Source organism: Balearica regulorum, chromosome 20 (genome assembly GCF_011004875.1).
Source record: "Balearica regulorum gibbericeps isolate bBalReg1 chromosome 20, bBalReg1.pri, whole genome shotgun sequence".
Classification (NCBI taxonomy): domain Eukaryota; kingdom Metazoa; phylum Chordata; class Aves; order Gruiformes; family Gruidae; genus Balearica; species Balearica regulorum.
The window spans coordinates 4108912-4181000 of NC_046203.1; the positions used below are offsets into that span (position 1 = coordinate 4108912).

Here is a 72089-nt window from a genome sequence, read left to right on the forward strand (position 1 = left end):
ACTGTGTTAAAGAAGGAAAAGCAATTGCTCAACAGCATCTACTGAAACTGCTCAATAAAATACAAGCTAACTGGATGTCTCCACTCCATCACACATTTCACGCACAAAGATGTCAGCACGCCTTGCTTGGTGATAGCTTTATTACACTTCTACCTGTCTCAGAGGCACTGAATTTGTCTGGAACAGCATATGAATGAACTGTGATGTTTAATGTGACAATACCAAACATACCAATGGGGCTTACCAATAAATCAACCCCCAGTTTTATGAAAATTAAAAAAATATTCAGGGCATAGAGCTGCAGGCCCAACACATATCACTTGCACCATTCTTCTCCTTCCCCCAAATCCCCTTGCTAATGCATTTTCAAGATATCATACCCAGACTATCCATCTTTCCTTTAGCACACCCTAACCTAGGTAAGAGGCTTTGAACTCTCTCGACCCTGTCACAGCCCAAAACCAGGCGTCACCAGCGCTGGCGACCAAGACTTTCCCATTCCAGCAGCCCCGACTCTCCTTAAGGCCTGCACCGGTAACATTCGGACTGCCCTCACAGCCCGGCCCTATGCGCTACCGCACGGAGATCTGAAGACGGGGAGAAAGAGAGTAGACAACAGACCAGGTTTGGGTTTGAGGGCGGGAGACGACACTCTCCTCCCTTCCTCAGGGCAGGGGGGACAGGGGCGCTCCCCGGCTCGGGGTCCTGCCGCCGAGTTGGGGTTTGACGGCACGGGGCCCTCTGCCCGGCCGCCTCCTCCCTCCCCGGCCCGCGAGTTAGCCTCGGGGGTGGGAGGGAGGCACTGTTCCCCCTTCTTCCTCCCCCTCTTTCTCGCCCTACCCCGAGGCCTGTAGGCTCGGCCGGGGTCTCGCCCGCGCGGCCTCACAGGGAGCTGGAAGGAGGGCGGGGAAGTCCCCTTCTCGCTCTCCAGAACCCTCCCGCTTTCCTGAGGGCCTGCAAGCGGGGCTGGAGAGCTCCGGGGGGCACTCACTTGATCCTGGATCCCATGGTCTCTGGAGGGCCGCATAGGCCCGGGCCAGAGAGAGCAAGGGGGAGGGGGCCGGAGCTCGGTGGGCTGCGCTCTCTCCGCCGCTCGCCCCCTCACTCCATCCCGGCCCGCGCCGCCGTCGCCCCAGCCGAGTCACGGCGCGGCGCGGAGGCTGCCGGGAGCTGTAGTGCGGCAAGGCCGCGAGGGCGGTGGTGCGGGCGGGGCCAACGGCCGGCCGGCACCGTTGAGCCCACCGCGCGCCCCTCTGTGTTGGCATGGCAACGCACGCTGCGCGCGCGAACAGTCTCTCCTTGCCCCCCCACCCCCGCGCGGGCGGACGCCGTCGCTCCCCTCAGGGCGCCTCAGGCCGGTGTCCCGCAGCGGAGCGGCCGCCACTTCTCAGCCGCTAAAAAGCGGCTAAGAGTCCTACCGATCAGGAGCGCCAGGAAGGGGGTTGAGCGGGAGACCCATCCCCAGCAGCCGGCCGTGGAGCAGAGCTGCCGCCCTGCCCGCCACAGAGCGCCTTACGTCCTATCAGTGGGCTGACTGAATCGTGAGGCACCGCCTGAACAGGGCCAAAACGCGTCATAAGCGCGATCCAGAGCCCCAAGCAATCCAAGGGGACTGATATCCAGACCAGGTGAGGACCAGGAGTGTCCATCCTGGAAAGGCCTGTAAAGAGGTGAGCCTTCCCCACACCGTGGCAAGACACAGCCTGAAGTCCCAAGCAGAAGTAAGTGTCCAATGCCTAGGGACTACAAGAGAAGTCAAAGAAAAAAAGGCAGAGAGGAGCTGTGAGCTGGTACTCTTGCAGAGCTATGATAGAACATTATGCACTTTTGGTCACAGAAACCAAAGCTGCTGAAAAGGCAATAAAGGATGGCTAGAAAGAATTACAAGCCCAAGTAAGGTCATAAAGGGGACTGGAGACTTCTCAACAAGAAGTGGAGGAGAGATGAAATGCAGTCTGCTGAAAACAAAGCTTACGTTGACTCAAAAATTGCAGTAAGACAGATTTTGAAACGTGCCTTATTGGAGTTGGCAAACAGGATCAAACAGGTACCCAACAATTTTATTAAACATGCCTTACAGGAAGTTTTCAGGAAGGTTTCAGCAATTTCTAGTGTAATTTAACAATGTCTAACTTTTTAGAGTTGGAGATGATCTGCAGTGAGGAATAAAAAACCCCTGGAAATTTGGCTTAAAAAGACCTCTAAACTGCAGATCATTGTGGGAGCCAATGGCTTGGCTGAATAATCTGCTCAGCTACAAAGATGAGAGAGAGACTATATACTATACTTTCATATCCCATTTGCTCCCCAGAGAGGCTGAGTAGGAGAAATCACACCATCCTCATTCAAGTAATAAATACAAAATATGATAAACATTTATGCAAAAAGCCCTGGAAGATTTATTCACAGTTATAGTAAGTAAGTCAAAGAAATGTTTGGGTAGATGAGAAGGAGTGTTTCTAGTACCAATTTGAGTACTTGAGATGAAGTACTTCCACCCACATTCTCTGCCACAGGCGCCATATATAAGCTCAGGCCTCGGCACTCAGTCATGGCTTGAGCTGTGGTGTAGATATACCTGTGTGCAGTCCTGATCCTGAGTTATTGTTTGGATTTCCTGGATTTGTCTTAGGCCTGCTAGCTTGTTTTTGTCTGCTGGCCACTGGACTGTCATGAGGGTCTGTTGCAGTCAGCACCCCTGCTCTGCTTGCCCAGTCGATGTCTGTGGCTGTGCCTGATCACTGGGGTCATTGCTCAGCCTGCACTGTGGTCTATTGCAGCTCCTGACTAGCCTTCCTTAGGGTGTGGGTGGCCTTTGCTGTTCCCTGACATGCATTATATGAAGGTCATCTATATCGGTGTTCCCTGTCTCATACAGAAATACCCATATCAATATAAAATAGATTTTTAACCAAAATTACTGTGTTCAGACCAAGGATATTCTTTCACTTTAAAAAACCAGTGCACTAAAGGTTGTATGTATAAGCATCAAATGAAGGTAAGTTTGTAGAAATGTTGTTAAAATTGGTTACAAAATTAAAAAAACCCACAGTCAGTAATGAGGAAAAAAATAAGGAAGCTGGTAAATACAATGCTGGTGCAGTCTAAAATAACAATATGAAAAAAACCCAAACATTTTAAGAGTGGCTAATTTAATTCTTAAATTTCATCACCCTTTTTGGAAAATGGATTGACATTAAACTTAAGAGGTAGAGCTAAAGACTCACAGTTTTAGTTTTGCTTCCTTCTGTTTAGTGTGCTTTTTAAAGATTTGGTAGATTTATTAATATAAACAGATCTAGTAAATATTTAATGGGGACAGTGTAGTATGCAAGAATAGCAGACTGGTTTACACTTGATAGTTTTTAGACCAAACATACTAAGGAATAAAATGCTAGGTGATTCAAATGAGCAATTTAAATACTCTCACAGAGTAAATGAATGCTTAGGAAGTATGCATTCACCCCAGTGTGGAGAAAACAAGATATAAAAATTGGAGTTCAAGAACTAGACTGAGAGGACTAGATAGCTGAGTTGGTGGATGAACTGATAGTGGCTGATAACTAACAAATGCTAGGAAAAATGGCTTGCAAAATTAGTATTTGGTAATTACCTTTAAATATGTCTTAGTGAAACATCAGTGACTGGTTTGTAATGAGCATATTTTCCTACCCCTAGGGGAAGAAATTGTAATAGCAACCCCACATTGGTACCTGTTCATCAACAGTTTCTTAACCTGGGTAATGTGCAGATGCATGCTAAAACTTCTGTGCTGGAAATATTACGGTTACATAGGTTATGTGATAAGCACGAGAAAATCAATCTGAAAAACAGTATGTTTGTGTATTTCAAGAAGAGGATGATCTACCTCAAGCTCACACTTAATAAAGAGGAGCTTAATTAATAAAATAAGTGGGAATGTATGGAAAATTGTAAGATTCTGTCCTTGCTACAGAAGACACGCTAATGGGTCTGGCAACATGAACACTGCAAATTCAGTCTGTGGAAACTCTGGTTTAAAATACTACCTCATAAAACAAGTGTGAGCTTGTAAATCTAGTAATGCTAAGACAGAGGAAACCAGAAAGGTGAGGAGAGGATGAGTGACCAGAATTTCTTCTAGTTAAAGGATAAACCAGACACTCAATATGGACTTAGTATGGTATATTCTATTTTGTATATGTGAAGCCAGCAAAGTCGCGTATATTCCAGAATCCAGTGTATGGATACAGAACATGGCTCGTACCCTCCAAATGGTGATAATAAAATAGGAGAATTCATTCAAAATTTCAACTAAATAGAGATTGAATATTCAAATATTTGTTCAAATTGTGAAAACTATGTTTTCTGTGTGGAAGTGCTAAAAGGACAATGGGAATGCAAAAATGTTAAACAAGATGTAGATGTTGCTGTTCAAGTGCAGGAAGTTGTTTCTCTCTATCTGTCTAACATTAATTTGTGTTCCAAGCTGTTGGTTTGGGGTTTTTTTCTGCTTTACCTGGTATATGTATGTAAACATGCTGTTCATTAGGTAAGCCAAAGTACATTTTCTGCAATTCTGTTGATGGTACTAATGTCTGCAGCTGGCCCAATGGTTTGGTGGCAATTGTATAACAGTTACAGGGCAGCAGAGACAGTGAAGCCCCTAAGGAAAGAGAACGGTTTAACTGCACGAGGGTTACGGCAATGCCTGCTGGCCTGTCCATAAAGCAATGTTTTTGAATGTCTCAGAATAGATGAGTTGATTAACTGTGAATCACCTTCCCAGAAGAGATGAAGCCTTAATAGGAAACAAAAGGGAAGCAGAAGGGAAACTTCAGGCAGAAAGAAAATAATCTAGGAATTAAAAGATTGGTGAAAGCCTTAGGACACTTCCAGATTGACCAGAAAGCCTTGGTTCAATACCTTAGAAGTAGAGGTCTTATACTGTGCACTGTAGGATGAATTTGGATGAATGTGGCTGAACCTATATTTTAATATGTAATGCACCCACAGCAACAAATGTACATGAAAGCATAGTTAACTGTTTCTTCTCAGTCAGTGACAACCCTCATGAAGCATGCTGTAATCTGATTTTACTTGGGAAATTCTCTCTGCTACATCTCAGCCAATGGGAATGGCAAGAAATAAATGCTGACTTTATAGATCAATAGTTAAGCTTCATCTAAAAGGATATGCTTTGAAAAAGAATATACTGCTGCCTGAATAATATTGATTATAATGTTCACGTATGTTTTTCCAACTTTCTCAGTGGGTGAAGATTAGGAAAATCTCTACCAATGTTTATAAACTGATAGAAAGCTTAATAAAGGTATTTTTTAGATGTGAAGCACAAGTTATTTTATCAACCTCAAGCTTGTAATTCTTGTCATTATCAAACAATATGCCTCATGAGTTATGGATTAGGTCATTGGCCCGTCTCACGTGCAAACAGCCTCCAGAAGTGTTCACATATGTTGTTTTAGAAAAAAGCCTGTTCTTAATGCTCCCAGACTGTGATTCATCAGGCATTGTTAGGATAGCTGGTTAGCCTTCAGAAACACTAGTTTATGACCTGGAACAAGAAAGATGTTTAAATCAGTACCTACTTGTATGCATAGAAATGGGTACGTTTACTTGCGTTCCATTACGAGTTAAGAAACAATAATCTGTAATTGCAACTCATCTTTGGAAAATACAGAAGAAAATACAAAAAACTGACCAAAAAAAAAAAGGGGGGGGGGGGGGGGGAGGGAAACCAGTGATAAGAACATAACCAATGAGTTAAACCAAAAGCATTCTATGTCCGAAACTGGACATTGGCAGATGTTTAAGGAAAAGTATAAGAACATGAAAGCATGTAGAATCCTCTTCCAGCCTCCAATAAATTAATGTATTTTCTCAGCCACAGGTACTGCCTCTATATAATAGCTTTCAGGGGATTTTCCTTCCATTAATTTGTTCAGTTGCTTTTAAATCCATGTAAAATTTAGCATCCACTACCTTCTATGGCATGGAGTTTCCATAGCTTAATCACAGGCCAGGTGAACAAAACCCCTCCTTTTGTTTGTGTTGAACCTGCCACAGTAATTTCATTTGACTCCTCACCAAATATTGTATTGGAAGTGTCAGGGAAGGGCTGTTTCTTATTTACCTTCTTAATGTTTTCCATGCTTTCATAAATCTTATGATTTTTATGGTCAAAATAAGAAATGCAGATGTATCTCAAGTTTTTTCATAAAATAAAAAAGGCTCTTTCTTTCCATTTCTGCATAGCGGTGTAGCAACATTATGCGTACTTTCTATATAGTACATAAAAAGCTAAGTAAGCAGTAAAATACCTTTCCTTTTAAGTGTTTGAAGTACCATACACTGAATGACCTTTTCATTCTCCATTCACAAAGAAATAAGAAATAACTATTCTTATTTCTGAAACCTGTGATTATACCAATAGCTATAACTCAGGCCCATGAAATCCTTTAATATAAAGAGCCATGCTGGAGACTCATTCCCCTAAAGAAAAGAACCCAGGATGATTGACCTGAAATGACCTCTTCATTTTTTAGTGAAAGGAGATCTAAATATGGCAAACATTTCCTGTGCTACTGTCTCTCAACAGACTATATTTTTCCCCATTAGAATGTCTAATGATTAACAAAAATCAGTTATTTAATTTTATGGGGAAACTAGCAAAATGTCTACCAGAACTATCTGTTCTTTGTCTTTAACTGTGCAGTGATTTTTCTGTCAGAAAATCTGGGGGTTTTTCTCTTTAATTATTTCCATTGTTTGCATCACTTTTACACTATTGATCACACTTTCGATTTCGGGGTCTGCAAGCCAGCTTTTATATGACCTAAAGGATTAAAGATTCACAAGTCTGCCACAAAAAAAAAATGGTGTTAAAATGACTAAAAAGTAATAATTATTTTAAAAGAAACACAAAAATCCAACACATTTTTTGTTTTGTTTTAATTTACCTTTTTTCCTTCCTTTTCTGAGAAGGAACTAATCCAAACATCTAATTTAATATCAGAAGATTATTAAAAAAAAGTTCCTCTACTTTGTAGACTTCATTTTGGAGTACTGAAAAAATCAGTACTCCCTCTCACATCACTCACTACCTGTAACTAGTGATAAAGCTCAGGTCAAAGAATTATCGATCTGATTAGCTTGTATATCTCTTTTGAAAGCAGAGTATAGATAACAAACGGATGGTTCAACCTGAAGCCAAGCTGAGGAACTGCAGGAACCAGGAAGCACTGAGCTCTCTGAAGAACTTTCGCTTTGTGGGAGATCACGTGGTCCTTCAGTTCATAGCTGTGGAATTCTTTTGGATTCTTTACATTGCAAAAATTACCACTTGTATCTGTGAATGATCAGAAGAAGACACCTTATCCTGGGGGCTGCAGACCAGTATTCATGTGCTGATCTCTAGGTTTTTCTGCCACAGTTGCTGAAATACGTGGATTAAGTCATATGTCCAAAACTCAGGCATGCTTATGCTTCACAGTAAAGGTTATTGTCAGTACTTTATTCTGTTCCTCAGGATATCCAATGCAGATTGAATTAAAAGTCCACTTCAGGCTCTGCAATTTGTCATTCAAAGTTCTCTTCTGGAGTGGTAGAAGATATTTTTAGTAGGAGCTGGAATTTAACGACTATGAAATTCACTGTCTGAATGATGAAAATGATTGTGGATCTTACACTTTCAGAACTAAATGAGAAAAACTCCTGTCTTTAGTTTTGTTTTTCTTTGACTATGTTCTTATCCTAAAAAGCCTGAACTTTTCTTGTTATATACCTTTTTAAAACCCTAAAGACCTAAATCTTCTGTGATGAGTCTGTCAAAGTATTTGAGTAAGAGAGAAGCAGCCAATTCAGCATTAAGAAGTTGGTGCTTAGAAAAGTATTATGGTAAGTCAGCACTCTTTGTTGGTTGGTACACACATGTTGCAACAGACACCATTTTTATACTATCTCCTGTCAGCCATTTCCCCACATTCACTTTTATTCTCACCTGTTCAGTCTTTGTGCCTGTATCATGTAACGCAGCTCTTTTCTCATTTGAGAAATTCTTTCCATTACAAATTTCTTAAGCTTTTACCTTTACCTTCACTTCAGAGCACTCTCCGGTCAAGAACAGCAGGTTTTGTCTTAAAGACAAAATTTCTCTATGACCTTCAACATGGCAACTTCAAATTTTCTTCATAAAGAAAAAATTACCTACCAAAGTAAAATTAAATTAGAACTGTATATGCAATGCTTTTTCATAAGTGTATTTTTAAATTGAAGACATTTTCTTTATCGATACTTTATCTGACATTTTCAAAGTTTACACTAAGTTTTTAAGCTCTCTATAGGTTGTCAAGTTTTTTTCTTACAGACAATTATACTACATCTGAAAATGTTTCTTACACTCCATTGTAGCAGAAATGCATGCCTATTTATAGAGATGCACATTTTTCTTATATAGTTTGTATGTCTCCCAAGTATCAACATCCATCATTATTCAACTAAGACTGCTGGAAAAAAACAGCTTTTTGTGAAGAAGTGATTAGTTTCAATACTCAAAACCATAAATATGAATATTGGTAACAACTAATGCCTGCTTCTACATGTCCTTGGAAACAATCTGCATCTAGCTTTAATGGAACCATAGTTTGGTACGATGTTTTTTTCCATAAATTGTAAGTGATTTTCAGGTGTCAGAATCTTCCATATGCCATATTCTTCACAGGTCAAGTTTAATTTGCCGAAGATGATTCAAATCTTCTAAGTTTAAAGTCAGAAGTGCTCTCTAGAGCTTTCTATATGAATTGCAAAACTGAGTGACTAAAAGACCCACACATCAAGCTGGATCATGAACATACATGTATGTATGGTACCAGAAATACCAGGAGATGAACTAAAGAAAAAAGTTAGAGAAGAAAGTGAGGAAAGCTGTAACAAACAATAATTGTATTAAGTATTACGCAAAAAGCGTGATTCTGTGGATTAAATAAATAATCCCCAATAGAGGGAAGGCCTGGGGACAGCTCTGCATTGGCCCTCTGCAGGCTGCACCTCCTGCCTGTTGCAGTGGGCAGCTTTGCTACCATTGGTCGGGTGACAGTAGGGGAGCCAATGAGTGCAGGACTCCAGGCTCAGCCATGCTGCCATTGGCTGTCCAGTACCACGCCACTCCTGCCGCTAGCAGAGCTGCACAGCGGGTGTGAGAATGGTGTCCTCTGGGTGTGGAAACCCTTTTGAAGTCGCTCTTTCACAAAGACTAACAAGTATTTCTAAAATGCCCATATCAAATACACGCTTCTACAACGATAACATATAATACTGTGTCAAATGGTAGAAACAATCAAATCTTCTGCAAAGCACTAAATGCCTGTCTTTTCCAAGGGACAGCTGAGGTTCTGCAGCATTGGTCCTGACTTTTTAATGCAGTTCCAACTAGATGAAGTTGGCTTTGCAGTGTTTATCCTCCTCTTCCTGCAGTCTACCACAGTGGACAGAACTCCTGTATTTTTGTTACCTGATAATGCCTCGTACGTATTTCGATCTCCACATTTTCACCCAAGCAGCTTTAAAATAAGAGTAGGTTACCTACTTAGTGGTTTGCTTTACTCTGTGGTTTACGTGTCCCTCCTTGCATCTGGCAAAAAACCTCTTCCTCTGGCTTCTCAGAATGGCACTGCCTTCATACTGAAAACACACTGCCTAGCTGGTTCTTGCTCTGAAGCTGTTGAAGACACTATTTCATCTGCCAATAATAAAGAAGCAACTGACCTAAGTTACTCTTCTCTGTTCGCCTTGCTGTGATGGCAGAGTGCTGACTATACCATTATTGCTCTATAAAGCGAAGTCAGATTTATGAGGTAAAATCTATGATGGTGTGATTCCAGCTAGACAAAAAAAAAAAAAGCCCAGTATGAAAATAGTTATTCATATCTGCAATAGCCTTTGTCACAGAAAAGATAACCCTCCTGTGCTGAAAGGAATAAGATCACTGATGTAAATCAGACTGCTACATTCAAGTCCCTCTAAGTTACTAATGAGCCTGGAAGAACAAGGATACTTAGGAGAAATCCAGAACAGCAAGACATAAGTTGTTGGAGCGGAGGGAAGTACTTACTTCATATGATACTAAACTCTTGTACTGTAGACTGCCCAGCTTAAGCTGGCGAACTCAGCGTGAAAGAAAGAGATAAAAAAAGAAGGAAGGAAGGAGTGAGTCATCGAACGAATGAATGAACAAACAAGGGAATGAAGGAATTTATAAAATACAATATTTCTAACTTGGTAATATTTATTATTTAAAACATGATTTTATATTTTGTTGCACTTGTTCTAGAAATAAAAATAATAAAATCCTGGTATGAAGTATTAGTGTAAGCTCTATGATTTTCCTCAGTTTTTCCCATCTCACAGTTGATGGGATCCTAATTTTTTTTGAGATTAGTCCATCTTGAGTTTTCAGTAGTAATTGCCACAACTTTTTAATGTAAAAATAAAACATGTTTTGAGCCAGGCTTCAAATATAATCACTACAATCACCGTAAACCAAAAGACCACTAGCAGTGTCAGCTTCACTGCCCTTCTAAGGGGGAATCTGATTATCCTTTCTGCCACAGTATGGGGTAACATGATAACAATTGATGGCCCACTACTTAGTAAGATGTCATCAGACAACATGTTGTCATAAGCTATTATTTTTAAATTGTTATTAAGAAAACATCAAATAGCACTTCTGGGATGTAAACCAGTTGTTTTAACAATGGGGAAGTATGTGTTTATATAAAAATTGAACTACATAATGTTAAAATTAAGATTGAATTCATATTGCTATGTGGAAAATTGATCAAATATTCAAATTACTACAATCTTCAACAGCGTAACAGTGATTAAATATTATGGTCCTGAGTCTTATGTAATTTATACTCATTTTATATTAGTGTAATTCCATATGATTGCTGAAGCATGACATTCTAACTTACCTTTCTGGCAACAGCTAGTGCTAGATAGCCAGTAGTTGTTCTGAACTTCCATATATGTAATGGACTTGATGGCCCACACATTTCTTTTACTGATTTTCCTGCACTGATGTTCAGAAGACATCAGTAACGTTACCCCTGATTGACACAAGGGTAAATAAGTTCCAGAGCTGTCCATCCTTGTTTGTATTCCCCTTTCGTCTGAGAAGTTCAGATAAGATGTACCTCATGTCTAATACCTGGTTGGGGAAGAAGCCTACTCACTTTATTAAGAATTTAGGGGTTCCTGGCTAACCTGGGGATTGTCTGCTTATTGTCATTGATTAGTGTCTGTTGTTTGTTTACTTAATTTTTTAAAACATAGCATTATTCTTGTCAGACTACAGGTTCACAGTACAGGAGAGCTTTCTTCCCAAACTGTAGGTATTATTTAAGAAAAACAAGAGTGCTAGTTTATTTCTAGATGCTGCTTTGATTAGTTCTCTGATGGTAATGATTACATTTCATATTGGGGGGAAAAAAAAAAAAACCAACAACAACAAAAAGGAATCTGCTTGGTAGAATACCATGGGACAAAGCCCTGGAAGGAAGAGGGGCCCAAGACAGCTGGCTAATATTCAAGGGTCACCTCCTCCAAGCTCAGGAGCGATGCTTCCCAACAAAGAGGAAGTCAAGCAAAACCACCAAGAGGCCCCTGTGGATGAACAAGGAGCTCCTGGGCAAAGTCAAACAAAACCAGGAAGCCTACAGAGGGTGGAAGCAAGGGCAGGTAGCCTGGGAGGAATACAGAGAAACTGTCCGAGCAGCCAGGGAGCAGGTTAGGAAAGCCAAAGCCCTGACAGAAATTAGTCTGGCCAGGGATGTCAAGGACAACAAGAAAAGCTTCTATAGGTATGTTAGTGAGAAAAGGAGGATGAGGGAAAATGTGAGTCTCCTCTGGAATGAAACAGGTGACCTGGTTACCCAGGATATGGAGAAGGCTGAAGTACTCAATGACTTCTTTGCCTCAGTCTTCACGGGCAAATGCTTGAGCCACACTGCCCAGATCGCAGAAGGCAGGGACTGGGAGAATGCAGAACCGCCCACTGTAGGAGATCAGGTTTGAGAATATCTAAGGAACCTGAAGGTGCACAAGTCCATGGGACCTGATGAGTTGCATCCGCGGGTCTTGAGGGAACTGGCGGATGAAGTGGCCGGGCCACTTGCCATCATATTTGAGAAGTCCTGGCAGTCTGGCGAAGATCCCGCCGACTGGCAGAGGGGGAACATAACTCCCATTTTTAAGAACGGTAAAAAGGAAGACCCAGGGAACTACAGGCTGGTCAGTCTCACCTCCGTGCCTGGCAACATCATGGAGCAGACCCTCCTGGAGACTATGCTCAGGCACATGGAAAATAAGAAGGTGATTGGTGACAGCCAACATGGCTTCACTAGGGGCAAATAATGCCTGACAAACTTGGTGGCCTTCTACGATGGGGTTACAGCATTGGTGGATAAGGGAAGGGCAACTGACCTCATCTTCCTGGACTTGTGCAAGGCATTTGACACTGTCCCGCACGACATCTAAATTGGAGAGACATGGATTCGATGGGTGGACCACGCGGTGGATAAGGAATTGGCTGGATGGTCACACTCAAAGAGTTGTGGTCAACGGCTCAATGTCCAAGTGGAGAACAGTTATGAGTGGTGCTCCTCAGGGGTTGGTACTGGGACCGGCACTGTTCAACATCTTTGTCGGCGACATGGACAGTGGGATCGAGTGCACCCTCAGCAAGTTTGCTGATGACACCAAGCTGCATGGTGTGGTCGACACGCTGGAGGGAAGGGATGCCATCCAGAGGGACCTTGACAGGCTGGAGAGGTGGGCCCATGCGAACCACATGAAGTTCAACAAGGCCAAGTGCAAGGTCCTGCATGTGGGTTGGCGCAATCCCAAGCACAACTATAGGCTGGGCGAGGAATGGATTGAAAGCAGCCTCGAGGAGAAGGACTTGGGAGTATTGATTGATGAGAAGCTCAACATGAGCTGGCAGTGTGCACTTGCAGCCCAGAAAGCCAACCATGTCCTGGGCTGCATCAAAAGAGGCGTGACCAGCAGGTCGAGGGAGGGGATCCTGCCCCTCTACTCCGCTCTTGTGAGACCCCACCTGGAGTACTGCGTCCAGCTCTGGGGGCCCCAGTGCAGGAGAGACATTGAGCTGTTGGAGCGAGTCCAGAGGAGGGCCACGAAGCTGATCAGAGGGCTGGAGCACCTTTCCTATGAGGACAGGCTGAGAGAGTTGGGATTGTTCGGTCTGGAGAAAAGGCGGCTCCGGGGAGATCTAATTGCGGCTTACCAGTACCTGAAGGGGCCTACAGGAAAGATGGTGAGGGACTGTTTATCAGGGAGTGTAGTGACAGGACAAGGGGTAATGGGTTCAAGCTGAAGGAGAGTTGATTTAGATTAGATGTTAGAAAGAAATTCTTTACTGTTAGAGTGGTGAGGTACTGGAACAGGTTGCCCAGAGAGGTTGTGGAGGCCCCATCCCTGGAAGTGTTTCAGACCAGGTTGGATGAGGCTTTGGACAAGGTGGTCTAGTGGAGGGTGTCCCTGCCCACAGCAGGGGGGTTGGAACTAGATGATCTTTAAGGTCCCTTCCAACCCAAACCATTCTATGATTCTATGAAAAAAGCACAAACCGAAGTGTACTTCTCTAAACATCATCACTCATTTTATACTTCATCAAAAGTCAATTTTATTTATGTAATTACTGCAACTATACAACATCAAGATGTAATGAGGTAATACCATGAACTAGGAAATACCTTCCGTATTTAATGGAGGAACTTTAAATAGCAAACTGCAGCGGACAGTATTGCAAGCAGGCAAATATGTTCCCTTTCTCTAAAATGGAGATAACATCCTGCAGGAAATGCTCTTTTGAATCTAATTCTGACTTTTGTGGTATTATTTAAAATTATAAGCTGGGGATATCAGTATCCTCCTATACATCTGCCTCTAAATGGAACCATCATTAATTGATTTGATTCGTTCTAGTCTTACGGTGATGAAGACTAGGTGGCATTTCAGCACTGTTAGACTAATGCTCTTGGTCCTTGTTATTAATTCCCTTGTAAGTACATGCCTTTTACTAGACATTCCAGTTAGTTTTGCTAGGATGTTAAAAAATGTTTTGATACATATGTTAGTTGTTTTAATCTTAGAGCTATAAAGAACTAAGTCAAGAAAAGCCTCTCAAGTAATACACAGGAGTTAGTTTATAAAGTAAGTAAAGTTGAACCACTAAGTAATAGTGACCACAATATAATTAACTTCAACATCCTCAGGGGAGAGATTGTACAAAAAATGAGGAAGCTAGTTAAAAAGACCCTAAAGTCACAAGTGAGGAAATTAAAATCCTTAGACTCAGCATGGAGGCTACTTGAGCAACCATAACAGTGTAACAGAAGGCATGCATAATCCTAAACAAAAAAGGAAGTTGACAAGCAAAAATAAGCTATGGGGCTACAGGAAGGTTCAAGAAGTTAGTATAGTCAAACATGTATTTTTCTGAAGGTAGAATTTTAACTTGTGAAGTCAATAGTGATAAAATGCAGTGGCTGAGATACACAGTGGAGATTAGAAGGATGACAGAGGATTTGAGGAGCAGATAGCCTGACATGAAAACAAGATTTTCTCAAGTATTAAGAAGCAGCAAGCCTGCAAGAGATTTTGTAAGTCCAGTGGACTATTTGGTAGAAAAGTAAAAAAGCTAATGAGAATACAGAGACACTGAAATGAAGGTAAATTAGTTTTTTGCATTAGCATTTCCACATTGAATTTTGCGAAAATAGATATACCAAATTTCCTCCTGTTAGGTAACATGGAGGAGGTTTTGTCAAACACAAGACTTAAAAGATATGCTGGAATAAATTCACAAATTAAATAAAAACAGGGTCCTGGGACTGGAAAGTAAATCAATAAATTCTAAGGGGATTTAAGAAAGAAATTTCGGAACCACCAACAAGAATATGCAGTCTGGTTAAAATCAGTATGTATGCTAAAGTAGAGAGTACTTACCCTCTAAAAGGTATGAAGGGTAGTTCCGGAAATGTCAACCCGGAGATCCATATACATCGGTAATAAGAAACAGTTAAAATAAAATTGCACGTCACTTAGATTAGGATGATACAATCAGGATTAAGAAACCTATCTTTTTAAAGAACATGCTTCTTCAGCCCCCCAGAATAGTGGCTCCCCACATATTTACAAAACTATTTGAATGTTTTAAAATTTACTGTTTCCAAGAAAAGAAGACCTTCCCTGAGTTTGCAGTAGTCAGCCAAACTGTATTAAATATAAAAATAGCCTCAAACATTACATTAAATATGATTTTTAAATGTACAGTTTCTTCTCTAATATTGGACTCAGTTCTCACCCTCCTAGAATAAAAGAAGATGAAATGGGTATAAATATTCTCACAGATATTCTGGAGACAGAATTAATCAAGCTATTAAACACATAATTCCAGTTGAGAGATATGTAAGGTTTAGATTCATTCACAGAGAACACTTACGCAACTAGATATGCTAGACCTGTGTAACCTAACACAGAACAGACACTAGAAATCAGCTGCTTCTCTTCCTAATGCAAAAGCAATAGGTTGCCCAGTCCAAATGGAAGCAAGAAATTAAGAATTATCTCCACTTCTTTTTTACGAAGAAATAGCCCATGAATTCTCTGCCACAGATATCATGAGCTCCAAAAAGCTTATAAAAAATTAAAAATAACTAGACGTTTATATTCATAATTAGAATATATCTCATCATATTACTTGGTGTGAACAATTTAAGGGATGTGTATACTAGCAGTGATAGGATTAATCTCACCTGACTTTAGGTGTGCAGTAGTGAAGAGCCGGAGCAGTTGAGGCTAGTTGACTAGACTTTCTGTTATTAGTAGAAAGAAACAGCTCTACGTGGCCTGTGATCCTACCCAAAAATGTGTGGGATGAATCCCTCTCTGAAAATGCCTTTTTCTCTCCATGTCCCAACTACCTGGAGTTAAGAAGCATTTTCCCTGGAGAATATTCTGGGAATTTTGATAGGACTCATCATTTATGGGGACAGGCCACTGGATTAGATGGACTACTGATACAGTGTGGCATTTTCTGTTTTCCTGTGTTGCTACAGAAGACACTGTTTTTCACAATTAAGAAGATTCCTGTTTAGGCATCAGTCAAATGTTGCCCTTCTAGCATGAAACGTTTTACAGAATCAGCAAAGTAACCAGCAAAATTATGTGGTTTGTAAAGTGAACCTTGTAAGAGATGGATGTTTTTGCATGAACTCAGCGATCTACAAGATAAACAAAAACTGTTGGAAATAAACCTAAGGATGATATGAGGTGACCAGTAAAGACAGAATTTTCCCACCTGTGTTGCATATTGTAAACTTCATTATAGTCTGTAAAGCTCCTAAAGGACTTCAGGATCCTTGGATTTCATCTAAGGGGAGGACTTGCTGGTTTGCAGTGTTGAAACTTCTTGACATTGCTAGTTTAATTTTTAGTTCTTTGTGCAAAGTGACATAATCAGATTGGATATTTACCTCTGCTAAATGAAATTTTAATAACTTATGAATCATCTTAAGAAGCGGAAGAAAACACTAGTAAACCCAGTAGTTTATTGAAAAACATACCAAGTTCTGAAAAACATTTAGGTAAAGGGAACTTGCAGTGTTTCTTGGGAAAGCACATGTTGCTCAAGTTTGCATAATTATTTTTCCATAACTGAGAGGTCCCGGCATTCAGATTAATTTTATTCCTTTGCCAAGATTATAATGTTACATGGTTATGCTCAAAGTGCATTCATACAATTGAATATGTTTCTTTTTCTAAAGAATCTCTTCTATTTTACTTTCTTTGCTACCTTCTGTCAGAGTTTAATAGTTATTGTGCTGCTGTTAAATCACTGGTTAGCCATCACATTGGCGTGTGTGCATACATGCACAAAAACAAGGAAGTGTGTCCGTCTGGGGGAGGGGGGCGGTTGTTATATATCTATAATGATTAATTGTTTTACATACTTACGCAAAAACTATCAGTATAATAGCTGAATACCTAAGAGTTAGTCTGATCTATATATAGCATAGACATCTTCTCTGTTAAAGCTGAGAACTACTATTCCAATTTCATCGTCCTTCACATTACAACAGGATTGTTGACTGAGTTCTAGTTTTTGACATCTTGTCCTTGATTTCCCTGACCCTGTCCTTTCATGGTTCTTCTATTGCATCTCTAATAATATCTTTGCTTATCCTTCATCCTGACATCACATTTCCAACTTTCTGATGGTATTTAGCAGAGCTATATTTTTGCTGCCTTCTCCCCTTTCCAACCAAACCTCATTTTGGTGAAATCTCATTGTCAAGTACAGATTCACCTATCATCCCTATGTTGTCAACTGTCAGATCTACTTATTTATTCCAAACTTGTCTTCTCCTATTCAAACCGAAATCTCACCGTGTCTTCTTTAAACCTCTTCATAGATACCCAACTATCAACCGTTGTTCAGAATGGGGCTGAAGAGAATTCCTTCAATCTTTACTCTTGTGCAGGCTGTCCACACACTTTTCTTAATCACTATGTACATACTGCATGTCATTCAGGTTCATAACCACATATGATCAATGCTTCTGTTTTTTAAAATATATTTTGCTTGAACAAAGTCCAAAACACTTTACATTAAAAAAAAAGGAAGGAAAAAAGCCCCAAAGGGTAGTTAAAATATAGAGCAAGCAGAAAGTGATACATTGAGAAGCCTGAATATTGAAGTATTCTAGCTACAGAAAAGGTAAAGCACAAGTAAAGAAAAAGCAACCTTCTTCTACATTGATCCCCTGGTGTGCTTTAACTGTGACCTCAAGGAGCCATATCTAGATAGGAGAGGGAGTTCAGTTTCCAAAGCCCATTCAATTGTAAGCTCCTCTGCAAAGTCTCCCAACATGGGGTCCAATTAGTGCCACTTGTATTGGTGAATTTTTTTCAGAGACCTGCTGAAAGCAACTGGAATAAGATTCTCAGATTAACTTTACACAGGCCACTATACAGCTCTGGAGCCCGATATCATTTTCATTCAAGGTAGATTTTGACTGAAGTCAGTAGGAGTTTTTGACTAAGTAATGAAGGATCAGGTCCATCCTTTTGTTAATGTTTTATCATTACCTATCCTACTAGCCACTTTTCAGTCTGTATTTTTATTACCTTTTCTATAAATTAAGAATTGTAATATTTACTACTTCTGTTAAGTGCTTATAGTTATATCAGTAAAAAACAGGTAATATTTAATTTCTAGAATTACCCACCTGCCACTGAAATAGAAAGCCCATATAAATCATTCTAAATGAGTGCCTTGAGAAATGTTGAGTCCCAAGTTAAGCATTACAAATTCTGGAAAGATGCAGTACAGAAACTAAATATAAGGTCCATCAGCTAGATTTTCTATAAAAAAGAAAATTTTAATTATTAAGAGAAATCAAACCACACTAGCATGAGAAAACAGAAGGGAAAAAACTTCCTTAGTAGTCATCCAGACCTGAATTCAGGCTGTGAAACCTTGTTGTCCCATGATAATTTTCTTTTGCTATGACCCAAATATGAACTATACACAGAGAAAGAGAATGAGAAGAAAACTGAGCTGAAATTAGCCTCCTGCTCAGAGGGCACTGGGTTATCTTGCCTGTTTCTTATCCACAGATAATAAAAAGTAAACTAAAAAATATGTGTAATTCTCTGCTATGCTTGAGCTAAAGCATATTAACTGTTAAACTGTCACTATATCATTTGTACTGACTGCTCTTTAAAATATAGTAGAAAGCATTAGTATTGTAAAATGTTGATTGGTTATGTTACGATTCCAAGAGCAAGGCAGACATCCTTTGTGCTAATCAACTTCTTAAGATGAATTCTATTGTTTAATAAATAGTTAAGACAAAGGACAGTAAGATTTGTAAATAGTAGAATGATTGATATAACACAGGGGGGGAAACATAAAAATACAAAATATTATCTTCAGTTTAGAAACTGATAAGGCTGTTCAAGAAAACAATGACATAGTTCAGTCTAGCTAAACCTAACTAAGGACAACAGAATTGGGTCCACTGCTTGTATTTTATATCTGCACTTAGCTGTTGTCTCATACCAGATGAAAGGGTAGTGCTCAAAACTATTTTGAGAAAAATTGCTCCTTGCCATGTAAATTCATGCTCACCAATGATTACTCACAGATACTCCATTGGGGAAACTGAAATAATTAAGTAAACAATTTAAAAGCTGAAGTAGAAAGCGTTGATTTCTCTAGCTCTGCTCATCAGGCTGCTGAGATACAGGACTCCTTGCCAGCATAACAACAGATTTGAAAATAACTGGAGTTCCCATTTTGTCCCTTGTAATATGCTAGTAAGGTTGGAAGTGGTAAACGGTGGAAAGACAATGAGTATATGAACAGCTTCTATTACAAATCCAAGCATTGTCCCTACACTGTGGGTATAGCAGAGGACTATAATCAGTGTCTTGATCTAGTGCAAAACATATTGTTTAACCTATATTATTTAACACAATACCAACGTTGTTGATCTGCTATGAAACCAATACTTCTAATAACTTTTAAATCCAAGTGCTTCACATCTCTGAATTTCTGGGTTTTATTTCGCTTTCCCCCCTTTTTCTAATCTCTGACCTGCTGGTTGCTGAATAAAACAAATAGTCTTTCACTGTTCCTGGCACGGTGTTTACAGGAGATACTGAATACCTGTGGCATTTGCATCTTCACTTAATCAAACTGCAGCATATAGATACATTTGGTCCTGAAAATGGTGTACCATTTCCTCCTTCTCCCTTGCTTTCCCCTAATAGCAGGGAGGCACCAGAGGGTTGCACAGGGATGTGTGTTACAGGCTGCCTGCAGGACCCTAGCGGACTAGGCTGTATTTAATGAGCGCGTCTTCACTGACAGATTCATTATTTGTGTTTGGTCGCTTCAAGTCAAAACTGATTAGTTACACTTACTGCAGCAAAGATTTAATGATTTTATTGTTTATCTTCAATTTATTTTGATTAACATCTCCGTTCTTTTCATTGCAAGTGCAATTAGGTGTAATATAACAGCGACTACTTTAATTTTGCTGAAATTAAGATGAATAAGTGACGGATTATGGCACTTTGTTTAACAAATAAATCATAGTTAAGAGGACTGTATTAGTAATAAATGAAAAAACAGACAATCTAATTAAAATGCATGGAGCTGATAGTTCAAGTTTCCAGAAATGTAATGAATTTTCATTTTAGAAATCAAATGGATTTAGGTGTAATACTTATTTATTGACGATAAGATGACAGAAAGGCACATTATTTTGTAAATCATCTTAATGTCTTGTGTTATGTTGGTAGAAGAAAGTACAAGCAATGAAATGAAGGTGCATGTTTAAAATTTTTTAGGAGCTAGGATGTTTTTGTCAGGAAACACTGCAATTAAGGTATGGCTAAAAAAAGAGACTGAGGGACTGAAATGAGGAAAAAACTCATTAGTTTAATTCTCACGTGTTCAGACTTCAGCATTTTCTGCAACAGATGAATATTCTCCAAGTCCCAGCCACAATTTTCCTTTAAGTTCATAAGATTCAATTCACTGCCACACAGCAAAAGCCTCAAGACACGTAAGATGGAAGAAAGAGCTAACATGAAGAAAACTGAACTTAACAAACAGTGAGCAAATCAAGATTGCTCTACACAAGCATCCCCAAATCATGGGGCAAGTAGCAGGGCAGCAATCCTGGAGCCATCTTACTGTGGGGGTCGTATGGGCTTAACTTCTGATTGAGGAAAACCAAGAGGAAAATGAACCCTTCAGAATCAGAAACTTTATCCCTCTGATGTTTAAAAGACCTTGTATTTGACAGGACAGCTTTGAAGATAAAGACCGAAGCACTCTCCAGCTACAGGCTGTTCAACACCCCACACTGCTATCTGCAATGCACTTCAGTTTCGCAGAGTTCAGTCATATTAGAAAGGAGATGGGGAGACATTTTTTCATATATTGTGCTGTATTTTTGATGCTGTTATATCTTGCCCAAGCTCTCTTTACGGAGCCTGGAAGAGCTCAGTTCCATTCTACACATCTCCGTCATCATTCCTTCCCACCACGCTGTCAGACTGGCCAGTTGGATGAGCAGCATGTAAATTTGTTAGTAAAAATGTACATTGACATCCTTGACTAAACAGACGAGATCTCTCTAAACTAAGAGGTTGGCACTAAAGATGAGAGAGGACAAGGAGGGACTTCTCCCTTTTCTTAATGCGCAATATTCTTTTTTTTGTCTGTAGGAGGATTTTATTCCAGGGATTAAGGTTAGAGAGGACTAAGAGAGAGCAATATATTCTCTGTTAAGACCCTATTTTGACTTTTCCTGCCCACTTTGTGCTAGGGATTGGGGAGGGGCAAGGAGAGAAGAGAGGAAGAAACAGAGAATGCAATTCCTAAAATCGCAAAACCTGCAAGAGTACTTTTTTCTTCCTAAACTTTTAAGCGCTGCTCTTATATTGCCATTTGTCTCTAATTGTTTTAGAACATTTTTCAGATATTCAGATGAAAGCCATTATTGAAAGAAGTATTTATTACGATTTCATAGCATTTTTGTTTGTTTTTCTACCTTAGTTACAACTTTATTATTATACGCTCCTTGAAATACAAGAATTTCAGTGGCTACACAATTTTGTTCCAGCTAAGGATCTGCCTCATAGCTTTAGAAGGGATGTAAAAATCACATTTTAAGAAATATCTGCAAAAAAAGATAATTGAGAAATAATTCCTGTCATATGGCTGTAGTGGAAAAAAAAATACTGAAGCCAGTTTTACTAGTGTAAAATAAATAAAGAGAAGGAGGAGGTAGAGTGAGGAGCTTCTAAGGCCTACTTTCTTTGTCCCTAATTATATTGATCAGATCAACTAATTACATTAAAACAAGTAGCTCTTCCTAAGTGTATAAAATCAAATAAATAAATCTGGGTACTTTTAACAAGCCAGTATAGGAACTTATTTACAAGTGTTTCCGTGTGTCACAATCCCTCTTCTAATATTAGTTTTCAATATGTAATAAATAAATAGATGGTAGGTAAAGACAGAGCAAGAGGGAGAGAAGAAATGATGCTAATGACCAAATCAACCTGTAAAATCCATCCTGCTCTGACTGGAGCCCCAGTCATCAGCTGAGTGTCATGTAGGAGAGCCAGAAGAGCTGGGGGAGGCTGTGGAGGGGTTGGCGAGCCAGAGACTGGCAGCATCATTGGTTTGAACAGGCCGTGATTGATTTGTCACCAGAGGCCCATTTGACTGGGCGAAAAGCCCTTCTGATCTCAATCTCTCTCTGCCTCCTTACCTCTGCTGTCCCTTTTCCCTTCTCTGCATTTTGACGCTGGCACAGCAGCTGGGCAAGGGGGCTCAAGTTGAGGCTGACACAGAGCAAAAGGGTTGAAGGTCACTGCTGCTGAAACTCTGTAACGACTGACAAGGGAGATCAGCTCATCATACTTTTCACTTTCTATCTTGCCTTTAGAACTCCAGAGGTTTACAAAGCCCCAAATACACATCCACACAAATACACTAACACACCATTCCCCAAACAGAGACACACAACCAAAGCCTCTCTCTGCTTCTCTCTTTTCCTCTCTCTCTGCCTCTCTCTCGCACACACTCACGCACACACTCACGCACACACACACGCACTCTCTCTCTCTCCCCACCCCTTCCACCTTCCTGTTATCTGTGGCTGGGAGAAACCTCTAGATCTACAAATATTAATTACAAAGGACAACGAAAGGTAAGAAGGCGTCAATTATCCAAAGGTGTCGTGATGTTATTTCAAGTCAATTGCAAATGTGTGAGGGGGAAGATTTCGCCCCAGTGATTCCTGTCTGCTTGGCTGATGGGGACCGGAGCCGATTCCCTCCCAGAACTGCTGCAGCTATGCCTTAAACCACACACTTTCCAGCAGGAGCCATCAGCATGGGCCTTTCTGAATTCTCTCTTTATTTCATTCATTAAGGGCATTAGGCAAGTTGGAATTTGTATGAAAAGGATCCTATGGGAATACTGTCTCCAGGGTAGGTATTTTCATGACTTTCCACATCCTGGGGCTCTCTCTGTATCTCTTCTCTTTTTCTCTCTCTTCTGTTAGATGGAGCTTTAAAGGAGGCTGCCCTCATCTTCCAACTAATCTGGGGAAAGGAAATATTCTGAGCTGCATCTATTGAGTGAAAAAATATTTTATTTCTTTTATAAAGTGGCAGTTACTAAGAAATTGTAAGACCTTTCCTGCTTGATTTTGTTAATGGGCTTTGTTATTACCATTATTATTCCTAGCTGTTCTCAGGTTTTTCTCACACAAGAGTTTTTAATGACAATTGCCTTCGTTATCCAAAAAGAAAGAGATAGCAGACTGGACAACAGCAAAATAATATTAATCAAACAAAGGCAGACTTTAAATTAAACGGGCTGTTGTGTTCCCATAAAAGCAGGACAATCTCAATACTCTAGCTCATTTCACTTGGCAAAAGAACATGGCATCAGTTTTTTAACTTTAAAATAGTTTAATGAACACGAATGGAGAAATAATTTTTCTGTGTATTTAGCAGTCTATAAAGAAGAGAGAATGCTTTAACTTTGATCGCCACAATTAGTTCCCTGGGTATCTAGAGGGGAACAGGGCAGCCCTGGGAGCCTCAGTTCTTTAGATACAAAAGCATTTAGATCGCTTTAGAGCAGTTAATCCTGAGACTGGCTAGGGTCCCTTTTGTTTTCTAACTCCATTGTGGGTTTTGTTCAGTTTTTTCTATTCGCATGATTGACTGCCCAATGGATGCTAATTATCCAAATGTCGCTTCTGTCCTTTGAGTGACTTTCTATGTATTATGGGCAACTGTCATGCATTCTGTCATTCTATATCATATTACATGTATTATCATATGAAAATGGTACTCTGCATAAAGGAAGGTGTCTGAACCAGCAGATGCTGCAGATATTTAGAGGACTTGCCTAATTTGAATGGATTTTCTATAGAAAAATTGGTCAGAAAGCATATAGGAGAGAGTCATAAATTGAAAGTTTATCAGGTAATTATTTTTGTCCTTTTGCTGTTTACATGATAATGTACAAAGCATTAACTGTCTCTGCTTCTGAAATCTGCAGCCACCTTCCTCTTCCTGAACCAGGCAACCCGTCTGTATTTATTAGAGTATGACAGCTTAAGCTAATTAAACTGATATCTGTCTAAAATAATAAGCCCAGAAAGTTAGAATAAACATTATGATTGTAAGCAGAAAAGGCAGCTATACAAATGTAGCATCAATGCTATATTTTAATGATAATCTGAAATTCCTGTATGAAAAATATTGGATGTGGAATTACAAACAATAATAAAGTTCTGCAAAGATATTTTTCACTGTAAATATTTTTTACTTAAATCTTTATCTCTTTATATGATATTGGTAAGGGCTGAGGGCTAACACAGCCGTGAACTGGCTTTTTTAAAATTTATTTTATACATATGTGAACATATATTTAAAAGGATATCAAGGGAAAGGTTTTTACTACAATTTTTCCACGAAAATAAACTTAACACACCTCAGTGTAACGTGCATGCCAACACTTAACAGGAATGCAAGATTTATAACGATGGGGCTTTTTAGATTTGCACTCTGGGGTCCTTTGAATCCATAGGCACATCCAGAGTTTCCTCTCCTAACATGTTAGGATAGTGTTTTATATTTGCCATTGATATGAAATACTGTGGAGATATAATGCTGAAATTCACGATCTTGAGCTTCATCAAATATATGTGCAGTAAGTTTCCACTAATGGTAAAGCTAAATCATGGGAAATATGTACTTTGTGAAACAACAAAAAGATACCATAGAAAGACTTGCTCTTCTGTATCAAGGTGCTTTGAAATTTTACAATGATCAAATATACATGATCAAGCTGTGCTTGTTAGGGTACGAGGGGCTCAAAACGGTCAATGATTATTGATCAGACTGTTAAGTATTTGTTCATGATTCTTTATATCCCAAAAGATTCAGGGAAATGAACAGTGAAAAATTGCATCAGAGTCCACCTTTGTTTGAGATTGATGTATCAAAATAGAGTATTCATTTGCCAAATCTATTGGAAAAAATGTGTAGTGAATTATGACTAAGGACTCCAAGTACAGAAATTAATACTTCCTTTTTTAAAATTATCTTTGTAAAATTATAAGTGCTAATTAAAAAATGTGAAGACAGAGTCTTTGTAGAACATGAATAGTGAATTATTGATAAGAGCAGATTTACAGAGCAAAAACAGAGATACAGTCATAGCTTATCAGTTGACCTTTACATTTTACCTTACATTTTGCTCATGCCAAAATTTTTTTAACTGAACTTGCAATAACAGTGATGTAAGAGAATCCATGAGGTGAAAATGGAAATTTCTGTTTCTCTTACAAAACAGAAAATCTTACTGAGGTCCAGTTACTATCTTTTGGTAATTGAATAAATATTATTCATCATGAGTAGTTCCAATTAAATGGGGGGGTTTAAATTATAATATCATTTGGCAAAAGTCCCACATTATTTGAATTATAATTCTTTCTTGTTTCTTGAGATTTCTACAATGTCTATTTCTACAAGTCCATCATATATATTATTTATTATTTTAAAATTATCTATAAAGTTTGTTCCATAATTCACAGTTATGCATATTGAAAGAGAGTGATAATGTATAATTCTTGCAAAATCATGAGGCATACTTTATTTGATTTCATTATGCTGCACATTACATAAATGCACAAGATCTTTCCTGAACACAGAAATCTCAAGATAAGCTTACTGCACATTAAAGAAAAAAACTGAACACAAAGAATTATTTCTGCAGATATTTGCCTCTAAGAAATGATAACATATGTCTGTGTCTGAATCTACAAATAGCTAGATGGATACACACACATATGTTCATTCACACACACACATAGCCTCATACAGTCATATATCTTATACATATTTATATAAACAAATTTACATACTGCATGTTTTGTAAATCTTAAAACCACCAATATGTATTTTGTGTCTCATTTTCAGATGTTAATTCCTTTAAAATTACTTAATATTTTTCCAAATGAGAATTACATTGAAAATTATCAGCCACACTTATATAAAAAGTTTGCAAAGTATAAAATTGGCAAAATGTCACCGATTGGTTGGAAATGCCCTTTCACCTGATTGTGTCTGACCTGCCACTTAATTAATCTGTTCTTGTCTGAGAGTCGACAGTGTTAAAGATAAGCGGCACAGTGAGCAAAGTCTACAGCACTTTGAATATTGAAAATATATTCGGCTTTTTTTTATAAAATAATTTTACTTAATATTTATAAGATTTCATCATTACTATTTCAATTTGCATCTTACCTGATTTCTTCTTACTGCAAATATTTACACATAAGATTCCTGGCATCTCCTTCTCTATTTCTAGTTTTATCTATTCTAATTACCTAGGCTAGGATGGTAAAGTTTGCATTTGGTTTCCATACCTGTTTTCTGTGTTTTGAAATCATTTTTCAGAGACATGCTGTGGGCATTCAGGTAGTCCAGATAAGGGTTTATAGTGACAAAATATTGACTGGATTTGGTATTCACTTATGAAGGATGACGTTAGTGCCACAAAAATCCCTGTGATGTACAGGGAATAGTTAATTAATTAAAGGACCTGCTAATTGCTACTTGAGGTACTGTGCAGAGATGATGAAGAGTGCTTGGTACAAGGTTAGGTTCTCAGTTTTGAGTGAACATTTTCATTTAAAAGATTTCTTTAAAGTACATCCTAATTTTTTTAATGTTTTTTCAGGTTACTGTATCTAGTTCAGACTCAAGTGTTCAATTGAGCTTCAATTAATTATAATATATAGTCAGGGTTCTTTAGCTGGGATAGATTGATGGAGAAGCTTTGTTTCATTTGGTGCAGGTGGCACTGTTTAATAAGCACAGGAGAGTGAATAATGTAGTGTTTGCAAAGAGAAATAAATGCAAAATAGAGAGGTGCAATTAGATCAGCTCAGAGAAATAAAGGATAAATATTAAATGGTCAGGTATCTTGCAAATATAAAATAAAATAGTAATAAGTATCTCATTGAAAACTGCCATTTTAATTTATGAATATCTAAAAGCACTGCTTTAAAATAAATCTAGTGAGCAAGTCTTCTGCCTTCATTAGGCAGGCACATTTCAGTATCTGGAAAATACCAGACTTCTAATTTTCAAACTCTCCATATTATTTTTCTTATACTGAGGTATAAATAGGATTCTAAATTTAATATATAAACACAAGGACTTAAAAAATGAATGTATAAACTGTACTATAAAATACCTTAACCTTTGGCATTCTTTTCTTTAATTTGAGCTGTTATATTGGAGAAAAATTACCTCATGGAAAATTAATCTGTGAAAACTTGTAAATCATTATCAATATTTACTAGCAAATGAAGGGTTGTATGCTTCTCATGCATGCACAAAAGATAAAACAAAGTTGCAGAAGATTACTGAAAAGAACAACAAAATTATAAAGAAGCCCTTGAGAATGAAAATAATCTTCTAATTGCACGCAAAAAATAAAAACAAGTATATACTCCTGAAAATAACAAATAAGGAAAAAAGGAGAAATGTTATTTGACTAAAAAAAAAAAAAAATGTATCTGGTAGCTAAGAGGATAGTCCTGTAAGCTACTTAACAAAAGAATGTGAATGTATTAGGCATTTCAGCAACACTTCTGCATCTAAAAATTTCAGCTGTAGACAGATTTTCCACAGACGATTCCCCCCTACTGCTAACCTCTTAAATATACCTATAAAACACAAAATGTTCCAAATCACCTCCAATAAAGGAAGCTTCCTTACATTAAATGCATCTAATATTTGTGTTCAAAATCTGAAGTGCTTTCTGATGTGGTTAAATTCACAAAGAAATGTGGTTGTAGAACAGAAAGGAATGTATTGAGCACATCACTCTGAATATTTGCAGATGGATACAGTGCTGTGGAAGTTTACTTATAAAATATGGAATTAATCATATTCTTAGCCTCTGATTATTCAAAGGAGGCAATGCTATTGGACTCTTTCTCTACAAACCTTATTTTTGTTATGTAGCTGTGTTTACCAAATCCATGATATACCCAATCAGGGCAGCCTCCCAAACCTCCAGGATTGGTTGATATTGAACTTGTAAAATGTTTATGAGTGAGTGTTTGCCTGGTAATGTAGCCCTGGGTGCCCTGCTGTCAGCATGGAATTACTGATACTATTACACACAGAAGGGGTTTGGAGGAAAGAGAGGAGGGGACCTGGGTAGCCACAGGGAACTTTCTTATCTGAACTCTTAATGTGCATTTAGACAAAATAGTTTTCAACAAAAAAATACCTTCCCCACTTAGTTTAAAAAAAATCCACTGTCCATTTACACTGAGAAGTGTTCCTACAATCTTATTTGAGCTCTAACTGCAGAGGAGAATGATTAGTCTGTAGTAAATAGATTTAAAAAATTAAGAAGCAGCTATGCTACTAGATGCAAAGAGAGACATTTCTGCAATCTTTGCCATATTCTGTGCCTGAAATTTACAGAATCACTACTAATTGCCACTTCAATTGTAAATGTAAAAATTATTCTCTTTAAATTATTTGCTACGCTAGATGCTTGAGTGAGCTAATCAGACCTAAGCACACCACCAAAAATCTATAGTCCCCAAAATAACACTCAGAAGCTATCTTAAATATATAGCTACTGACCTTCAGAATCATATTTTCTTTACCAATTTGCTGTAATAAAAATGAACATTTTGTCATCACTTTGGGAAACTGTGCCAAACACCTTAAAACACATGTCACATGCCAACTTTACTTCATTTTTCTCCTCAGGGAATAGATACATCTGGAATCATAATCACAGATAAAAACCTTGACAAAATTGCACATGAGCCCAGCCCTTCTCTCCAACACCTACCTTTTCATAACATTTAATACAATATTAATATCGGTTACTAAAAAGGCTTCCAACCTTTACATTTCTGACATAACATGTTCAAACCCATATTTCACACTTCTTGTTCTGTTTTAAGTTCAGTGGATTTAACAGGACTCTGGAGAGAAGATCATGTGGTTGAAGATTTCCCTCCCTCTTTGACACCGGTAGAGGCAGTTTTGGAATTGTTTAAATAGCTGTGGCTATATAAACTGAAATATGTAAGATCACGGGCATCTTATTTCTCTCTCACATCTAGAGATACATCCTTGTATTTTTATCTCCAATCTATTGCTTGTACCAGTGATAAACAATTTCAACACAACATCTGGGCAAAGCATTCTGAATATTTTCCTTTTAAACTGTATTATTTATCTTTCCCGCATATTCCTGGTTTACCAGACAGATACAATTAGCTAATATTATATAATAATATTATTTGGTCTTTTTTATCTATGATTGACAGTTTTTCAAATCAAAATAAAACACATTCTCAGTCGATCATCTTCTTGAAAGTGTGCTACTGTTTTAAGCTCGGTTTGCTTCTGAGACAGCTAGAGATCTTATTCAATCAAGGGTAAATGGTGAAATTATAAATCCAACAGATTCCATACTCTCCCCAAAACACTTGGCTTGGGTAATATTTAATAGCTAATTCCTGGACTGATATTTTTACTGCATGCTTTTATAAAACATTCATCAGCTAGTATTGCAAAGAAATGGAATTTGAGAACTTTGCAAATTTTCATTTATTATTGTGTTTGTAATTAATACCCTGCTGGAAGTACCTCAGGCAGCTCACTGTATGGCTTTGTTCATGTCAGAATGGTGATAGCAACCTCTATTTGTTACATATTTAACAGCTTTGAAAGACATTTTTTTAAACAGCAAATGTACTAGACAGCTTTAAAGCAAAGGACATTAAATAGGTTGCCAATTATTCATTCAGCAGCTCTATGTGCGTCAAAAAAATGCATACCACCAAATTTTTCTGAGACAAACCACTTAAATTTCCTGTGACTCATACACCATTTTTGTACTAACTGTATAAGGATAGCAATCGTTTAGAAAAAGAAACAGATATAAAATGTTTCTTGCCCTGGAATACTGAAAAAATTCTTTAAAAATTTTACATTTACAGTCACGGGACAGCATTTGTGACAAGAAATTACCTATTTTTAAACTCAATAGTGGTTCTTAATAAGATTATTTCATTATTCTCTTTCACTTTAAAATTACATGAAATGTCTAACTTGGTACGTAAGAAGTGCAAAAAGTGAACGAAGTAATAATTTCCCTGAATTGTTTCAAGTCAGTCTATAGAGCAACTGAATCTGAAGCATGCTAGTCTGTCTCCGGCAACTCAGGGAGATGAAGAGCTGAGCTGAGCTCCACTTGCTGACAAGAAGCAAACTGTTTCACATTTTAGGAGAACAACATCATTGCCTATAAAAATGAAGAAGAGACAAAATAAATAAAACCGGTTAATGTTGTAGTTAACTTGCAAATCAAGTAAATCTGTTGGTACAGTATTTTAGAAATAAACGATAACAGCATCACACCAAACACACATTTCTGAACATATAAGCGTTCTGATTTTGATTTAATGGTATATCAGCGTCAACTATTGCTTCCTTTGCTGGTACACACTTCCTGATGCCTACTGTGAAGGGTGCCCATATTTACAACTGAGTAAGATGATTAATTACACCTTGTCAATCACGGTGCATGAAGACATAACACCACAGCAGACAATGAAGAAGATGCCTGAAGCTACAATTACATTTTAATTCATAGTTTATTGTATGTTCCCATATATTGCAGTCTAATAACCATCGGGGCATCGAAAACATATGAGATATCAATCACTCTGCCCCTGGTCTTTCATGTTTATATTATTCCACAGCCTTTAAATTACCATAAGTAGTTACTTATTTTCTAAGCTTTCTTCTCTTCTCTTTGCTCTTACCTTTTGCTTCCATTTATCTTTTATTCTTAGTACCTTTATCCAACAGCTATAAGTATTTGATGGAAGTTTGTAGCTCACTTAAAATCTGTAACAGACAACCTGAAACCCAGCAATTAGCAAAGACAGCTTAGACTTGTGTTCCTTTGTTGAAGGAGGCGTTGAATCTTTTGTTCTGATTTAGTCACGGTAGCTGGGTGGAAGCTGGTACCTCATTATGTGGTTGGTCTGTTTGTCTGGTAGGTAGCAGATGGTACTGGAGATGACGTTACCAAGAGAGGCAGGGTAGAGAAACTCAAGACCTGTGATTTGTTCACCTGTCACCTATAACAAAATACAGGTTAAAAGACTTTATTATTAGCTGCACTGTTTTTTAAATGAAAAAACTCTCATTTCAAATGAATCCACATTTGATTCTGAGGATTATTTTGCTACAGTATTTTTTCTGTTGCTCATTATTCAAGAATATCCTGGATTTTATTCTGAACAATGTAAATGTCATTCATGTGTCAGTGTGTACATTAGCAGCTTTGTGTTTACATTCTGTTACTCTCCTTGTGTTTTGGTAGCAAGGGTTGGATGTCTTCTTGTGTTTGTATATCCATTAAGAAGGTAATCAGAGATAGCCTGTGAACTGGAGGTCGTGCCATACCTTTTTAAGGTGCTATTGGTATTATTGGTTCCAACCACTTAGGCAATACCGTTCCATAAAATGTTGCATTTTAATTCCGTTAAATATATAAAATCTTTTTGATAATTAGCAATGATGTCAGACAGAGTGTATGAATCCATGACCCTTTTAACTCCAAAATGTATGTAATCAATTATGTGATAGGGAATTAAACGGGTATTAAAACATCTAAGGACAGTACAGTATGCAGCCATAGGTAAGGATATATACAGCAAAGTATATATATTGCTTAAGTAAGGACAACACAACGGTGTTCCACAATGATGTACATGGTGTCCAGTAAGCAATATTCCACATCTCTGTCATTGGAGGCAAATTTCCCATCACAGACAGTCTTTGAAATGCCTTGCAAACGGAGGAAGGGAAAGATTATTTTATCAAGATAAATACTAGACAGCTCCACTAATTCTATTGCAGAATTCTAATCTGAAGCAAAACATGAACTTCCATTGTTTCCAGGGTCTGATTTTAGGACAGTCTTTGGGTAGTTCCCACAGATGCCAAATTAACTTGCATTCTGTATGTTTTCTTGAGGGGTCTTGTGGCTATTTCATATACATTTCTGCAAGAGACACTTTGTTCTCCTCTGTGACATGCAAATATATTTAACTACTCAGAGCAATTCCAACAGAAAGATGATAAAAAGCCTAGATTATTGTAAGAATGGAACACATAAACCCTGCAAAGTTTGACTATAAATAGAGTCATTCCAATTTTAGCAAAGGTAGTCTTAACTGTACTACACCTGTAAGAGGCAAATCAGTACGACAGAAAACAACACCTAACAGTAATATGCTAAGTGATGTAATAATTTGCAGTCATGGATTAAGCAGCGAGTCTCATGATCTCAGATGTGCATTCAGATTTACTTTCCGTTGTGCTACCTTTTCTAGTATAATTAGAAGTGTGATATTTGACATCTTTAATACTAATTAGTCCTTCCTTACTACCCACCTTCTGGATAAATATTTAGACATCACAAACAGTTTCCCTATGTACTCTTTGTCTTTTCCGGACACTTCCTGAAGCTTCTCCTCAAGTTCAGAGGAGACCTTCCCGGCCTGGTTTTCTTACAGTCTGTTTGGAAATAAGCAGTGAGAGGCCATGGTGAGTGGAAGGCTTCACGAACTTGAATGACACAAATTACTATATTCTGACGGTGACTGTTTTTCATCATGAGTGTTGTTGGGTGCATTCAGTTAGTAGTAGCTGTTTGGAGTAACATGATTTGGGAGTGTAAACAAACTTTTGACCCCCCCATTTCTCCCGCGCTGGAAGCGTTCTTTGTTGCTCCGCAGCCCGGCCCGGCGCTGACCGTCACCAGGCGGCCAACGCAAAGCTCCGAGCAGCTGCGGCCGCCGGTCCCGCTCCGGCCTTCAGTGTCCGCCTCAGACGCTCCCGAGGCCACGGAGCGCCCGCGCTGAGGCGGGCAACAGGACGTGGCGGGGCCCCAGACGCCCGGGGCCGGGCCGGGCCGGGCGCGCTGCGCGGCTGCGGGGGTGAGCGGGCAGGGCGGGCCGCGGCCCCGCGCCCCTCCGCGCCTCCCAGCCCCGAGCACATGCCGGCGGGCCCGGGCGCGGAAGCAGCCAATGGCGGCGGGGCAGGACATGATGTCAGAGGGGCTGTAGAAAAGGCGCGGAGCCTCGCGCGGCGCCCGGGCTGCAGACGCGCCGCTCGCAGGCACCGCGGCGGGCGGCGGCTCCGGCTCCGCCGCTCCGCTCCCCCCCTGCGGCGCGGCCGCCTTGCGAGCAGCCGCACCGGGCCCCTGGGCCGCGCCGCTTTAAGGAGAGAGGGGGGCTGCCGAGTGCCCGTCCCATCTGGTGCCCATCCAACTCTTCCTCCTTCCCCTTGGCTTTTTCTTTTCCCAATGAGCTCCAGCGGGCTGGGGGAGGAGCGGGGGAAGGAGCAAACTTTGCCCCAGAGCTGCCGCCGCTGCCAGCCCTCTGGACTGTGAGTGCGTACAGTGGGCATCCGCCCCATCCTCCTTGCAGCACCAGCCTGCTCTCCGCCTGCTGCAGCCTCCCTCTCCCTTGCTTTCCTCCTCTAAATTTCGCACAGTACGATGTAGGGGGCTTGTCGTTATTTTTTTTTATTATTTATTTCTCACCGAAGATAGCTTAATTTTTTTATATTTCTATTATTTATTAATCCCTCCCAACCGTAAACCTGCCCAGCCTTCTGCCAGCTGGGCCAGAGCATAAAGCCTGGGACTGCACCTGGGGCAATGAGCCCTGCACTGAAGAAGCCTCCTAGAGGGATGTGCCGGGGCCGCGCAACAGACTAGATCCAAGCCCCGAAGCTTACACCACCAGTTACCCCCTCTCCCTCATCCCCTTCGCTCGCCTTTTCTGCACCCAATCCCCTTGAAACCTCGGATCAGTGCCTGCGCTGCACTCCGGAGATCTTTGCCGGGGTGAAAAGCCCGGAGCCCGAGGAGAGACGGGGCGGCCGTGCTAGATGCATGGGGGAGGGCTCCGGTTAATGCAAGTTCTGGGCTCCTGCAGGGACCCCGACAACTGTCAGCAGCAGCAGCAACTCGGGGCCTCCTCCTCTGCTTCCTCAGCGATGCTTTTCCACAGTCTCTCCGGCTCGGAGATGCACGGGGTCATCGACGAGATGGATCGGAGAACCAAAAGCGAAGCACCGGCCATCAGCTCGGCTATAGACAGGGGAGAGACCGAAACGGTAGGAGGTGAAGGAATGGGAGAGTCATTCAACCCCCTAAACATAATAAACCCCTCAAAGATACAGCTTTTCCCTTAAAATAACAGATCGGGGGGAAACGTGTGCAGAATGCTAAATCGGAAGAAAATTAAGCATAAAGGTACCCCAAAAGATTAAATAAAACCGTGGGGAAAGGCATGAAACTGTTAATTATTAATAATATGCATAGTAATAGTAACGCTTGGGTGAAATGAACGGTACTGCTCTTGCGAGAAAACAGAAAGATAGACCAGTCTTTTGGTAGCGTCCAAGAACTCCTTCCCTTCCCCCAGCCTGTCCGGCCTTCCAAAGTTTTTAGGAAGAGGCAAAGTATGATTTTATACAGATAACATTTTGGCACAGCGATTTTTTTTTTCCCTGCAGAATGGAAACACACCAAAGAATCCAATTCTGTGTTATTTTTCAGGTAGGATGTCTACACTGAGGTAGTCTTTATAGCATTTATGAAGAAAAAAAATCCAAACTCAAGTGCCTTTAAATAATATTTTTTTGAAATAATAGTAGTATGTATGAAGACTGGTTTTGCAAACATGGCAAACAGAACTAGAAGATATGTTTCAGGGAGACAGATGGATGCAAATTTTTATAACTTTACCACTTTTTGTCTTATGTCTGATTATGCATAGTACTTGTATATTAATGCATTTAGATAATAAAAAAGATGCATCCTTCTAACCAGGATTAAGCTAGCAAAGCAGAAGAGATTTCTGAAGTGTAAGCTGATTCAACATTTTATGTATACTTTTTTTTGTTTGTTAAGAAATTTAATTCTGAAGTGAAATTATCTCGTATTTTGGTTAATAGCTGTCTTGTAGGCTGATACGGGCATGTGCAAGATAGATATCTGTTCTCGGGTTTTAAAACTTCATCAGTATGTGTTATTTCTCTTAATGCTATGTAGAAATTTACTTAAAGGAGACAGTGAGAGTATTTAATCCTGAAATACTGGCTGAAAAACAGCCTTTATACTGTAAGGGTGGAACGTGATTTCTAATTAAACGGTTTTGGTTTTCTTTGGAAAAGTTAGTATTTCTCCGTACAATTAAACAATATAAAATGATCTTTCCTGGAATAAATATCGTGGCATGATGCCTTCATATATCTATATATATTGTATATGCATACACGTGTATATAATAAATAGTGGGATAGAATACTGGATCCTTAAATCCCATTTCTGGATCCCAGAATATTTTTGCTACCAGAAAAGCAAAGCTGAAAAATTGTATTTCATTGAAAGTGGATTTACAAGAAACTACTTTGGTTATAAACCGATCCCTAATCATAGGTTGGTTAATGCCTTTAAAGAAATAAGTTATATCAGTGGACTTGTGTGGCTAACATACCAATGTAATGCCATAATTTTATTTATGTATAGTTGTGATGGTGGGAATGTGTAGTGCAAACAGTAGTGCTCGGAGCGATGGGATTTTGTGATCTCTGCAAGCATTGGATGAAAGTAATCAGTGTAGCACATGCTGAAAAAATAGCTTCAGTTTCTGTCGATTCCTCCCTATTAGCTGTCTTGTCTTTTGGCTTTGCGCAAGGACTTAAGGCTCTAGAGGAGGTAAAAGTAAACAAACAACTTCTCCCCCACCCGAACCAAAACACACTGCGTGTTTGTCACATCTGTAAAAAAACCGTTTCGGGTTCTCTTGCACAAGAACAAATCTGAGTGTGCTTTTGTGCAAAGCGGATAGTAGTAAGTTTGGAATGAAGTGGACAGCAGCGCATTGCAAGGTCTGCCATAAACACTGCTCCTCTCTGAGCCTCCTCTCTTGATTCCTGTTTTAAGGTGCCGGCTAAAATAAACGGTTAAATAACGTGCTTAAACGGTTTCCGATATTTTTCTCTCTTCCTTTTTTGGTAGAAGTTGACAGAATATGTATGTATTTGTTTTTTGCAGGGTTTCGTTTGGATTGCGATTTGACACTAAACTATTAAATTATATAGGGGTTACATTTAGTTTTATTGCTTCCAAGTTTATCCCAGCATAATCTAAAGTGCTCTGTTGTTTTTTCCCCACTTTCTTTCCTACACGTTTCCCACTATTTCGTTTTCCTGGTAAAACATTTTGCACCTCGGATATAGTAATGTTCGTCTCCTCCGCAATTTTATTTACTGATCCCTTTAGTGCTTTGGGTCACATCAGATTTGGATACATGTTGTTTGGAACCAGCTTGCAGAGAGAGCTGTGTCTGTAGCACTGTGACTACTAGGGGGTTTGATCGTAATTCACTCGGAATTTTATAGCTAGGAAAATACACACACAGACACGCTCCACATACACGCACTCACAGCGCATCAACTATGCAGACATTCTCAGTATATCCATAATAATGCATTCTAAAAATATCTATCTGTGATTTGCCCTACTCTGTGATTATTGCGCCTGTGTATTGAACAGCATCTTTTCTTTTTCTGGGACTGGAAAATCCACCAAAAAAAATAATCTTGTGTCTCATCCGGACGCCTTCCGTAAAACCCAGCGTGTTTTTCTTTTTGTCTCGCCTGCCTTCCCCGCTCCTGCCGGGAAGGTGGGATGCCGCGGGACCCTGGGGACCTGCGTTCCCGGGCGCAGGAGGCAGGTCGGGGCGGCCCGGCGCGGAGCCCCCTCTCCTCCTCTCCTCTGCCAAGCCCCTGCAAGGGAGAGAAGCCCGGCCCCGGCCGGGCAGGGGGAGGGGGGAGCCCAGCAGTGCACAAGAGTTTCTCCCTCTCGCTAACGGTCTGTAATTGTTTTCCCCCAGCAGACCATGCCTTCCATCAGCAGTGACCGGGCTGCCCTGTGCGCTGGCTGCGGGGGGAAAATCTCCGACCGTTATTACCTCCTGGCTGTGGATAAACAGTGGCACATGCGCTGCCTGAAGTGCTGTGAATGTAAACTCAACCTGGAGTCCGAGCTCACCTGCTTCAGCAAGGACGGCAGCATTTACTGCAAGGAAGATTACTACAGGTACAGCCTACCCTCAGCCTGGGAGGGGGGACCTGCTTGGTGGCCCCCCACGCCGAGCAAACCCAGTCCTGAAGAGACTGCGGAGGGGATCCGTGGGCATGCGGTCTCCGTGGTGCAGGCTGTGGGCTCCTAAAACCTCCCACTGGAGAGGGAGACTCACGGTGGGGATGAGCCCCGTGTTCTCGGGAGGAGGGCACGGCCTAGGCACAGCTCTGCTTGCGGGTACTGGGGGCTTCAAGCAGGCGGCCCCTCCCCAGGCTTCCTGGGCTGCGAAGGGAAACGAAACGGCCAAGGGGAATCAGGCGCATTTGCTGCCCTGAAGACGCAGGGCAGAGCACGGCACGGAGCGGCACCCCAACCCTTGGGAAGGGCTTCCTTTCCCCGCCCGCGTCCCTTTGCAGGGGTGAGGGGATGGGGCTGAGCCCCGGGCACGCTGTCAGCCCAGCCGGCAGCGGGGCTGGTCCTCTCCCAGCGGCGGTGCCTCCTGCGCGGGCCCGGGCCGTGTCCGGGGCCCGGAGCTTTCTTCTGCCCCGGGGGCGCAGGGAAGTTTGTGGGGCGGGGGTCAGTACGTTTTCCTGGTGGGAGCTGGCGGGGCAGGCCCTGCGCTGCGAGGTGGGAAACGGGACGGAGCCCCCCCCCCGGGCTCCCGGTGCCCGCCCGGCTGAGGCGCCCGCGAGGGAAAGCCGCTCCGCAAACGTCCCGGCCTTGTGCCGCTGCCCCGGCTGAGGCGGCGGCCCCGGGCCCTGCAGCCCCTCTCCCTCTGCCGCCCTCCGGGCGGACCCGACGAACGGGGTGGGGGGGATGCGCCTCTCACCGTCTCCTCTGGCCGTTCTGTTTTGCAGGAGGTTTTCGGTGCAGAGATGTGCGAGATGTCACCTGGGGATTTCTGCCTCCGAGATGGTTATGAGGGCCAGGGATTTGGTATATCACTTAAATTGCTTCACTTGCACCACTTGCAACAAGATGCTGACCACCGGCGATCATTTTGGCATGAAGGACAATCTGGTGTACTGCCGCCTCCATTTCGAGACTCTCATCCAGGGGGAGTACCAGGTGCATTTCAATCACTCGGATGTAGCCGCTGGGAAGGGCCCGGCATTGGGAGCGGGCTCTGCCAATACTTTGGGACTGCCTTATTACAACGGCGTGGGGACTGTCCAGAAGGGGAGACCCAGGAAAAGGAAGAGTCCAGGGCCCGGGGCAGATCTGGCAGCCTACAACGCAGGTAAGAGACCCCCATCTTCCCCCAGAACGATTCAAATGGTTTGTTTCTGTTCACTTCCAAAGGGGGATTTCCGTTTATTTTAGCTTAAACCGTTAATAATAGTTTAGCTGCAGCATAATTATTGAGATCAAGTGCTGTCAAACTGCAATTACAGAAGCTAATATGTTAGCATTTTTCACTTCAGCTGGAAATAAAATGTTTTGAAGCAAGGTCATCTGGTTAAGGAGGGGGAGAAGGGGGAGTGTAGCCTGAAATAAAATCTGGAAACCAGAGGTTGTAAGTTAGCACTTCAGAGAGCTGTGAATTTTCTTTAGTAGCTACACTCAAAGGCTGCTGATGGGTGAATTATTCCGCCCTTGTCCTGAGCTCTTGCACCCCAGAGTTTTGGAAGGAAGGAAGGAGAGAGGGAGGAAGTAAGAAAGTGACTATTTCCCAAGGACCTGCAGCGGGAGGTGGATGGGGCTGCAGGGCTGTTGGCCGCGGGTGCCCGCAGAGCCCGGGCAGGGGCTGCAGGCAGCAGGTGTCTGCAGGCAGCCTCTAGTCTGCTCGTACAATGACAAGTTCGGCCGGAGTTTGGTTCATCAGATATGACTCGGAGAAGAGCCAGGAAACTCACAGCATCCCCTTTCCAAACTCTTGCTGTCCCGAGTCACAGCCCCTGCCTCTTAACTGAGAGCAGCAGCAAGAAGAAAGGGAGCAAACCTGGCAGCAGCCCCAAGCCTGCAGTCTGTGCAGAAACACTGTCTCCCAGGCTTTCTGCTTCGAGCTGCGAACTTTCTGATGTGTTTCCTCGTTTAACCTCGCCACGACCACAACAGCACTGCAATTTTGCAGGCAAAGGAATTCGAGCAGTCTCCTGCCCCCCCCCCCCCCCCCCCCCCCCGCCAATCCTTGCCTCCCCCCTTCCCCTCGCTCTTCTTCGTCCATGTAAGTGCCCACCAGAGCGGCTGTGACCACTGGGTCTTCCAGCACTACTGCGTGTATGCAACAAGAAAAAAAAAAGCGTTTGGACAAAAGAAAATTCTTAGATCTTGATTTTATTAGAAGAATTCGAGGCGGAGGTGGGGTTTACTTCAAACCCGAGTTTCCCTAAGCTGTGCGCTCAGCCGTCCCGTTAGACCCTGGAGACGAAACTCGTTTGCCTGTTTCGTTGTGCTGCTTCAGTATTGTCTGCACTTCTCCACTCTTTCGAGAGTGTTTTCTTTTTTAATCTACGAAGTTCAGACATGTCCCATTGGGCTAGATTTACCTTTAACATTTTTTTTTTCCCGAAGAGGTCGTTAGGTAAAGGCCAAGTTTGCTGCGGTTTGTTTCGAGCCGCACCTCTGCGCTCCCCGACTGCCCCGGACTCACAGCTCCGGGCTGCGCTCAGCTCCCGCCGTTCCGCCTTGTACAGAGAGAGAAAGGAGGGGGGGTGGGAAGGTGTGTGGGGGAGACGAGGGGAAGTGTAGTGGTGATGGGGGTCTCGGATGTACTTGTGATCTTCCAGTACCGAGGGCTTCGGGTGCGGGGGAGGCAACCACGCCGGGCTGCGGGTGTTCTGCGCCTAAAGACAGAGTAACAATAGCGACGAACTGGAGTGGTTTGCGCTGAAAATGGCAGGGAGCAAAGGCGCATCTCTAACGGGCAAACGCACCTCGGGAGCAAAATTGCCAGCTATTATTGGTTTAACTAATTGCTGAATAATTTGGAAATAGTGCAAAAGTCAGTAGTAGTCCCAGTGGTGAAGGTTGATGAAAGGAGTGTGTAGTGTTCTTGCGAGTAACAGTTGAGCTTAAAACACACATAAAATATGCATCTTTCCCATTTAGAAAGTCTCCTTTTCGGAGGGATTAGATTTTAATTGTCCTTCCACTGTCTCCCTGTGCAGGGCAGATGTTCAGATTCAAAGGACCTGTAAACCGAACCAGCGGCATCTGTCCTGAATGGGAGCACAGCCTGAGAAAGTCTTACTGCTCCCTGACTTCCTAAATAAACCGTCTTTAACTGTATTTTTTTTAAATTCGTTTTCAAAATAATTGCCCTCCGATTTTTGGTCTTTTAGTTTTTGTTTAGAGCCTGCAACTGAAGCTTGAGAGATCTTCCTTGAGGAACCTTTGGCTTCTTTGCTTAAACTATTTATCTACTTAACTATTTACTAAACCAATAATCGACTAATTTATAGGACATTAAGTACCATTGATCTTGGAAATCAGACCAGGTTGCCCGTTGATGTAAAATTTCACAGACTAGTAAATTATTGCAAAACCTTCGATTTTGTGCCTTTTAAAGGGAAACCGTTTAAAAGTGTGACAGTTTTTCTTTTTATTTTTAATGGAACTTGTCATTTCCTTCTCAGAAATGCACTAGAAATGCACAATATTGTCCTCTGAGGGGATCTGTTGCTGGTAATTTGTGTAGAATACTTTGTGTAAATAGATCTACATCCAGAGGTGGTGGGAAAAGGGGGACCGGTAAACTTAGGCAGAGTTGACACTGGAATTATTTCATAAATTGCAGCAAATATTCATCTGCAACACGAATTGGACTGACTTTTTTTTTCCTACTGAAACGAGACTCAGTTCGCACAGGGATGATGGGTTTTAGATGTGGATAGAGCCTGACAAGTGGAAAATAGCTTAGAAGGATGCTGAAACTTCAAAAAGAAAGAAAAAGAAATCTTTCTTCTTTCTTTTCTTTTTTTTTTTTTTTTTTAAAGTGTGTTCCTGTGATCATAATTTCTTCTTTCACTTGTTGGAATGAAGTTTGATGGGTTTTTTTAGGTCAGTAAATCAATGGCTGAAAGCTTGCTGAACACAGAAGCACCTGTAAAGAATTCTGAATACTCCCTTTGTGAATTAGACCCCAAACCTCCCACATCCTGCTATATTTTGTTCATTTGTATCTAGTCTGTCTTTAATATGAAGACACGAAAATATCCTCGAAAAAGACAGAGGTACTACGCGGACTTGGGGCACGACAAACTGATAAAATACCCATAATCTGTGCAAACAGTGAAGATATTAAGAAATATTTCCTGACTTTACTAGCAGGACGATACCTTATGTTTCAGTAAGAAGGTGACTAAACGTCTAGGCTGGATACACATCCTCGGCGGATGGGGGGCCGGGGGTTGGTGGCCGTGGAGGCGGCTCTTTGCCGGGGGACGGGAGGGTGCTGAGGCGCTGGCCCCGCTCCCTCGCCACGGGTGGGCCCCGGGGCCGTTTGGAGCTGACCCTCCGAAAGGGCTTTGGCACAAGATTTTTTCCCCTGACAAAAATGGGAAAAGCCTGGAAAGTTTTGAAGAGCGAATTTCTCTTTACCTCCTCATTTCCCCGGGGACTAAAAGCTCAGAATAAGCTTTCCTGAGACTACAGTTGCAGAGCGAGCAAACAGGAGTCGCAGCTTAAAAACGGATGTCTCGCAACGATTTCCTAAGAAAAATAAGAGTTCCCTCCTTCCCCCACTCCTCCTCTTCCCCCCCCCCTCAGACGCGGTCACCTTTCGGGCTCCCCCGGGCGCGGTGCATCTGGCCCCTCCCCGGGAGGCAGGGGTTGGGGTCGGGGCAGGCGGAGGGGTTGGGGTCGGGGCAGGGAGCCCGCACTGCTCTCTCCCCGAAGGGCGAGCGGGGCCCCGGCAGCGCTCCCTCTCTTCCCCCGCCAGGGAGGCTGCCGCGGTCCCTCGGGAAGAGCGCGGCGGGGCGAGCCCCACGGGGAGCGGAGCGGAGCCTGCCCCTTCCCCCGGCCCTGCAGCCGGCCTGGCAGGCAGTGAGGAGCCCGGCTCGGCCGGGGCTGCCCGGGTTAATCGCGGCGCTCGGGGAATTACCGCGCACTCGCACCGGCTATTCAGCGCCATTCAATTGGCTTAATTGAGGGGAAAAACCCTCCGCGGCTGGCTCCTCCCGCGCCGCCCGGTGCCCGCCGGAGGCCCGGCGCGGCCCCTCTCCGGACCTTTTGTTCTCCCGCCCCGCCGCAGCCCCGGCCCGGGCCGCTCTCTTCCCCCAGAGGGACCGCGGCCGCGGGGGGAGCGGCCCGTCCCTTGGGCAGCCCCGGGAGGCAGCGGGACACGCAGCGCTTTTGTCCGAGGCGGCTGAGGAAGGCCAAAGGAAAGAGTTTCTAATCCCAGCTCTCTCTCGTGGCCTTGTGATGTTCAGCCTGGAAATAGCCGTTCCTTAAGACAGGCTTTATTTCCCTCTTCCTAGAAACATCTCTTGAAATTTCAAGGTTGAGGCAGCGCTTTCTGTGTCCATTGCTCCGAAGGCTCAGAGGGGGTCCCCTCTTTTCAATGCTGCCAAGGAGCCTCAGATGCAGTGAGGGTTACCTTGCCTGCTCTGAGTGCCACAGCATCACCCCTTTTAATCCCAGTTGTGTAAAGAGTTCAGGAGTCTGTCTTGTCCAAGTGTCTTCTCCTCCCACCAGGGAGAAAGACTGTCTCTGTTCCTGTCCCAAGTACCATTCAGAGGGCTCTGTCTCACTTTTGTCCCCTTGGAGGGCGCGTGTGCCACAAAGTCCTTTACACACTCCTGCCAAACAACAAATAAGGCTGCACCCCTGCCTAGTCTAGTTAATCACAAGTTCCCTCTCCAGGCAGCAGAAGGTTAAAACACCCCCTTGACTCTTATTACAGAAGGAAAGGGGTGTATGTTCCTGAGCCGCTGAATATGGGGAGCTGATGCATGGACCAAATGTGTCTCTTGTTTCATCATTCTTTCAGAATCAGGATTAGTTTGCTTTCTTTTTGGGTAATTTAACATGTCAAACACAAGCTACTAAGAACAAAAGTTCCCCCAAAGGAAATTCTCTTTCCCGTCTTCTTCATGTACCATGTACTCAGCGACCTACTGACTGCTGAGCACATGCTTTGCCCCAATCCTGACATATGCAGGGATCTGGTAATCTGAGTGTGAAACAGTGCTCCTAAGTTTTCTTCTTCAAATAGTGTTTGTTACAAAGATAACAGCATGTCCTGCTTCACACTCATGTTGCTGGTTTTAGGGATGTTATTATGCATTATTCTGCAGAGGATATTTTGGTCACCAATATCAAAATACAATGTTTTAATCTGTTTCTAGTGATGCTCTCCGTGGACATCACCATCTTGTGGCCAAATGGACACTTGTATCATGGTGCTAAATGGAGGAGGCTGTAGGAGCTGGCCGCTGGTGAGACCAGCCGAAGGACAGGAGGGGAATGGCCTGGATGTGGGGACTGCAGTCAAAGGCACAAGAGACATAGAAATGTTGTAGGGTCAAAAAAGTGACTTGGCACCGCTTCAGAATTTGTTTTATCACAAATAGGAATGAAACATTAGTTAATTTAAGACTCCTCTATTCAACTGGAATTTTATCAATTGTATTTCTCAACTCCGAGCAGGAGCCCTAGATACTGCAATTGAATGGAAATCTTATGTTAGGGATAGTTCAACAATTCTGTTGGGAGATACACAGGGACACCGCAAAGTAACAGGGAAAACAGAGGGTTGCGTGAGGAGCATGTACAGTCTTACACCATGATGCCTTTTGCAGAAACTCCTCAGCTCTTAAAATCTCCACATGCTTACACCCTTGGCCCGTTGCATATCTCTGTGTCTGCAACGCCCATAGACATTTCAGATTCTGAGAGAGATGCATATAATATTAGACCTAATATAATAGACTTTTGAAGATGGTGCCAAGCACCACAACCAAATACGAGAAGGGAATTGGCACTAACTAGGAATACTTATGTCATATCGGGTGATGCCTGGGGGTACCCAAACCACTTGCGCAAGACAACAAACAGCAGACAGCCTCATGCACTTTCAAAATCTGTTCTATAACTTTCTTCATAGAAAAGGACAATAGTTAGCCAGTCTCAGATGGTACATACTTACCGTCATTTTAATATTATTTTTATTTAGTAGATGAGGAGGTAAAATTGTGAGAAATTCGAAGATTAAATTGTTCATTGTCCAGTCAGGCTTGATGAAAAGCTGATACTCTCAATCCATTCTCGGAGGATTTAGAATCACTTTTATTGCCTTGGATCCTGAATGTATCTCATTCACTGTGAAACAGGTTAAAATCCAACTACTTGCAGCCCTAGGGTTTGTTTTGTTGCATATTAACATGAACAGACCTCAGTCCTTCAGACAGATAATTCGATGCATTTGCTCCTAAGTCTCTGTCTGGTTATTTCTGGGACGCTTTGAAAGCATTTAAGATAACACATGAGGTCTTTTCCATTACTAGTACCTAAAATTCTGTGAGTATGTTTTAAAACCAAGTACTGCTTGGTTTACATTTCCATAGTAGAATTTGCTATGAGTTATTCATCTCAGTATTCTTTACATCAGGAATTGTAGCTATGGACTGGAGCGCATGGGATGACCCCAGTTTGGCAACTAGATCTCAGTTCTTAAAACAGAAAAAAGATTTTACTACATTCCATCCAGCTCCATTAATACTGCATTTTTACTATCTCCTTTTATGCATCTTATACCTTTTAAATTCAGGTGCTTCTAGTCTTTCCATGACACAGGAAAACAAGCAGAAATGCTGCTTATTGCTAGAATTTGGCACAAGATACTTAGGTCTGGAAAGGATTTATACAAATGTACGCACATGCACGCACACACGCACACATACATACACATTTATTTATACAGCACAATTTTTTTAAGCTGTTTTTTAAATTATAGGATAACAGAAACACACAGAAAAGTTTGAGGCTTTGGACACTTTCTACGTATTTATTAAACAAACATGCTTTTGGTCTTAAAACTGAATTTTTGCAGGCCTTGCTCTATATTGTACCATATCTTTTTAGAAGTTTTGAAAAGCTGAAGTTTGCAAAGCAGTACATGCTGCAAAATGGCTCTTTATAGAGTCGTATGCATTTTTACATATGTGTACGTGCATTTTATGTATATATTTAAAACTGGTTTTAATGCATGCCTTTCAGAATTTGTATGTTTCAATAGGACTGAAAACCTCTGATGGAGAGCATGAATTGAAAGTAAAACTATAAAGATATACATGTCTATGAGATGTACTCAATTGCAATGAACCAGCAAGAATGGACAACTGAAAACAAATCTGTTTATGTGTTTAAAAATTCACCAAGAATTCACATTTTAAAATAAATTTTTTTTCTCATTTTTTGCATGCAACATAGAACAGAGATAGCAGTGATTTTTCATTACTTTTAACACAAAACTTATGGGAAATTAAAAGGGAGTTGTAGATATTGGAACAGAAAAAGTAAATTAATTACAGTTAGTCGAAGCTAATTTTCAGTTATATCCCTTATTTTTTTAGTGGATTTAAGCTCAGTCCTTAGTGTTATTTTAAGAGGCTTTCTATGGTTTGCTGTATGCACAAATAAATGAAAAACTACTTTTGTTCTATGAGATTATTTTGCTTGGCATTCAACATTTAATACTACTTCATAATTATGATAATGTTTCTTGCTCATAGACTTCCTTTACAGACTTTACAGTTGATTTATGCAAATGTATCAATCAGTGTCATTCAGTGATTTCGAAAGAATATAACGAATTGATCATTCAAACTGGTATTTGCAAATACTTTTTAAAAAAAGGAAATATAAACATATAAATAATTAAAAATAAATTTAATTTGGCATGCCGGTGATATATTCTATTAACAGCTTTATTTCTTTAGCTAGTCAAATTATAGTAATAATTTGCTGTCTGGTACCCACAAACTTTATTTCTTTTATAGTATTTCATTTAATGGTCTCTCTTGTACTCTACAGGATTTAGTTTGATGGAGGAAATAATTATAATTTTAACTGGTCTGTTCCGTCGAGATTTAAGTGGACTATATTGTACAGCTTTCTTTGTATGTTACAATGCAATTTATAGTGATACAAAGTACATTAAAACACTTTACAGAGTTGAGGACTGCTACTGTCCTACAAGCAGAAAGTGGAGGAAAGGCTGTGTGGAGATGGAGGGAAGAAAAAAGGAAACAGACCTGACATTTTAAAAGCCGTAAAGAGGCAGGTGAGGGTCCTTGCAGGCTGGTTATTGTAAGGGAAAAATAGAAGATGCAGAAATGGAGGGGAAGGCAAGTAGGATTTGTACCAGTACAATACATGCCATGGTATGTTATTTTAATTGCTGCACTCAGATGAACTGCAAACAATGTTGGTCACGGAGCAATAGATTTACACGCCTTTTCCTCTTGTTGCCTTAAGCTCTAAGTTGCAATGAAAACGATGGTGACCACCTGGATAGAGACCAGCAATACCCCAGCAATCAAAAAACAAAGCGTATGAGGACATCATTCAAACACCACCAGTTGCGGACAATGAAGTCATACTTTGCTATTAACCACAATCCTGATGCCAAGGACTTGAAACAGCTAGCTCAGAAAACCGGCCTGACCAAAAGAGTTCTTCAGGTAAGAATAGTATTTTGTCTTGGAAAGTAAATAAAATACCAATTTTATATTTAAAATGCCATGCATTTTGCTGATTTTCAAGCTTTTCTCAATCGTTCATACCTTCTGTGAGACTTCAGTTAAATCCTAGAAAGTATCAGAAAAGTTATTTCTTTTCAGTTTCCCAAAAGCAGATCACTTGGGTTCTAATTTTTAATGACAGTTGTGAAGGTTTGGGGTCCTGCTTGTTTTCCTGTAGTTAGTTAATTTGGGTGCATGTTTTAGCTTCCAATCTGTTGTAAAAAAAGTGAATTATTTTAGTTAGTGTGTTCACTGTAACTAGAGAGCTCTTAATTTAGAAATTACTGTGAATGTTTACCTTTATAAGAAATTAATCAGCAGTTTGAATTTATTTTATCAGGTCAAGGAGGATATCTTTTCTTTCATAATTGAAATGGACATAAATTTAATTTTTCAAAGATTAATTTTATATTCATAGTTTAGTAGCTTAGAATGAAAGGAGACTGCATTTTAAAAGTACTTTTTCTCTGAAAGCTGGATTTTTCTTGCTTCAAGAATGTACGCTCCATTTGAACTATTATGCGAAGCAAAGGTGAGACTATTAGTTGATTCAGCGCCATTTTAATTTATAGTTCTGATTGAAGAAGTCAATTTTAATGGGCACTTGTCCAAATAACTATACCTAGAGATAAATTTTGGCATATAGGAGCCATGGCATTCCGGGATCTATTGTTGAAATTTTTAAATGGGTCTTAATTGTAGAAAAATGGTTTGTGAGCTTCCTAGACAGGTAGGGCTCAGAGACAGACTCCTGGGAAAGCATCGTGGACAGCTCTCACAAATTCACAGGCAAGTGGAGGGCAGTAGACAAAAAATATTGAGAAAAAACTGAATTCACTGGAGAGATTCTGGATCTTGCAGTGTTAATACCTAACAGAAGAAGGAATAAAGGTTTTGTAGGCTTCCCAGTAAAAACTACTAATGAAAAACTGTACGTAATTACTTCTCTTGGCTACGTCCTCCATAGCTGGATTTTTTTGTTTTCATGATGCTGATTTGCGGTGATGGAACAGATTCCTCCAAGATAACTAGTGCATATCCTAACACTCAATGCAGTGTCTCTCATAGCAGCTCTCCTTTATCCATGCACATGGGCGAAATAGTTTACTGCATTTGTCTGTCCTTATTTTGACACTTCTCCTTTATTTACCCTCAGAGTTTAGACACTTAAGTAGAATCTATTCTTTCCATTACAGTGCACTCGCACCTGAATTATCTGAGAAATTTCACATAGCGCATTAATAAATGAGATCAGTGTCTAGAAAGTGTCTTTCTCTTGATCATCTTTCTGTTCTCTCTCCTCACTCCACACCAACTTTGACTTCCATCTCTCTCTTCTCTTTGCACCTAATGGGTTTTCCCTTCCAATCTTTTTCCAAGTTCTTGTCTCTGTTTCCTTCCTTTTCAGAATGTATTTCCTCATCTCCAAAATTGGACTCTGCGTCTCCATTACACTTCCGTTCCATTTTCAGTTTCTTCATTGCTTCTGTTCCATCTTAAACATATCACATATTGCAGTTTTAAGGTGCTTAGTGGTTCCTCTTTTTTTGTGGCAAACCCTTACAGTTCCACTAAACTTTTTTTATCATTTTGGTAATTGGTGTTTCACTTCTTTTGCTTTCACAGTTAAATACTCCTTTATGTCTGGGCTCCTTTAGCTGAAGAGTGGTGGAAGGTAATAGTTGGTGAGGATTGCACCCAGAGGATGATGCTGTTGGAGGCAATTCAAGAAAATGGCTCGGAGTGATACTTTGTCTAGTATCACTTGAGTTTTCCTGTCTGTTACGAGCACTCTCTACTCCATACTCTTGGACTTTTTGTTTGAAAATTAATTTGGGCCATGAAAAAACAAACTTGTTTTTTTGATTTTAGAATCGTTGTGCTCAATTTCTCAATTTCTCAATTATTTCTAACCTGAGAGAGGCAATTTTTCAAACACTGAAGTTCACTTATATGAGTTTTAGGGTTGCTCTTTGCTGGGGAGAACTTTTTATGATGTTGGTTACTGAGATAGAGTCACTTGTCAATGCTTTTGTGCCAGAAATGTTGGCATTCCGTCTGTGTCATTTATTGAACATGAAGTAATTCACTGACACTATTGATCTAAACAAGCATCATTAGTATTAGTCTGTCTTACACACTGAAGGTGCATGGACTCCCAGACATACATACTTGCCAGTAGTAAGAATTCTGCATTCCCTAGGTTGTTATTAGGTGTGTTTGTAAGCTGTTGTATTTTCTGTTATGTTCAGATCTCAGTTCAGCTGATGAAGGATTGTGGCTCTTTGTAAAGCATTAATAGAATATATTTTCATAGAAAATGCAAGGCAACAGATCAGGAGAAATTCTCCTGTTCTGAAACCAGTGTACTTCCTAAATACACATAGTAGAGTTCCTAGTGATTTAGGAAACAGCTACAGTACCTTTACTATATAGACAGTCCCACACAACATGTAACGAGGGTACTTTGTAGATGAGCAGAGAATTTGACCATATTCTTAATGATCTGTGATATCGGATTGGGAAGACCTGACTTCTGTCTTTGCATTATATACAATTAGTCATCAGCTACACATGTCCAGAAGTGGAATGGCACTGAAATGTAGCATACTGCTTCATAAACTACATTTCCTTCAGTGGCTTTGTAATGCAGACTGTTTTCTGTAATTAGCCACATTAGAATCACAGTAAGCCTATTTATATTTTTAACCTCTATTTTTATTTTTTTTCATTCCAATTTAGCTTTATATTTGCGATTTAATTTATACACCTCTTGTACTGCAGCTGGAGCACATAAGCCCATTGTAAGTTATCATTCATAATTAAAGTGACCAGCTAATTGTGAACTAACTAACTGGCATAAATGTTCCTCTTTTGGGAATAGATCTTTCTTTTTGTGAATTTAGAAAGGGAAGGTGGAAGTAAATAGCCCAAAGAAGATACGGCTTGCTAGCTATAGGTATGTATCTCTTCTCTCCCCAGGATTCTGGAATATGATTATCCATGGCAAAAGCAGTTTAGGAACATAAAGCGTCGTTTTTCAGTGGGTGTCTTGTACACTGCTTATTCTTTCTTGAATTGGTCCCCGGTAAAGTTGCTATGAAAACCCTACAAAGATTAGTGCATGCATTTGGAGTTTGCTAATTCAATTTCCAGTAGTCAACAGGCATGAAAATTTTCACAATTGTGTGTGGGTACCCTGTGCTACCTTTCAGTGAAGATTTGCTTTAGGCTAGCATACGGCAGACTCTTTACCGAGCCTCCATTCATAAAATATCCCATAGCTCTCCTTTAACTGTGAGTTTACTAATAACAACAGAGTAATCAGAATGTGTGTGCAATGAGTGAACATAGTTTGCTTTGTGGTGCAACATCTTTTATATTTTTGCTTCTCCGTTTACTAGTTAGTAAAATTCGGTAAGCCTAAATGTCCCCAGGTAGCTGTGTGAAAGAGCAAAATTGTGTTTAAAAATTTGTTTCTAGCACAAGCTATTCATACAACAAATATATAACAGGTGCAACAACGGAGGTGTTACAAACAAGAAAATAAAGTTATCTAAGGTGATTAGATGATTTCATCCACTGCAGTATCCAAATTCTTTACGATACTTAGTGTATTTATTTTCAATACTTCCCTGTCCTATGGAGGTGTTATTTTATTCCTACTTTACTTGATGGAGACAAAGGGTTAGCTGCACAGATCACTGAAGACGTAGTATAATATTTTAACCACAGTAAATATTATTTTGCCTAGCTGCCGAGTTGGCCAGCTACAGGCATCCAGCCCCGCTAAGGAGAATGTGGTTGCGTCGGTGGTGGGTCTCGCAGCTGCTTTTATTTTTCAGCGGGAGCTTTGGTCCATTTTTTCCCTTTTGATTTGAAATAGCTCAGCCTTATAATGATACAGTTGGACAGAAAAACACTAAATACTTTCCAATGATTTTGTTTATTCCTCAGTACTGAAGACCAGATTCCTAATTGTGTAATTGATGTGAGATAAGTCCTTCTGGAACAATTCTTTCAGTTATGTATGTTTGGCTTATTATTTCTTTACTTTACTGTAATACCGTTACAGGTGCAGGGCCTGAATTGCCAATGATGTGAGCATACCGCGCTACTGCCATTATGCCTGGGCAACCCTGACTTGCCAGCTCTTAAACGCTACTTTGCACAGCCATAAGTAATGGCACGGGGCAGTACAGAAGCAGGCCTGCATTCCTACAGCTCAGCAAACAATATTTTTAATTCTTCACTACTCTTCAACGTGAAGTCTTTCCTGAATACTGTTATATCTTAAGCACATACCAGAATATCGCTATTGCAATAATGATGTTATCCCTTTCTATCATAAGACAGGGTATTTTCAGAATTTCAATTAAGAAATATTTAGATGTCTTTTCAGTAATACGATGAATATTTATTATTGGACAATTTTAAAGAGCTTTATAACCATTAGCTGATTAACCTTAACAATATCTCAGTGAGGAAGGAAGTGAAAGTAGTCATATAATCTCTATTTTTTTAAAATAAGACTTACAAGTTTATGAATATTTTCTATGTCTAACATCAATTACCACTATTAAAGAGAGAATGATCCATCTTATATGTGCAGCTCTTGCAAGCAGCATGAACGGTCATTGGCGAGGGCATCTGAGTACAGGTTTTCATATTTAATGGAAGATAAAGGAGAATACATAAACACCAACAATCTTACTCATTTTTCTTTACATACGAGGTTTCAAATCACAAACAGAAACAATATTGTAGAGTCTCTCGCTCTGTTAAGGTTAAGGAGCAGTTGGACACTTAGGAACAATGTAAATAAACAAAATAGTTATGGTGCCTTCTACGCTTTTACACACTTTAAACAAGAAAATTGTTTTGTGACTAGGAATGGAAATTTTACTCATATTTGGGACTACTGCATATATGTATATGCATATTTTTAATGAACATGTGTGAAATTATGCAGAAGTATGTGTATATGCAACTGGATGAGGTTAGTCTGTTCTAATTATTATGTAACCATGGTACACATACATATCAACAGCGGCGGAGTCTAAACTTCCATTTTGCCTTCATATGTATTATCCTTTTTACAATTGCTAGAAGGTGTATTAAAAAAACCAAACCCAAATACATTTGTGGGATAAATAGAAATTATCTCTTACTGAAAGGTAAAAAATCCCATAAATATTCAAATTGCTGGTTTTTACCATTTGCAACTAGTTGGCTCAAGACTTTGCAGCTTGAATGACCAGAACAAACTGATGTGCTGCACTTGCATGCCCTGCACACGAGGGTCCCTGCCTTACTCAGGACCCCGCGCACACACGCACATCCCTTCTTGCATGGCTCTGAATGAACAGTCATAGGAGAGGACCCTGGCTATGAACGTTCCAGGCAAAAATACCACATTTGGTTTTGCCTGGTTTTGACCACATCGCTGTCCTTTAACAGGTTTATCACTATAATGGACTGTGTTATGAAATCATGAGTATGTTTTTGCCAGTGCTAGTTCAGGAGAAGATTTTTGTTTTCTTGTTGTATATGAAACCAATACATAGCCTTTAAACTAAGTGTTTTAACAAAGGGAATGCCAACATAAACTGTTTTAAAATACTAAGCTTTCAGAAACAGGGACCTGTAGGGATGTGATTTTTGCATGGCCCATGAATGCAGCTCCTACGGCCACTGCTAGAATTTGTGCCCAAGGATTATTTCCTCGTGGCATTCCCTGGAGAGTGCAAGAGAGAGGGTGTGCACCTTAAAGACCCTTGGCTGGGGGAGAAAGCTTTCCAGAGAAAAAGTAAGAGTGCTCAATGGGGGGAATTTGGGGCTGGACCATCCATAGAAGAAAACCAGTCAGAGGAAAAAAGCCGAGACATATTCATCAGTTCTAACTGCGTCTGGCAAGCTGAGAGTGCAACAAGAACACCTTACAGGACTGCTCGTATTTAAGTATTACTCCTCTGTTAGCGGTCTGGCTGAAAGCAGATCCTATGGCAGAGGCCATGCTGTTTCAGAGTCAGAGGTCAGAATTTCTGTACAGGTTGGTGTGGCCTCGTGAGCTCCACGCACTCAATTTCCCTGTAGAGGCCACAGAGGAGAAATCTGATGGAGCTACTGTATGGCCATGCAGATCCTTTCGCTCACTCAGTTCCTTTCTCTGACAGATACAGAGATGATGAGGCTCACTGCATTCGGAATGGAAAGACTTGGTCCTATTCCTTATAGCAGGTCAACATGAGGACAGTAGGATCAGGATTGAGTCCATTGTAAAGAATGTAACAATGACAGAAGGCCTTCTGATAAATAACCACAGTGAAATTTCAGCTACTTTGTAGCAGTAAAATTACCTGGAATCAACATATATCAGGTTGAACACAGGGTATTTAATGACATTTTCAAATTCAGTCAAAGTAATATGCCATACTAGGTTTCATGCAAGTTTCACGAATACATTTTATTTTATCTATTTTCAAATCAGTCAGAAAAATATTTTATCTTTAAACAAATCCTGCAGGCAGTGGAGAGCATTATTAACTTGGACCTAAATACTGAAATTTAACTGAGACAGATGAAGTCATGGTTTTTGTCCTTCACTCAGATTATAATCAAATAATGCAAGATTGCATAGCAATCTTGGAAAAATGTTTCTAAGTGGATGTAATTTCTACTGAAATAACAGTTTTAATGCAATGTGGGTCATTAACACAATTCGAGCCTCTTTTCCTGACATCATTCCAGTACTGAAAACATTTGAAAAAGGAGAGTGGCATAGGCAAAGGGAGCTGAAGCATTTCAGAAAGAAGAGTAAGAAAGAGGGACAATCCTTTTAGAAAAGCGAGAGCACTGCTGACACTGAGACACGGGAAAGTTCCTGGGAGAGCCCACAGAAAGGCAGGGTGCTGTGGTCTGTGTCACCTGCTGCTTACGATGGGAGATGGACTTGAAATACAAGGGTGCCGAAACTCATTATTTTATATTCATCAGATGCTTGATGTCTGCCTCATCCAGACAAATACTTCTGGGATTGAGGGCAATCAAGGATTCATGCGGGCTGCCAAATGTCTAAGCATCTTTATACATAGCCTGCACAGAAAGACTCTCCTCCACCCTTAGTCCACTCCTGTCCCAGGCAGACTGTTTATACAGGATTGCAGGAGAGGGAGAGAGGAATGCTTTACAGGTGTACAGCGGACACGTCTCACCACTGGGGCTACTTTTCTAACATGTTACCAGTAAAAACATCTTCCACAATTCAAGTGTTGGTGAATTTGTGAGTATGCTTTTGGTTTTTTAAACACTGCAGCTCTTTAAATGCTACCCTGTTATATTAAACTATTTCAGGTTTGGTTTCAAAATGCTCGAGCCAAATTCAGACGGAACCTCTTACGTCAAGAAAACACAGGGGTGGATAAGACTTCAGACTCAACACTCCAAGCAGGGACCCCATCAGGTCCTGCCTCAGAAATATCCAATGCCTCCATGAGTCCATCCAGCACTCCCACTACTTTAACGGACTTGACTAATCCTACTATGCCTACTGTGACATCTGTCTTGACGTCAGTGCCCGGAAGTCTTGAGGTTCATGAATCTCGAAGTCCTTCACAGACAACTCTTACAAATCTTTTCTGATGACTCTTTCTTAATAATTTCTTTAAAAAAGAAATTATTCTTAGTTGAAATTCCAAGTGTATTTTAATAGAGGCTTTGAGCAACTGACTAACCACAATTAGGATCTCTCCTAAAAAAACAGAAGGAAATGTAGTGTTCTGGTATTACGGAGTATGGACTAAAGAATAACTTGGAAGATCTATTGCAACACAACATTTGTGTAACTGTACAGTTTTGTGGACTGAGCAAGGGAAACAGCAATTAATTTAAGTTGGCTAAAGCTTCTGTATTTTCAAAGACTGCCATGTGCCTTATATACCGTTTTATCTACATACTTTGGATTCCATGTCCACTTCTCTCTTTTTCTCTCTGTATATTTATGACCAGGGCAAAAATGTTAAGAGTTTGTTACTTTGAATAGTCCTAAGCCTTTCATTGGTTGCTTTGTTGTTTTAGAATTTTAAGGTCGAAGTCTGTTCGAATACCAGAATTTGTAAAATCTAACCAGTAATAAAACCACTTATGGAAACTACTTGGTAATGGCTGCAGTTACATTTAACATTAGTGTCACAATCAAGATAGGCCAATTGTATTTAAAAGGATTAGAAAACTGCACTTCGAACACAGTATCTGCCTAGGATAAACTCTAAATATGATGTATACATTCCTCCTGTTCCCTAAGTATATATGGGTGAGAAATCCAGCTTGTACAACAGTCTAGATATCTTCATTATAGAGAAACAAATAACTGTTAGTTGCAGGTAGAAGTTTTCAGATAATGTTAAAATTCAAACAGAAAAATTATACTTAATTTTGCTGCATGAAGGAAACTTGATCTCAGCTAGCATTTATGAAAACAACCTTGCCTTTGTGCAAGAGATGGCTTGTCCCACTTCATGGAGGAGGCAAGTGGGGTATCTGACAGCTGTGTGGCCACAGTCAGTCCCTTACAGAGGTGGGCACTGCGTAATATTTTCCCTAGGAAAAAGACAGAAGTATTTCAGGTTATTTTACAACACCGGTGGGGAAAGTCGAGGCAAAATTATGTTTTATAAAGTCACAGCCTTACATTTTTTGTAATGCTTTGAAGGAATAAAAAGCCAAGGAAGACTGATATTGTCAATACTAATAAAAGTGGTTATTCCTTTAGTGATTCTGGACCTTTCAATATAATTTAATTCCCTCTCCCCAAAAAATCTGTGCAGAATATAACTCATATTTTGAAGTTTTTTCCTATTGTTTTTAAAGATGCTTTTCTGTAATTAAGAAATACCTCAACAAAGTTTAAATATGTATAAGAATGAGTATACACTATGCTGTTTGCCCAGTAGTTTTATAGATTTTGAGTGGTACATAAGAGGCATATGGTTGTTCCTTTTCAAACCTATTACAATCAGTTTATTTCAGTCAAATGTTAGGTTGTATGTGGCTAGCTCTCTAAAACTAATCTGTCATTCCCATTGGATCAAAATTGCTAAAAGATTATTCCAAATAAACAGCCAGATAGGTGCCAAGGTTCGTGTTCTTTGCCCTTTTCAGTGCATTGAAGATGATTCAGTAGGCCAGACTCTTTGGTAACAAAGTTTTGGGTTTAAAAGTTCTGCATTTATTCAGCTTTCTCAGCTGAAAATTTGCCATTCTTGTGCAAGCCAAATTCCTATCGAGATCAGTGAGAGATCTCAGGGCATGAGGACTGTGGGATAGAAATGCTGACATAATTAGGTCATTTATTAACCTTTTTTACACTTCAGCTTAAAAAACCCCACAGGTGAGTTATCTGAAAAGCAAGATAGTCCTAAAAAAATCACAACTAGCAAAGATCTGTGAAAGGGATTACATTCTGGTCACTAAACCCGATAGCCTAGCATAGTTCATTAAGTTTATGCACAATGATGAAACATTAAAAAAGATAATTTGGGTTGAATTAATAACTGTTACAGGTTTGTCCAAGACATTTTTCCTCATCATATAAATGTCTAATAAGGAAATTGTGCTGGTTAGTGGACTGTAAAAGAGTACATATCCACCTTTCAGACACAGAGATTCTGCTGTATGTAATGTTTTGTTCATTGTCAATTACCGTGGAGATTTTATTTTTTTTTTTACATGCTTAGCTGGATCTTTTCTTGATTTAAAAGGCAATGTTGGTCCACTGTTAAATGGATACAGCCCATAATTAAAACCCCTGTGTATTAACCTGTAAACAGTTTTAAAAAACTGAATCCTGAATTAAGTGTTATGGCAAATGTAGCGGATAACAATTCAAATGGTTCTTTAAAATTGCAGTGCTATTATTTGTGGTCTTGTATTTTAACTACCTGAATCCACACGGATGGAAATACCTTTCAAATCAATTCTCAATATTGCCTTTTCAAATAACTGACATTTATGAAGGGGAATACTCTCGCGTTAATCTTACCTAAAACCTATAAGAGACAATTAGAGAAATTGTCTGGTTTAATCAAATCAGGGATTTTGCATATAAATAAGAGACAATATTCTATGTAGGGTCTTTATGTAGGTGCATTAGGATTCACTCACTGGCTCCAATGACCTATGTTGTCCCCATGATTGTTTCAATCCTGTGGTATTGTTTGGTTGTTTAGAGCTTGTTGGTTTTGAATGCTGTACATTTTTTTACTACTGCAATCCTAATGTTTCTTCACATACTTGTACAGTTCCACATTTGATGTATTAGTCTGAAATTCTGTTAAAAACATGAACAAAAATGGAAATGATATTTCTTTGGAAGTGTATTTTTACTGTATATCTAATTTGAACTAGTTGAACATACTTCTTTACATTTTGCATGATAGGTGTGTAGTTCATTTTTTAAATATGAAAGAGACTTAAGAGTAACTTAGAATGAGAATATAATGAAACCTATACAAATATGGAAAATACATACAATGATTTGCTACTTTTTGACTCAAGAAACTTTTTGAAATACATTTTACCTAGTTTATTTAAGATAATGCAGATATTTTGTCTTTGAGTTCATACATAATTTAAAAGGGGATTACACACTAGAAAAACATTCAAGTCACCATGGTACTCGACAGCACACTGGATTGTTCTTGTCAAGTAAAGAGAGAAGATATTTGATTTTAAGAATGCTGAAATAATATATTTTGATCTAAAATAGAGAGGGATAGCACTACTGTAAGTGATCTCTAATCACAATTTAAAATTTATTGACACTATTAATAGCTACATTTCATAAAACCTATTTTTCATTCAAATTATCTAAGTTTGGGAAGAGAAGACTAAGGATCATTATACTAATGAAGAACCTGAATGCCTGCCCTGGAAGCAAAAGTCAATTTATCAAATATACTGTGGATGGGGAAAGTGCCTTCAGGATATTTTGGTTTGCAAACTATCTTTTCTTCCTAGCTGTTAAAAACCCCCATATATTTAGAGCACTTTCCTGTAACTGTTTGTTATTTTTTGACTGTTGGAATGTAAAGACTAAAGCTTAGGCACCTGTAATAGTAATCTTCATTTAAAGGAAAAGGAGGAAAAAAAACACAAATCAAAATAAGAATCAGGCTTCCTGTTTGGGCATGATGATAGCAAGGACATCCAGGTGACTAAAAGAAGTTCCATGTGTACATGCTTATGGTCTTCACTGTGACTTAATAATGCTTGGAAGGAGAGATTTTAACTGAAAGTAGGTGAATTATGATTTTTTTTTTTCCTTCAGAAAGCCAGGACTAATTACACAACTCTGCTGCTGTTTTTTAAAATGAAATTTGGTATAAGTTGCCATTAGAAAAGGTCATAGCATCAAATATAGTGTGATGAGATTAGCCTAGACATTTTAAGAAGGACTTTTTTCCCTCTTCTCTTCTCTTCTCTTCTCTTCTCTTCTCTTCTCTTCTCTTCTCTTCTCTTCTCTTCTCTTCTCTTCTCTTCTCTTCTCTTCTCTTCTCTTCTCTTCTCTTCTCTTCTCTTCTCTTCTCTTCTCTTCTCTTCTCTTCTCTTCTCTTCTCTTCTCTTCTCTTCTCTTCTCTTCTCTTCTCTTCTCTTCTCTTCTCTTCTCTTCTCTTCTCTTCTCTTCTCTTCTCTTCTCTTCTCTTCTCTTCTTCTCTTCTCTTCTCTTCTCTTCTCTTCTCTTCTCTTCTCTTCTCTTCTCTTCTCTTCTCTTCTCTTCTCTTCTTTTCTCTCTTTCTTTCTTTCTTTCTTTCATCTTTTTAACCCTAATTCTTCTCCAGGACACATCATGAACTGCTGGCAATAGGCTGTTTACTTTCATGAAGGGTAGATCATCGTCCTGTCACACAGTGTATATCCTGCTTACCTGCGTCCTCCAGTCTGACACTGACAAACGCTTCTCATTTATCTTACACTGTTTGACTGTCCACAGCTTCTACACTGTGAATCCTCCAACCAGCTGAATGCTTCGGTGGTTTTTTCCTACCTCTGCAGGAATTTATCCCTTCTGAATAAGGAGGATGTAAACCATTCCTGGTAGCAATTAATTTATCCATAGCTAAAATAGCAATCTGTAAAATGAACGGCTTATGCATTTCTGAGATCACTTTAACCTGCATTTGAAAAGGCAACAGGAGAAATATATGTGCAACACGTCCAATTCACATTAGAAGCCAGGGTCTGGGTGGTGTGAAATGGTTGTGCATCCACTATTTGGGGCATACAATTATGCAGTTGCCCGCTATCTGCATTTCTGCTTTCCAAGGTTATAATATTACACCTCCCTTTCCAGACCTTCAAGCCCTTTTTTTTTCTTGTCCTGCGGGTGAGTTGATTGGAACTCTGCTTAATCTCATACTTCAAATAATTTTGTCTGAGTCTGCAGTATCTTTGCTTAAAAAACTAAGTATAGCAAACCACAAACATCGTTCACACCCTCCCATACATTGCATTTAAGGCTGGTCGGAGTCTCTGGTACGATACGTCACTACCCATGTAGGCAGCAGGGCCTATATGGATCATGGTCTGTTCTCATTCTAATTAAAGAGAAGCAAAGGAATAAGTATTAGATTCGTGATCTACAGTGAATAAAAATGTGTTTTAAGTGTATCTTAGGACTGGCAAATGGCTTTAAAGGGGAATAAAGAGGGTATATTTTTGACACACGGGAAGCTGCTGTGGTTATGAAGATGAGCAGTAAAGCAGCTGGACTCTGAGCGCTCATGTTTTTCACTTCCCTGACTGGAGAGAGGTCTTTAGTTCATTGCAGGCTTTAGCTGGGATGCTTAAAATGATGTGGAAAGCGAAGAATCAAGTTTGACTCTGTCATAACGTTAGGTGAGTTATCAGTAATTTGTCTGAAAAGTCAATGGGGAAAGATGGCTGCACCAAATAGCAGAGTGACGCGCCTTTTACGAGTAGCTGTGCTACTAACGAAGCATTATCCCCTCGTTCCCTGTTAGGCAAGCATCTTCACAGCCTCCATGTGCTTGATGAGGTAAACTTCCCTGAAAATGTTCAGTAAGCATGCTGACCTTCTGGGGAGCAGCAGAGAAACTAAAAATGTGTAATTGCCATTAATTGTAAGAATTAGCAATTGTAATCAATACCTGTGTCTCATTTTGCTAACATTTCTTATTTTGTAAGCTATGTGCAAAATTAGTCTTTTGGCATTTGGGGTGTTAAAGAGTCATTTTTATGTTCTTTTACTGAACCTACCGTTGGCTTTGTGCCATGAACAGGAGTAAGTATTGAGTTGCATCAGTCTTATTACTATCCGTAGTTAAAAACGCATCAGATGTGAAATGGCGGTTATAGAAAAGCCTAAGCCTTCAGCTGGGTTTAGTGACACTTTTGGCTGTTTTATAGGGAGCTTTCACTCCTTACATGGAGTGAGGTGCAGTCTAAGTAGGATTCACACTGTCACAGGGTTGTGTCGAGGTTTTGTCACAAGAATTGACTCTGGCCACACGCGGCAGTGAGCAGACACGCCGATGAATGACTTCCAGCATGCAAGTTTTCCATGTCGAGGGAGAGAGAACCCAGCCTCAAAAATAATTTCCTCTGAAGCAGCAAACACTGACAGGCCTAACCAATAGAAATTTATATTACTACCATTTCTGCTACAATTGCACTCTCCCCCCTAGCCTTTTATGCTAATTAAACATGTGTTTCTTCTCACCATTCAGCCTGGTAAAAATAGAGTTGTGCTGGATCAGGGCCATGAACGGCATTTATCAATTTGACAATTTTTTTTTTCAAGGAATAGATAAAAAGATATACTGGGCTTTTAATGGATTTCTGATGAGATTAATATGATGTCAGCAGTTCCTTCTGGCCTAACAACTGCATTTTTGTAGCAACAAAGGTCAGTAAATATTTTGGGGTTTTTGTTTTGAGCAAAGCACAGCACTTAAAATATGCAACCTGCTGACAGTAAATTCAGACCTAGCAATATCATTTAGCATGCTAATGCATAACACTGTGCAAATTATAATTATTTCCTAAGAATACCACTTCTGTGGAAGTTGTTCTTTTGTTAAAAAAATCCCTGTAAAAGGCATATCTCTGCATATATATTTACACAGCTTGTTTACATGGCATTATATCAATTTATTAGATTGTAAAATCCAGCACTTAACAGAAAGCTACATTTTTGTAACAACCTCTAGAAAAAAAGTAAATAATTAAGCTTTTCATTAAAGAGAGAAACCTATTCTAGCCACTGCATAGCTTAGCCCAGTACCTATGAATAAAAATAAGGTAACAGCTAAAACAAGAGGGACACAAATATTTGGAAAGTGTTACGCAGTTCTATGGTGACCTGGTTTAATTGATAAATATCAGCAATGACTTTTTCCAGGTGCATACAGATTACCAGGTAATTAGTGTTAGGAAATCACAATGAATTTGCAGCACTGCAAACACAGAAATAGCCATACATTTTTCTTGCAATGACACAGAACTACCCAGGCCGTTATCCATCCACTGCACAGTAATTACGGTGTAATTTAGCGTTCCTTGGTTACCAGCGGAGGTTTAGATTGGATATTAGGAAAAATTTCTTCACCGAAAGGGTTGTCAAGCACTGGAACAGGCTGCCCAGGGCAGTGGTGGAGTTGCCATCCCTGGAGGTATTTAAAAGACGCGTAGATAGATGTGGCGCTTGGGGACATGGCTTAGTGGTGGGCTTGGCAGTGCTGGGTTAATGGTTGGACTCCATGATCTTAAAGGTGTTCTCCAACCTAAACAATTCTATTATTCTACAATTCTATGATTCTATGATTCTATTTGAAGACAGTGAGAAGATACTCATGCTTTGGTAACTTAAAGTGCTCCTACGAAAGGAGGTTGAATTTGCATGAGCATATTGGTCCAATACAGAGTAACCATGCTAAGAAGCTCTAATCCACATACGATTTGTGTGGCTGAAACCTTTACTAGACAGCTAGAGACAATTTCTTCCCTACACAGAGCTAAAAGCCCAAATTCTCTCAGTGGCTCTCCACGTATAGATCTGACAGATCTTACTGGCCCTCCTTAACAACTAAAGGAAGAAATGAGTATAAGAGGCATATTTATGTTCTTGTCGGCTCTGCTCCTGGTGAATTTACAAGATAAATCTGGCAGCTGTGGTATTCCCTGTTTGGCTGAATGCCTCTGGCCCAGGCAGTCATTGTGCCTCTGGAGCTACCCAACAGCTCTGGTAGCTCCACCGTAGCATGTCACACCTTCAAAATATTGTTCAAACCAGGTTTTTACCTACCTAACATCACATACAGCAATGTGGTCCATCTGCTTAACCCTGGCATGTGGGAAGTGCAGATGTGAGATCAGTGTAGACAGGTTTCAGCTGCTTTTTCTGATTACAGCCTCCAGCCTACAGAAATTGCTTCCCTACCAACTATTTAATTTGGCTTCTCACATCATTTCCACATGCTTGATCACTCATTTCTTGCTGTCCTTCTTCTGGAAATGAAGACTAACAAAAGCGAGACTCTGTAATATGGCTTTGCAGGCTGTGACTGAGCAAGAAGGTGACGCCAAGGTAGTCTGGGCAAGGACTCTGTGAGTATGGAGAAGAACAACTTCTGAAAGGCCAGGTCTGTCACCACAGGCAGATAAGAGGGTAAACAGATGGCATAGCCCAGACTAAGTCCCCAAAGACATCTCATCTCTTGCACCCAGAGGTTCCAAGAATTTGTTAATGCTTGTATGAAACTTTTTGAGGCAGAAAAGTTACCATTGCTTTCGTGATTATTCTAGACAGGCAGTTTCAGCTTTTTCAAACTGTAGATCCTCTGAACATTTTCTACTGGAGTTGCAGACTGTTGTCTAATGGATGTAATGCTGCTGACCACAGACTTGCCTTCATTAGTTCACATGCATAGATCCCTTAGAAGTAGCTCAAAAGCTTTTATATCCATTTTTGTTACTATATGATCAGACCATTTCTGGAGAAGCTGGCAGACAAGCATGAGCTACCCATGGACTTGGGAGATAAGATGCTTCATACCCGTGAGCTTGCACTGCTCTTTGAAAGGAGGCTCTTCCCCTCCAGCGCTGTCTGCAGTGCTCGCTTTCATCCGGGCAGGGTTCGTAAGAGAATTCTTGGAACGGGCTACTGCCCTGGCCAGCTGCTGATGCCTTTTGGAGCTGTTATTATGCTTAAAGAAATCAATCATGGATGTTCCTACCATTTCTTTCAGTCAACCCTAATTAATACAGACCCAGACCTTCTCCATTTCATATATGCTTGGCATTGACTCCTAACACTTCACCCAACACACTAAATGACAGCAGAAGTTACACTGCAGCCAGTGTCATTTGTGTTACAGAAATAAGCCTAACCACACACACTCTGAAAGCCTTCTTTAATGTAATGAAGGCCATTTGTGGCCTTCATTTATCTGTATGTCTTTTCCAGTTCTACTCCTATTGTGCCTCAGAATTCAGGAATCCATTTTAGATTAATATAAAAGCTATACAATCTCTTTTCTGTGATTCTTTACTCTTTGGCTCCCCGAGTGCAGGCAGTTCCTAGTCATGTTTTGTGTTCATACTCTCTTTTTCTGTCTTTCTGTTTTGTCCCGGAGGTTATAGCTTGTGCACACCAACACCCACTGGCTCTGACAGGATTCTCCAGAGTCCCTTCTGGCTATTCCAGCACAAAAGAGCAGTCTTGGAGAAGACATTGGCAGCTATTCGTAGAACTACTTTCTCCCCACAAAACAGCCCCAGTTCCTGGGATCTGAGGTTGGCGTGTAAGGTGTGTTGCTGCCCTCACATGCAGATACTATCATTGTCAGCTGGCTTAGGAAAGACTGAAAGCTGGGCTGCTTTTACATTTTACATGATCTGCCTAAAAATATAATCCATTTTAATTCCACAATTATATTGGAGGTGATGCCAGGTGTTAAAAGGAAGAATGTGTTTCTGGCAGGACTCCAGATATTTCTGTTCTTTCTTTTCCTGTCTGTCGGGTGGAGCAGAGGCCAAGGCAGGACTCCTGCCTCCTGTTTCCTTCGCGGACACCAGTTTACTCTGTAGCCGCCACAGGGAGGCTGTCCAGAGGTTACTCAGCTTTATTTCGAGAAGTTCTTGCGTGAACAGTGCCAAACTAGAGCAAAATGTGTGTAATTGCAAAGAGGAAGTCATTACATTTCACTTGGGAAGCCATGAGAAAATGAAACTGCAGCAGATGAATGTGACCATGTGTGTGCACCTCTAGTCTCACCTCTGAGTCCTAACTGCTGCTTGACCGAGCTGTGCTGAAGACAGGAGAGCCGCATTTATGTTATTTTGGAAAATGGAAACCAGAAACTATTGCATGTCCTTTTAGGGATTTACAAGATATGTGAGAATGCACAAATCCATCCCGTGCAACAAACTCAGAGGAATTTATACTGGATGATACCGAAGGAAATCTTCCTTTTCCAGGAAGGAGACACTAGATCATATTATTTGGTAACTGCAGATGAGAAAGCACGGGCCTGTGAAGCAGGGATGTGGAAAACGAAACACAGTCAAAACAGGTAAGGCTGAGAGCATGAGAAGTCTATCCTTTCTCCTTCCCTGAGAGACAGTAAAAGTCCTAGGAGCTTTACAACTGAAAGAAGGTAAAGATACATTTCTGTATAAAAATCACTGTAAGAGCGTCTGGGAAGAGCACCGGGCCCGGAGGTCAGGAGAGCAGGATTGCCGGGATAAGGAGAAGTTACCGTGTTAGAGGTGACGCCATTCCCGGTCACTGGTAAGGCTTTGGTTTGAGAAACGATTTCAGATTCATGCTGCACAGGTCAGGGAGAAAACAATCTATAGTGTGTGTAACAATACTTAAACATTCAATACTTAGCGCCTGCTCAGCATCCTGGCCCTTGTTGTTAATAGAAGGTAAAAGATGGCAAGATATGTCGGAGGGCTTAGCATTTTCTTTCACACTTCCAAGCTTTCTGTCAGCAATGTGAAAGAGACAAACCCAGCGTATTACACATGCTGCCTTTGCACCCAAAACCGCTCTTTGCTACTCTAAGCTGGCTCTCTTCATTAAATGTATTTACTTAGAAGTAGATCTGTTGTTACGTGTGAATAATTAACAAGGAAAGGTGTCACTTACTGCACTAGCGCTGCACGGTTCTAGCTGCCCGAGTTTCCAGCCCTACAACGCCGGTAATGGGAAGCTGTAAGCCCAGTCTCTCCTTTTACAGAGTTTAATTTTGGGTATGTTTCTTATCTTGCTGTGTTACCTAACTGTTGAAAGTGACAAAACCAGATGCCATAAAATGCAGGAAAAATGCAGCTGGACTGAACCTCAAGTATTAGCAAAGCATATTCCCTTGATATACACTAATCTTATACCTTCAAAACCAGGAAAGATTCAGTTAAACTCACAATCGTTTTATAGTCTCTGTAGAACCATAGAAGCTTAGGGATCCTTTGTTATTCCTCCATAAAGAGGAAAGTTATAGTGAATGTGCCCTTCTTAAGTCGGGTGTTTTTAAATACTAACGTTTATTGCTCTGTAGTTTCTCTTTAATGTGTGCGTAGAGAACAAGAAAACACCTAGCTGCACAGGCGTATTTTTAGAAACAATAAAAGAGTCCTCTGTTAATAACTGGTTACCTCTTTTGCCGTTTGCATAGCTGATCATTGTTAATGATCCAGTTAACAGGATTCATTAAGGATGTGGAAAGACTTGCAGTTATATAGTACTGATCTGTGGTGCTCAGCAGTGCAGCGTGTGTGCGCGTAGCTGTCACATCTCTGGGAAAGCTTCGTGGGTTGGACACGCACACAACTGCCCTGTTTGTGTCCCACGTGCCAAACCTGTCCGTCCCTACATTTCTATTAATTCGCAAAAATGGACCGATGTGGCCCAGCTGCAGCAATTTCTTTGGATTAACACTAAATCTCCAGATCCTCCCACTACTGAATGCAGCCTTCCCCACAGCTCCAGTTTGGGGCTCACAGTCCTCCTTTCCACAGAGGCACAGTGCCTAGAAGCAAGCCGATGCTCAGATTTCGTTACAGTTTCCGAGAACATTTGGATATAGTAAGAACAAGAAGTAAATACCTAAATAACATCAGAGCCCCTCTGCTTCATTCTCCTTACCGCTCTTGGACACAGATCAAGACTAAAGGCACTGGTCTCCAACACATAATTCCAGGGATTTTATTAGGTGGCTCCCTGATCAGCTTTGTCGAGTAGCCAAAGTGCATTTCCAGGTGACGGCCGACCCAGCAGCCCACTGCCTGAGCAGCCAGGCAGGGCTCAGCTTTGCGCAGGGGCAGGTGGAGCCAGCTGGGCAATCCTCGTGTCATCTCCCACTGGGTAGTCTGGCATATCCAAAAAGCCTCGATAGTTCCCTCACCAAACTAAACCAGACAGGACCATCAGTCTCAGATTCCAGCCTATAGTAAACTCAGCTACACACAATCTCTTTTAAAAAAATGCAGCTTGTGGAAAACACAAGCCATCTCTGCTGTTTGTGAGGGGGCATTAGTGAAAAATGAGTTTAATTTTATGTGTTCTTGATGTGGCATCTGGATTGTCAAATCATTACATTCTGTTGGCCCCAAGTAAAGGTTTTCTGAATAATAATAGAAAAAGATAAAAGGATTACCAATATATTAGTTGTGGTTTTGCAGAGCTCAGCCATACATCTGTGTGTAGGAAACACGATACTTTGCTTGCAGCTGAGCCCTGCCATCTCACAGGACATTAATGCAAAGGTGGGAGATATCTAATCTTAATCTTCTAGAGACTGAAACACTGATACAACGTGTCATGCCCTGTCATCACCTGTTGCTAAGGGTTGAGATATTCCCAGTGCTGGAAGGAGACTGTGAATGAGGAGTGCATTTTGATGACTGCAGAGGAGGGGAGACTCTCAGGAACTGTGAAGATGCTGCTATTTTATAGCATATAAAATACACCTGACCTGAGGCAGCAGATCAGCAGAGGCAGCCTGAGGTGCATGCACTGAAAACATCTCCTTTTCAGCTACTGATACACTTAGCAGCTGTCAGTCAAGGAAGAGAGCCGATCCTCTCTTAAGCAGACCTCCTCACAAGCTATTGTTGCAAAGCCCTAAAACGTGGCTCCTTCAGCATTCCCTTGTCCCAGATCGAGCATCTCTCTCAGCTTCATATTCTCCTTACATTCCTCTTTTCACCTTTTGTACGCTGCTGTCTTGCTTCCACCTGCCACCCCCCCAGTGCCACCTGCTTGCCTCTCTCCACTTAGTCGCCTTTGTTTCTTTTCCTTGTCTCTGCTCCCTGGAGAAAGGCAGCACCACGAGCACATTGTCCCAGGTTGCTCCCCCTAGGGCTTACTTACTCTGCTTATTATTGCAATCGCAGCCTTCCCTTGCATCACCAGGACCACTGGCACCATACCGTATGTTTCGTTGACAAAAAGCCAGAAATTAAGAGGAGACCTGAGAAACAAGGAGCCCTGGCAGGCAGGGTGCCAACACACCAGCAGCAGAAAAGAAACAGAGATACAAGCTGAGAGGGAGACAGTGGGCTTCAAGGACAACCAGGGCCAGAAGCTGGAGGAGTGCAAGCCTGGAAGCAACCGCAGGTCTCTCCACCTACAGAGGGAACTGTACAGCAAAGCAGAAGTTATGGGAAGAGTCGCAACGTTGTTTTCCACAACCAAACATCCATCTTGCCATTGAATTCCACTAGCAACTCAGTCTCCAGCTGTAAAAGTGGGGCTGAAGTTCTCCTTTCACCTACACTTCGTTGACTGTCTGTGGATTGTCAAGTCTTCTGGGTATTGCTTCTGCTTTGGCACCTGGCACAACTGGACCCACTGTGAGGCAGAGACTCTTGGCACCACTACTGTGCAAATTATTAGTATTTACATTATTAGTACTTCTATTACTGTTGTTAATAATAGTAGCAACTTAACGCGCCATTTTCTGTGCTGTCTAGGAAACAGGGCCTCCATTCCTACGGCTTTTATGCCAGGGATTGGGAAATACAGTCCCCATCTGCCCAAGATTGCTGTTCAAGCTATAATGAACTGCATCAAACCAAGCGCTTCAAAGAGCACCAACGCAGCGTCAAATGGGTGCCTTCGCTGGGCTTGGCCTGGGCACTGGGCTGGGTCAGCATGGCGTATCTTCAGCTATGAAACAGGATCTGACAACAAACGTGCGAGTTCCTCCTGAGCACCCCTGCGCTCAGTGCACAGTCCCCAAAGAGCCTGCGGGCACGGGAGGAGCGAGACATCGCTGGTACGGCCTCTTACCTCCTTCCCTTGTTCCCACAGAAGGGGTTTTGGGTAGGGCTGAGTCTCTTGGATTTTTCCAGGTGCCAGCCACCCCTCTTCTGTACCATCCTCAGGTACAGAAGGACCGGGAGAAATCAGCACCTCCTAACTTCTGAAACGCGTATCGCTGGCAAAGGATCAGCCAGCCGCAGCCAGCCCGTTCCTTGGCTCTCCGTTCCCAAGACGCGAGACCGGTCTGGCTTTTCTTCGCCCCGACCCTGGAGCCGGGGGCTCCGGCGGTGCCCGGCCGGGCGCGGAGCGGCGGCAGCGAGCGGCTGCCCGGGCCGCGCTCCTGGGGGTGGCGCTGCGGGGCCTCGTTCGTGCCGGGCCGGGCCGGGCCGGGGGGAGCCTGAAAGTTTCCGGGGGGAACGGCCCAGCCGGCGGACAGGCTTTGCGCAGGAGGAAGAGTTTGACAGCGGAAAGATTCGGGAAAGGGTCGTCGCTCCTTCATCCAGGACTATCGAACTGGGCGCAAACCCCGCTCTGCCTTGCAGGGAACCTCCTGGAGTTGAAAATGCCGCTATTTCTCTATGAACAGCTAGGGTGGGAGTTCCCCCTCTCTGAATCGCAGTTGTTTTTCCAACCTTGTTGCACGAGGCTGTGAGGGGAAGAACCCACGGAGGGAAGTTGTGAATGTGTCAGGGCAATGGCGAGGCTGCTGGGAGGCAATTCCCAGACACAGCCGTGTCCTGCGTAACACCTCCGCGTGCTCTGCCATAGCTTGCAAGGTCTGCTGCAAAACTTTATAGGAGCAGACTGTAAATGCACCGCAATATTAAGCCGTGTAAAGGCTCAAAAGACTTCCAAGCCTCCTGATGAATGAAACGTAGTTGGCAAACGTGACATGCGGTAAGGTGGTGTCACACGTGCTGTCCCACTAACAGTGACCAGGGAATTTCACCCAGTCAGGGCAGCGACAGGGTCAGAGAGGACGGGACAGACAGGGCTCAGCGTATCAGGTGATGAATTTGGTGACGTCTGGTAGCAGAAACTATGGACACAATGAGAAAAATTACACTGCAATGCACCACACTCTCCAGTCGTCTCTAGTGAATAGGACAGAAGCCCTTCTGTTTGAGATATTAAACGGTGGACTTGACAAATGAGTAGAAGGTACATTTCTAGCAGGCAACTCTACTGTGGGGCTGCAGCATGAAGTTTAGGTCTGACCTAGAGAAAGGCAAGAGTCAAGCCCCTTTCCTGCAGCGTGCCTTCTCTTGCAGAGAGCGCGTAAAATCTGTATCAAGTAGTATATCCCGTGTTTCTGGGTAGTGAGTGGAGCCCAGCAGAAAAACTGAAAGGCTCTGAGAAGTGGGGGCTCAGCGAGTCTCATTTAATTACAAGTGTAGTCTTGCTCTGCTCAGCCCCACCCACATGCCATTTCACGCCTGATTTCTTCTCTGATTTCTTTGGGGAAAGAGAAGGAATTCGAGTGCATGTAATTTGGGTTAACAAGACGCATTATATGCAGCCTCATTCTTGTAAAAACTTTCACAGGGAAATCACCCAGCCCATGGAGAGAAAAAGTTCTCTCCTTATTGTAATTTTTCCAAGGCTAATCAAACTCTCACCGCGATCCTATTGATCACGGGGAAGGTTTGATTTTCTACCGGTTGCCTAGTTAAGGTACAGTAGCTGTTGCTTGGCTTACTACATGCTGTGAGTACAACAGAGATCAACCCTCCATTTCTATGCTCCTTTTTGTCCCTTTCCTAGATCCCTTTTCCTTCAAAGCTCACCTGCCTTTTGCTTTTGTGGTGCTCTACCTGCATTTCGCCTTCTCCTATATCCATTGAGTGACAAAAGGTGAAAAGCTGGGTTTATACAATTAAAATTGTCAGAATGAGAATGGGAAAAAGCAAAAACCCCGAACAGGTTTGAAAACAGGAGGCAAAGGAAAAGTTAAGAGATGAATGCGGCATCCCTCAACAATATGGACAAAAAGGCTCTGTGTCCAGTACCTGTGGGTGTTATTAGCATAAACCCTCCAGCTTGGACCAGTAATTAGAAAGTATGAGCCCTTCGAGGTGGTGTGTGTCCAGAACTGTCACTGAATGCACGAGATCTAATCCTGCCATTATTGCCATATGCTCTATAGTCTCCAAAGCTTGTCTTCCTGTGTGAGGAAAAGCATCAGTCTCCATTTCAAGGTGCAGTTCCCGTCCCTCTGGGGGACAGCTGCTGTGTGTCAGTGCACAGCAAGGAGGCAGGGAACAGCTACACAAGAGCAGCACGCTGGAGAAAGGTGCGGGCTTTGCTTTGCCTTCCTGTGCAAGGGTTTCTTTGGATGTGTTTTGTGTCCCTTCAAGTCACTTGGGAGTTTAGGAGAGCCAGAGAGAATAGCTTTTTCTGTCATTATTTGATAACCAATACAGTTCCCTTTGACCCTCTCCCCTCTTCCCAAAAAGAAAGACCAGCTCAGCATTGTGTTATTTTTCAAAGCCTTTACAAATTAAGACAGTAACATGGAAATCCTCGTTGGGTTTCAGTTCATACTTCCTCCCATGCTGGGCTGAAACGGGGATTCTTTTGTGATGGCTGTGCTGCTTATTTTTTTTAAACCTCCTGAATTTGGCACACTGCCCTACTTTATTTTCTTTCCATTCTCTAGTGCTGCTCCCATTGGGAGGCTCATTCTCTTCTAATGCATGGTGTTATCTTTTGCAAGTTGAACTCTAAATCCCCGTGTTGTTTTTCCTTGCTTGTTATTCAGGTGCAGGGAATGTTAATGATGTCTCTTTGGCTGATGGATGCTCTGGCTATGTGTCTTTAATTATTTTTATTAATGTGTTTTATAAAGTAAATTACAGATAAATGTAGATTTTAACTACAGCTTAGAGATGGCACATCTGTGAGACTTCACAATCTTTCATTTGTGGGTGAAATGCACAATAGCATCTTCCAGAGCAAGAGGGTGTTCACAGGTGTGACTGGGAGAAGCTTTGCTGAAGCAAAAGCTCCAAAACTATAAACTGACACCTGATATGCAGAGGGACAGGGAAGGGGAGAGGGAAAGGAGCAGGAGATCTGCAAAATAACTTGTATTCAGGGTCAGTGAGCACTGCTCCTGCTCAGGGACATCTGCCCACACGAAGGAGGAAACTTCCATTTGCAGCACTCAACAGTCCCCATCTGTAGTTGTTGGACAACCCTCAAATTAGAGATCCAGAGACCTTATAACAGATACAAGTTCTTTACTTGTCCCTGGTTCAAAATTCCCTGAAAACCTCCTAAAAACTTCTCAGCGACTCAGGAAAACCAGAGTATGTTTTTTTTTTCACGGTAAGGTTTCCTCGCAGAGATCTCTGACTGTCCTCCTCGCCTCCTGCCACTTGTGAGCCTGTGGCTTAAGTCCACAGGCGCCAGAGGACCTTGTTATGGCTGCGGCAGTAGCGGTTTATGTTGCTCAGCCAATTCAGTCTCTTGTTCCAGTGCTCAGGCCTCCTGGGGGACCTGGTGCGTTGAGCCACGTTGGGAAAGTGGTGCAGCCTACAAGAGCCATTAGATGAGGAAACAGAGGACTAACACTACGCAAACGTAGGGTCAGCATAGGGTGCTCTGTGAACGCACAGTCCCTCCCCATGTGGGCAAGGCAGCCAGCTGCTGCCCTGCCCTCCCTGGCCAGGGACTCAGGAAGGAACCGAATGTGGCCATATGGGGAGAGGGTGCCTGGTCCTGGCTGGAGAAACCATGCGTTTTCCACAGCCCG

The 72089-nt window shown here is 41.2% G+C and overlaps 2 protein-coding genes across 14 annotated transcripts in view; one reads left to right on the forward strand and one right to left on the reverse strand.

Annotated features, from left to right (window-relative positions):
• Positions 1-1175, reverse strand: part of DENND1A (DENN domain containing 1A) — a 213369-nt gene extending 212194 nt beyond the window's left edge. For 4 of the 9 annotated variants that reach the window (XM_075772396.1, XM_075772394.1, XM_075772393.1 and 1 more), the window contains exon 1: positions 992-1173. In XM_075772396.1, the coding sequence (XP_075628511.1) occupies positions 992-1008 (17 nt within the window). In that variant the 5' untranslated portion in view covers positions 1009-1173. Of the gene's footprint in view, positions 1-991 lie in introns of all 9 variants that reach the window. The other 5 variants (XM_075772395.1, XM_075772403.1, XM_075772402.1 and 2 more) reach the window with 3 other exon arrangements.
• A 32181-nt stretch (positions 1176-33356) lies between these two features.
• On the forward strand, positions 33357-57444 carry LHX2 (LIM homeobox 2). 5 transcript variants are annotated; one of them, XM_075772361.1, is made up of 6 exons: positions 33357-33645; positions 34200-34380; positions 37167-37372; positions 38215-38597; positions 46778-46983; positions 54397-57444. In XM_075772361.1, exons 1-6 carry the CDS (start codon positions 33563-33565, stop codon positions 54682-54684), a joined length of 1347 nt encoding a protein of 448 aa, XP_075628476.1. In that variant the 5' UTR covers positions 33357-33562; the 3' UTR covers positions 54685-57444. The 5 variants fall into 5 exon arrangements, with proteins under 5 accessions (XP_075628476.1, XP_075628477.1, XP_075628479.1 ...); XM_075772362.1 differs by having other exon boundaries at positions 37170-37372; XM_075772364.1 differs by lacking the exon at positions 54397-57444 and adding an exon at positions 48670-48937.
• The last annotated feature ends 14645 nt before the right edge of the window (positions 57445-72089 follow it).

Bases quoted from the DNA above. Each gene is read 5' to 3' on its own strand.
- LHX2 (XM_075772361.1), top strand. From the start codon at position 33,563: ATGAGCTCCAGCGGGCTGGGGGAGGAGCGGGGGAAGGAGCAAACTTTG. The intron at 37,373-38,214 runs GTACAGCCTACC...TCTGTTTTGCAG, and splicing joins TGCAAGGAAGATTACTACAG to GAGGTTTTCGGTGCAGAGAT. The intron at 46,984-54,396 runs GTAAGAATAGTA...AAACTATTTCAG, and splicing joins TGACCAAAAGAGTTCTTCAG to GTTTGGTTTCAAAATGCTCG.